Source organism: Ascaphus truei, chromosome 4 (assembly GCF_040206685.1).
Source record: "Ascaphus truei isolate aAscTru1 chromosome 4, aAscTru1.hap1, whole genome shotgun sequence".
Taxonomy (NCBI): Eukaryota; Metazoa; Chordata; class Amphibia; order Anura; family Ascaphidae; genus Ascaphus; species Ascaphus truei.
Window position 1 is genome coordinate 266,291,832 of NC_134486.1, and position 72,089 is coordinate 266,363,920.

Genomic DNA, 72,089 nt, shown 5'->3' on the forward strand with positions numbered 1-72,089 from the left:
ACTCACTAAATTCAGGAAATGCTATGCAATAAGTAGTTCCAATAGGCACCACCCCTGTGTCACTGTGATTGGACACAGAACCTGATGACTTCTTCACTGCCTCACTGCACAGCATGTGTGTGTGTGTGTGTGGGGAAAACCCATGATTACTCCTCTCAAACCTGCCCTTAACTGGGATTACTGCACAGGAGGAGGACAGAATAATAACCCGAAACTTATCAGGGCTACACTTGTAATATGGAAATATTGATCATTGTTTAGAAACTGCTAAGACATACAATTGTTGCTTTCTACTGTATAATTTACAAACACATAAATATGCCTCTTTGTTGACAGAAAATGCCCTGGAATCGAGTAATTTGGTAGAGTTAACAGGCATCAATCAACATATCTTAGTTAGTTACCGTGGGCCGCGACGCGGAGGATTTAAAATGGCAGGTATACCGGCACCACATAACGGGGTTTGGAACTTGGGAAGCAGGGGGTCCCGAGGCTGAAATCAATGCGGTTCAGGTCAGGAGACCCCTTGCTTTCGTACACTATTACTAAAATTAATATTTAATGCATGATCACCTGTAAGAGCCGTGCACGGAGATGCAGTTCTGTCTGTGCAGCGCTTCCAGGCTTCATTTTAAACAAACACTTTCAGTGCGATAACACTTAAAAAAAAAAACACGTAGTAAAATCTTGCATTTTTTGACCGCACTTTAAAAAAAATTGTGTTTTTTCTTAGTGAAAACCGTTTTGACACACATTTTTTATAGTGCAAAAAAACAATGCAAAGCTGCTCGCCAATGCACTGAATTTATCAAGGTTTAATGAATACAGTAGGCACCTCAGTATTCCCATGGGCATGATACCGAACACAGTGCTCTGACACCTTGATACCTGCTTCCGCTAGGCACTGTTGGATCTGCCTTATTCTGTATCCATTCTTGTACATGTGCATTATCGACATGTTATATTCCTTTGAAATTCAGTTTTTTGGGCATTACTGTTTTTGAAAAGGACTGAACCACTAATGAATGTTTATTGAACATGTTTTCAATGTGTATTGCATCTACACTGGCGACACACTTTATTCGAGCTCGGCTAGTCCCACGAATTCGGGTATACCCGGGTGTATTGAGGTTTGTGACTGTTTTCTGCCCGAGTGCATTGGGTTATTTTCCAGGCAGGGATTGAAGCATTTTATTCCCGCTGGCTGCAATACTGCACAGTATATATATATATATACTGCATTACAATTCATGAATTTATGCCATCTGGTAGACACGCGAAGCATTGCAGCCTATTAAATCCTAATCATTATCATTTAACAGATCAGCCGCCCGTCAGCCAGGCATGAACCCAGGCTGGGAAGGCAAACGCAACGGGGCTTGTCAGAGGTGAGGAGCGGCGCATTCCAGGTATCTGCCAGGTACAAACTGGGTATTTGCTCGAATAAAGTGTGTCGGTGCAGTACACTGGCGTCACACTTTATTCGAGCTCGGCTAGTCCCACGAATTCGGGTATACCAGGGTGTATTGAGGTTTGTGACTGTTTTCTGCCCGAGTGCATTGGGTTATTTTCCAGGCAGGGATTGAAGCATTTTATTCCCGCTGGCTGCAATACTGCACAGTATATATATATATACTGCATTACAATTCATGAATTTATGCCATCTGGTAGACACGCGAAGCATTGCAGCCTATTAAATCCTAATCATTATCATTTAACAGATCAGCCGCCCGTCAGCCAGGCATGAACCCAGGCTGGGAAGGCAAACACAACGGGGCTTGTCAGAGGTGATGAGCGGCGCATTCCAGGTATCTGCCAGGTACATACTGGGTATTTGCTCGAATAAAGTGTGTCGGTGCAGTACATACAGATGCAGCGGCCGGTACTCGAACACTTCACACGTTGTATACCTCGGAATACCCATGTCATGGCGCGGGATTTCTTCCAACCGTACCGCCTTAAGGCAAGTGCATAAAATGGCATTTTACTGTTCTGGCTTTTAAACATCTGAAATTGACACAGTTGCACAGTACTCTGCACATTACAATTCATTAATTTAATTGCATATAATTGCACACAATCCATAAAATCCAAACAAAGCAACCGCGATAAACACGTGTGCCTGGGGCGATTGGCCGCGTTCATGCCACGTGGAGTACAGCAGCGCACAAGAAAACGGTGCCGTGATGCCTTAAAATAGTGGCCTCTGCACCTGTATTTTCAATGCCTTTGTAAATTAACCCTTTAGTCTCTGCATTATGTACCATAGTGAAATGTTTTGAAACACTATGCGTCATTCATTACCTCTTGATGTTTCCTTTGTGCTCCAAAATTCATGTTCTTAGTGGACGGATGGCCTTCCCCACATATTGGAGACCATATGGACATTCTAGAAGGTAGACTATGAATTTAATCCTGCAATTAATGTGTCTATTAATTTTGAAAAATGTTCCTGTAATATTAGATTAAATTGATCTACTACAATATTTACAGCTCTGAAAACCTTTTGGAAGATCTAACCAAGTGGAACCTGTGTATTTCTCAAAACACCAGTTTATTTTTAATATTAAGGTGCTTTTCTAAAAAAAAACACATGTAGTCTATCAGGAATATGATCACCTAATATTGGATTGTTTTTTAAGCACATGCCAATGTTGATTTTAATATTTTTTATTAAAAATATTACAGCCTCCCTATTATTGTGTATTAAAGGTAATCTCAAATTTTCTGGCAATACTGTAGCTGGTGTTTTAGCTGAACTGACAATGGAGCTTCTTTCAAGAGTTTTCATTTTGTTCAAGGCACTTTCTATAATTGATTTTTTATATTTTCTTTCTAGAAATCTTTCTGTCAGTACATCTGATTGTTGTTAAAATATGTTGTCATCGATACAATTTCTTTTTAGCCTACTGTATTGGTCGAATGGGATATTTTAGATCCATTTTTCATGATGACAACTAGACTGAAGAATAATTTTTTTACCATACACTTCTTTGAAGTATGTTTTTGTCTTAATTTCATTGTTTTCAATATAGATCATTACATCTAGAAAGTTGATCTCGGATTTACTGACATTTGATGTAAATTTAAGATTTACTGTATTGGTATCCAGGTACACAAAAAAAACATCTAGATCTTCCCAGGTACTCTTCCAGATTAAGATGCTATCATCAGTATATCTTTTCCAGGTTTGTGACGAGTCCTGCCCAAGTCCTGATGTAATTGTCCTCCCATGTACTCATGAAAAGATTGGCACAATACATTTTCCATAATATTACACTATATTTCTCCACTTTTCTTCTTTTTATATTCACTGGACAGCACATTCCTTTCATTTGGATCCCTCCTAAGCATTTTTAGCCTTCAATATTTAATTTTGACATCACATCGGCTGTTTACATTTTATAGCTAATCTATATCTCTACTCCTGATCAGTCTTCACTTTCTCAAAGCCTGTCTCATCTCTATTCTGCCTGCTATTCTATTCTTTTCTAAGTATCTTATCTCAATACATTCTTTATGCAACTACAGTACCTCTTAAACATCTTACGAACCACTATTTTTCATGAAGATTCTTACTGTATGTCGGAGTCATGTTACTGCAAGTATTCTTATTTTTATATAATGCTGCTTTATCTTCTTACTACAACATGCAGTTTTGTACTTGGTTTGTGTATTGATTGTGTATGCTTAAAACAAATTTCCAATAAATAGAAATGCTCGACTGCTCGATTTTCACTGCATATTTATTGGGGATCATTATTTTGGTGCTACATCCTGTAGGCACCTTCATCAGTTAACCCAAAAAGTTGATCCTCAATAATTGTGCATCAAGAATGGAGCAGCCCAGTGTCTCCTTTTATTAATACAAAAAGAAATTGCAGCAAAACAGTCCTTGCTTAGAGCACCCATACTTATCCTATAAGCTGTTTCTCATACTATGAATGGCTGTACTTTCTACTACTGATTTGTATCACTATTTTTAAGGCACCATATTCTCTATCTTCTGATCTCAACTGAAAAACCATTTTCAAGCAAGCCTTTCAATCAAATTCCCACCAATGTTTACTCCCATTGAAACTTATGAATCAAAACAACAAGCATCCTGTATACCCATATAGAGTACTTACTGTAAAATACACACATACAGATGCAGCCACCAGTATCCAATACCTTGCCTGGGAAGATACTGTGGCCATTTCACATTAAATGCTGCAATATTTCTGTGAAATTCTGCAGCCAGACTAATGGCCCTTCGGATTAACACCGTGGGGGTTCCTGCAGTCCCATTCAGTTTGTGTGGGACCTTCAGAGACCCCCACTGTGTTAATCGATGGGCCATTAGTCTGGCTGCAGAAAACTCACAAATGTTGCAGTTTACTGGGAGATTGCCCCAGATTTTCCAAGGCAAGTCGTCGGAAACTGGTGGCTGCTTCTGTATACTGAAATACATATAAAAATGTTCCCATATTTAATACATATACATATACCTATAAACAGTGCTTGACAAATCACCCAAAAATCTACTCGCCGAACCAAAAAATCTACTCGCCACCTAGTTCCGCCCCTAGTCCCGCCCCCAACCCCGCCCCTAGTCCCGCCCCCGCTTTTAAAATAATACATAAATAAAATGAATTGAATAAATTCCTAGTAAGAACATTCGTTTTTGACATAAGTTTATTTATAGTATTACATTATACTACAATTGGTCCTTGTTACGTGTGTTAGTGTGTTAGTGTGTTAGTGTGTTAGTGTGTTAGTGTGTTAGTGTGTGTGTGTGTGTGTGTGAGAGATTGAGTGTGTGTATGTGTGTGTGTATAAATGTCGGATCTAGAAAAAAAAGCCAGATGTGAATGACTAGTTTCCTGAACCCATTAACCAGTGTCTGGACGTCCCCGCTTCACAAATCTAAAGCAGCAATCCCGCCTGGGATCTTACCTGATCCGCAGTCCCTCAATGCCCAGGTACCCTCATTCCCGCAATGTTATACATTGGAGGGGAGATGTTCCCTACCTGTCTTCTGGGTTAGGGGGGATTCCGATGTCTCCCGTGTGAGTCAGATCTGGAAGAAAGCAGTATAAGTTATGTTAGTATAGTATAGGGCAGTTAAGATATATAGGGTAAGTAAGATATCCAGATCGAGAGTGTGAGGCAGAGAGAGTGTGAGACAGAGACAGAGAGGGGAGAGAGACAGAGAGGGGAGAGAGACAGAGAGGGGAGAGAGACAGAGAGGGGAGAGAGACAGAGAGGGGAGAGAGACAGAGAGGGGAGAGAGACAGAGAGGGGAGAGAGACAGAGGGGAGAGAGACAGAGAGGGGAGAGAGACAGAGAGGGGAGAGAGACAGAGAGGGGAGAGAGACAGAGAGGGGAGAGAGAGAGACAGAGAGGGGAGAGAGAGAGACAGAGAGGGGAGAGAGAGAGACAGAGAGGGGAGAGAGAGAGACAGAGAGGGGAGAGAGAGAGACAGAGAGGGGAGAGAGACAGAGAGGGGAGAGAGACAGAGAGGGGAGAGAGACAGAGAGGGGAGAGGGAGACAGAGAGGCGAGAGGGAGACAGAGAGGCGAGAGGGAGACAGAGAGGCGAGAGGGAGACAGAGAGGCGAGAGGGAGACAGAGAGGCGAGAGACAAAGAGACAGAGAGAGGAGAGCCAGAGAGGGGAGAGACAGAGAGACAGAGAGGGGAGAGACAGAGAGACAGAGAGGGGAGAGACAGAGAGGGGAGAGACAGAGAGGGGAGTGACAGAGAGACAGAGAGGGGAGAGACAGAGAAGGGGGAGAGAGAGACAGAGAAGGGGAAGAGACAGGGGGGCAACTGACTGACCTGGGGGGGTAACTGAGTGGGGGGGGGGGGTAACTGACTGACTGGGGGGGGGGTGGGATGACTGACTTTGACTGACTGGGTGACTTTTGACTGACGGGGTGGGGGGGTGGGATGACTGACTTGGTGACTGGGTGGGGGGGGGGTGGGATGACTGACTTGGTGACTGGGTGGGGGGGGTGGGATGACTGACTTGGTGACTGGGTGGGGGGGGGTGGGATGACTGACTTGGTGACTGGGTGGGGGGGTGGGATGACTGACTTGGTGACTGGGTGGGGGGGTGGGATGACTGACTTGGTGACTGGGTGGGGGGGTGGGATGACTGACTTGGTGACTGGGTGGGGGGGTGGGATGACTGACTTGGTGACTGGGTGGGGGGGTGGGATGACTGACTTGGTGACTGGGTGGGGGGTGGGATGACTGACTTGGTGACTATGTGGGGGGGTGGGATGACTGACTGGGTGGGGGGCTGGTATGACTGACTGGGGGACTTTTGACTGAATGGGTGACTGTGTGGGGGGAGGGGGGTGACTGACTGGGTAACTGGGTGGGGGGTGACTGACTGAGTGGGGGGGTGGGATGACTGACTGGTGGAGGGGGGGGTGACTGACTGGGGGGTTACCTCTGGTGTCCTGCACACACACATTCTCTCTCTCCCATACACACACACAAACACACACACACACACACTCTCAATCTCATACCCATACACACACACACAAACAATCTCTCTCTCCTATATACACACACACACACGCACACGCACACGCACACGCGCACACGCACACGCACACGCACACGCACACGCACACACACACACACACACACACACACACACACACACACACACACAAACTCTCTCTCCCATACACACACACTCTCGATCTCTCTCTCATACACACACACACACCACACACACACTACTTCCTCCCGCCCCGCGCGAGCACCGAGGGGAGAGAATCACCGGCAACTGCAATATCTTCAGACCCGCGCGGGCAGCGGGAACACAGGAGGGGAGGGGTGGGGAAGAAACAACCCGGCTACTATAGCATTTGACCCGCGCGTGCAGCGGGAACACAGGAGGGGAGGGAAGAAACACCCCGGCTACCTCATTATATTCAGACCCGCGCGGGCAGCGGGAACACAGGAGGGGAGGGGAAGAAACACCCCGGCTACCTCAGTATATTCAGGCCCGCGCGGGCAGCGGGAACACCGGAAGGGAGGGAAGAAACACCCCGGCTACCTCAATATATTCAGACCCGCGCGGGCAGCGGGAACACAGGAGGGGGGGGAGGGAAACACCCCGGCTTTTACAGTATGTTCAGACCCGCGCGGGCAGCGGGAGCACCGGAGAGAGGGGGAAGGATGTATTAGTGTATACAGTATATAAATATTTAAAGTGCATTAAATTCCCCCCACCTGAAGCATCTGTCCAAACTCCTCCATGACCGGATCAGTAAATTGTAAATTATAGGAGCTGACACAATTATACAGCAGGATATGAGGAGGAGGAGGAGGAGGAGGAGCAGCAGCAGATGCGCACGAACGCACTCACTCAACCCCTCCCCCCCCCATTACTTACCCATGCAGAAAGGGCGGTTTGAAGTCCTGGCAACTCCATCTCACGTCACAGCCAATCAGCTACGATTTTTTTTTTTTCAATTTTTTTTTTTCCGAACAGGGGATTTTTTTTTTTGCAGAGCAGGGGAAAGGTTACTGGCCACGAGCCAATATCCGATCGCAGCTGGCGAGTTGGCGACCGGGTTTGTCGAGCACTGCCTATAAACATATCCCATAGACCCATATGCAATGCCGTAAAGCTACTTCTCTGTGTCCGTAAAGGCCCTTAGCTCAATTTGAAGGGGCAATCACTCCTAGGACCAAAGTGAAATAATTCCAGTGGCATGGCAAAGGGGTTACATGGGGTTGATTGATGCCTTTTTATCCAAATAAGTATATTTAAATCTGTTTTTAGTTAGAATTGGGAGCAGCCAAATAAAATCAAACCACTCCACTTTTAAGTCACTGTGTGTTCATCAAATACCTGCACAGTCAGAGCACCCTTTCTCCCCCCCAAATATACACACTTATACACACTTACTTTGGGTCTGGGGGTACAAACTAAGCTTTCCTAGGTGCAAGGCACCTGCTTCAGCAAAAGTGTTACCCTGTCTGCTCCGGTTGGTTCCAGCCTGCTGTCTAGGCCTCTCCATGCTTCTCTGTGTGATAGCTCTTTCACAGAAGCACATTTGAGAAGTCCGCCAGCAGCTGCTTGTCTTCTTCAAATCTCCACAGAAAAGAGAGGGAGCTGATACACTGCTCTTCCTTATATAGGGATTACTCCATATCTAATACACTGAGAGGGCTGGAAGCCAATTAGAGCACGTATTGTAGTTGTGCATTCAAGGATAGGAGGGAGAAATTCAAAACTTGCCAATGGAAATCATGCATGAGTTTAAAAACCCAACCATCGTTTTCCTGGCTTGCCCCATACCCCCTGCTGTCAAGGCACCTACATGTCTAGGGGAAACAAAGGCTTTCCTAAAAATAGCCAGTCCACAACCCTTCCCCCCTCACCATGTGCTACAAACCTGCATGCCTTTGCACAGGGGATCTCATAACTTGAGCTGGTTGCATTGAAATGCTAATTGACCTCTGGCTGCCTTTTGTCACCAAACTGTTTTTTCTTCACAGGACCAAAACAAAATGCATTGTAGTTTTATAACACAGCAAAACTAACATTTGATATCTAGAGATGACACTGAAACTGGGATCTGCGAGCTGGGATTCTAAAACCTGCATTAGCATACAAGCCTCCTAGACCCAGTTCTAATACCTTGCTGGCAGGCAATATGGGTTAACCTTGTTTGCCCCCAAATATACTCCTTTTTTCTCATGTTCCTGAAGTCTCTGCCCTGCAGGTATTTCTCATAAGAGGCCACCTATAGACAACCCACTTATAAGCTTGCGCAGGCAGCTACAGGACCATGAGTCAAAGGGAATACAACATAGAATGCATTAACTAGCCCTCTGGACTTACATAGTTAACCCCACACATACTGTTTCTAGCTTATAACCATATGGGGGACAGTATAAGGGAAACAGAATTACAGGTACAATATTTGATCCAAGAGCTGACACACTCAACTCTTGTCATACAGTTTCAGGGGCAGCCATCCGGGCTCCACCTTTATTAATGAAGGCCGACTACCTCCTACTGTACACTGCAGGGGAGGCTTTTTTTTAAAGGAAATTATTCTCAGGGAAAATGCATAATATACTCTGCAGAACCCTTTGCAGCAACAAAAACATTTAGGATCCCAACTGGGATTTCCAAACACCAAAAAAAAGTATCTTCAACCCAATGCAAGCGGAAAGGGTCTGCTGAAGCAGGAAGGCAGAGAATCTGTTCCAGCGAGGTCCAGAGATGGCCTTTGCTTTCTGTCAAGGGGAGACTCCTGGACCGGGTAGGACCTCAGTGGCCAGAATAACGGGAGCAGGCAAAGTTTGTTGGTGTCACAAGTAGGGTTCATGGCAGGCAGCAAGCAGGATTGTCATGGGCAAGCAGGGGTCTGGCAACGGGAAGGTAGGAACAGGGCAGGGGAGCAGGAACTGAGCATGGATTTAGGGAGCATGGACTTAGACTATGGAGAAGGAACAGGGCTGGGATTTGCTAGCAGGAAACAAACTGGGGCAATCTAGTTCATTAGCAAGGGCCTTAATTGCAAAGACAAGTACAGGAACAAGAATCAGGAACAGGCTGTGGCAGAGATGTCCAGGGAACACAACATAAAGCAAAGGCAAGGGAGGAACAGGAAACAGGAAACTATAAAGACAGAGGAAATGAGCAACAAGGAGACAGACAGACAGAGGAACCCCAGAGCAGACTGAAAACAGCAGCACTCCCGGTGGACAGAGAAAGGAACTGTGGCTGGAAGCAGGGTGTCTAGGAAGACTATATGTCAGGGTTATTGCCTGACATCCTTTCTGACTCCTGTTGTGTAACAAAATAATTGTTTTTTCATTTTAGTTGTTCTCAAGCTGACTGTAAAGTACTAAGGTATTAACTATAAAGAAATCCACTTTGTTGCACACTAACAAATAATAATAAATAATATAAAATAACTTTATTAATAAATAAGTTACATAAAACATATATCACTGTACAGGAGGAACAGTGAATAAAATTTACAGTATGTAGACTACACCATTTACTATGTGAAACACTCACTATTTTAAAGGTGTATACATTAGGACCTCCTGTACTACCCTCCATTACACTGCACTGGCGCACTAGCCAGTGCCGTCTCTGACCTTTAGATAGCTCAATTGTACTGCCGCAATACTGTTCTTGGGATAAGGTTCCCTCATATAACAAACCCTACTGAGATTAATGGTATTAAAGATCACCGAACAGTAGAGTAACGACTCTACATACTTTATACACGCGAAACATGCAGTGACTGCCTCGATATCGCAGCGTCTAAACAGCTGATTTTGCTGATAACAGTATACGGCAACAAAAGCATATTTAACCCCTGAGACCTCACACAGAGGTTCGCAATAAGACTCAGCCTTGTGTGTTTTCATCTATCACTGTACTGGGGAATAAATATATGCCTTTGATAAAATTACGTATATATGTATTAAGGACTAACTGCTAATAGATATATACACCAATAACAGTATGATACGAGTCTATATTAGGATTAGTGAATGATAGAGATCTCATATATATATATATGATCACGGCAGTTTTTAACTGCAGCATGTATGATATTTAGGTGCCAAAACACTTATTAACATTACCTGTACAGAGGTATCTATTTCTTTATTCTATGGATACACAAGATATATTAATATCATTTCCCTACAACTTCTTTTTAGGGGATAAAAAACCTGTGTTTACTAGTATACAATCTCACTATTATGTAAGATGATGAATACGGAATCTGCCGCACATGTGCAGATCATCCTTAAGGTCTACACTGACCGAATATACTAGAAAAGATGACATTTAGGCTATCATACTGTACATGCATGGTTAATATCAGACACATATGGATATCATTCCAAGTATCCACTATATATCGTGGACATCAAGATCCTCTTCACTATACCATTATTAGTATTACATAGGACCGGAGGCGCTAGAAACATAGTACGAACATAATTGGCTCTAATCATTATCATTGTACAACTGTACTATACATGTATACATACTGTAGGTCACCTACTGCGGGCTATATACAAGGATACACTCATTAGAGAAATACACGCCAAGTAGATATATGGGAGAAATACCATTGATCTACATCTGAACTCTGTCTGACTGGCTATCTAAACCACAAATATTCTACATATACAGTACAACTCTCACTTAGGGGATTCTATATACATCCTATTTAGGATCTATGTTTACATTTTAATCATTATGTATATTAATAAAATTATTTTAAATGTCTACATTCAGTTGCACAGTTTGACCTTGATATAATACAATTCTGGTCTGCAGTGCGCTATTACTTGGGACCTTCCAAGTGTGCTCTGTTTAGCCAACATAGCACACCCAGTTAGATTTATTCTACTCATTCCCTGGCAGCACGCAACCTTCACCTAGGGGCTTTGAGCGAGGTTACCTACATCCTACTATATTAATATAAGGGAAAAAGGGGGACGATAGACAGCACTCTGATGATGTTAAATTAATGCAATTGCAGGGTGCACGGAACCAAAGGGGACCCTTATTCCCCTGTATAATACTAACAAATCTACGTAAGTACCAGCACTCACTGTCTAATGGCTAAATGATGAAAACAGTTGTAATGCAGAATAAACATTTAATAATAAAACAAACCAGAAATAAATCAAATGTGTTTGCAGAAACCAGTATCACAAATGGGCATATCACAAAGTGAGGGGTGGGGGGGGGGGGGGGGGAAAGGAAAAGGGGAAAAAAACATGAAACACAAGGAATATACACAAAAAATGGAGAACGGCAAGTATGCTAGGGGGCAACGTTTCGAGGGACTACCTCTTCATCTGGCCCATTCCCCCTGGTCCAAAAGGTCCCAGAGGTACTTCCCTAAGCCTCCCTTCCCCTATAACTGGTCAAATCAGACACCCCTGAAAATAGATAGCAAACATACAGTGTAGGCTAAATACCTCCACACGAGCACAAGGAGCAGACCACAGGGTTTGATTACTGTCTTCATACAGGGTTTTGATTACTGTCTTCATTTGCTATTGCCATTAATCTTACATTGACTGTTGTGGACTCCTGGTGCTTCTTTGCAAGCTGCTTTCTTGCAGGCTGTGTTCAGCCTTGACTGTACCATTGCACACAGTTTCTGGTAGTACTTGAACTACGGACATTGACTGTAGTGGATTCTTGCTTCCCTGCTATTAGCTGTTTAGCTGTATTTAGCCTACACTGTATGTTTGCTATCTATTTTCAGGGGTGTCTGATTTGACCAGTTATAGGGGAAGGGAGGCTTAGGGAAGTACCTCTGGGACCTTTTGGACCAGGGGGAATGGTCCAGATGAAGAGGTAGTCCCTCGAAACGTTGCCCCCCTAGCATACTTGCCGTTCTCCATTTTTTGTGTATATTCCTTGTGTGTCATGTTTTTTTCCCCTTTTCCTTTTTCCCCCCCACCCCTCACTTTGTGACATGCCCATTTGTGATACTGGTTTCTGCAAACACATTTGATTTATTTCTGGTTTGTTTTATTATTAAATGTTTATTCTGCATTACAACTGTTTTCATCATTTAGCCATTAGACAGTGAGTGCTGGTACTTACGTAGATTTGTTACTATATTAATATAGTTCTCCGAAGAAATTTGGATATTAAGGTCCAAGAATTAAAGGTAAGTTTAATATTGAATGGGTTATCATTGAGTGCATCGATGAAATTACGACACTCATCAACCCCACCCTTCTAAAGGAAAGATACATCATTGATTTACCTAATCCAAAGTGGTATATAGCATCCATTAAACATGTCCTCCACAAAGATAGACACCCATTCCCACCATCCGAAAAATAAATTGGCATATAACTGGGCACACTTTGCCCCCATCACTGCTGCAGTTCCAGGATATCAATTTTTTATGACATCGTCTCATGGGTGTTGTGTTTCGCCTCAGTGCAGCTGGAATGGCTTCCTAGACTGCAGAAGGTACAGCTGGAACAGTTGGGGGTTCAGCTGTAGGTACTGCTGGGATAGCTGAGGGAACAGATATGTGTGCATCTAGGACAGCCTGGGAACTCCTCAATGACCCCTACTTCAGGGGCACTGCAGCCTCGGGCACAGGCTGTCTGCTTGATGGTCCGGAATAATACATATTTAATACATCCATACAGAATATGGGTTACATGTAAACACATTTGGATAGATTTGGTTTGACAAAACAGACATTTTTGAACATGTCTCTTTATTTGTAGAACATTTTTGCAGTTCAATATATAGAGGCCCTGATCCACAAACTGTTGATAAATGTTAGAAGTGGTGGTAAAGAGAGATAAGAAACACAGACTTAAGATGCTAAATTTATTGTACCAAATAAACCAATGTTTCGGCTGTAGCATACAACCTTTGACCAACTAGTTTTGCCATGGTGACTGGGACACAGGAGCAGAGAGGAGGGGGGATCCCCATTAAACACAGTGCTGGGTTAAACATACATGATAAGAAGTGACTGTGAGTAGGACGAGTGCATCCCATAGGGGAAAGCTTCAAATTCCTATATACAAGATAAAACACCTATATCAGATGCTCTAAACTGGGGTTTATACAGAGGACTGCAAATTCTAATAAGTATTAAATGCAAAACAAAGTAATAATGCCTAAGGAGAAGTCGATAATAGCATATAATAACATTAACGGGTTGTAGTAGCCTCAGGAATCAGATGCAATAATAGGATGAAATCCACAGAGATGGGCAAAGCAAACCATTCTGGAAGAAGACAAATATATCTCCTGTCAAGAAAGCATTAAAATGTTGCTGTTCATTAAATTACTGGTATTGAGTGTGTGAATCATGTGTGCTTCTCTCCTAAGGAGGAATGTGTCCCTATCTGGGATTGTTCTCCGTGCCTACGTCCCTGTTGCCATGGCAACACTAGGCATCTGCGTCACAGTGTCCTTGGTGACCATGGCAACTGTCGGCCGGCGTCCGCACGGCATGCATGATGACATCAGCGCTCTGATGTTACACGGATTGATAACGGCTGGGGGTGATGGATGGAGCATGGTGGGGTAAGTAGGGTAATCATGTTATGTGTATAAATGCATTGTTTGCTCTATTCATGTAGCCCTCACCTTAACAAAGCTTATATATTACGCTGAAACGTTGGTTTATTTGGCACAATACATTTTGCATCTTAGGTCCGTGTGCCTGTATTTCTCTTTATCACCATTGCTGGTTCTGGGATTTCTGGATTCCCTTCCTTCTACAGAGCACAAGCTGCTAAGTATACTTATTTATCATATACTGAGTTTCCTTCCTTGCTAAACTTTAGAAGGCCTTTACTCCTATGCAGATGGATGAGAACTGTAGCATACAACAGTTTATCACCGTTTTGTGAAGCAATTACATTTTCATTTTCAATTATGTCCTGGCCACTAACTTACATAGTTACATAGTTGCATGAAGTACTTTCAAAGTGACTATTTCTAAGATGATTGCAATGACTAACATCAGAAGTCTGGAATGCATTTATACAGGAAAATGATTTGATGGACAAAGATAATTAACTAAAGCAGTGGGGTGATCATTAGCAGAAGGAAAAGCAACAACATTTCCTCAGTCAACCTTAAGAGTTGTGCAGAGAGAGCAGAGAGAAGCAGTCCTTTACTCTGTATCCCTGCACAGGCTTTCAGGCGATTGCACTGCTTTCAATTTTAGTACATTGTATTGAAGCAGGGGATCTCCAGAGCCCCCCTTCTTCCCGAAGTACAGTCCTCAGTATCTCTTACAACCAATCAGGTACCATATGCTTCTTTCCCTTTAAGGTGACATCACATCACCCAAAAAAGGGAAGCAATCACATGGTACATCGTCCAATTGGCTTGGTGAATGTGCCATGCGATTTCATCAAGTTTAGTAGAGAAATAATTCCATGCCAAACTTGATGCCTAGACACATCGGATTGGTGGATGTACAATGTGTCTGTCAAATGTGACTTATATAAGGCCTGTCATGTCTAATTTCACAGGAGGAAGATAGTGTGACAATATCTGTAGGACCTGTTGAAGAAAGAAGAGAAGAAAATAAAAAAAAATGAACTCACTGGTGACTTCTCTTCAAGCAACGGAGGATCTAGGACTTCTGCACATCAAGCTGATGATCATTGCTTCATGGGTCAAGAGTTGATTGGTGCCACAGTTGGAAAAGAAGAATGCAAGATGTCATCCCGGTAAGGGTAAGATACACATTTATTGTCTATTGATAGCCACATTGGCAATCTGTACCCCCATTGAGGGCATAGGTAACCACAGTGACAATCAATGGATTTATTGGCTAGTGTTTGTTTTTATTGTATTTTATTGTATTGCAATATTTTTTTTATGCATCACAAATGAGCAAAAGAGCTATTAGCCATATTTGGTTAATAGGGCTTTTCCCTAGTACTGCTGATGGTGGGGAGTTGTTTGGGGTATTTCCCTTGTCCCAGAAACATAGGACGTCAGGAGTGTACGTTTAGGTGGGATATTTGGTTAGAAATACTGTTATTTTATTTGCAGGATTCTGGGGACAAAGTTACAGGTAGTCCCAAAATTCTCCCCGACGTACAGGCATGGTTTGCGGGTATGCAGGATGAGTTACACAGGGGCAATCCAGTATCTCCCATATTCCTGGTTTTCAAGCCCACATATCCCTGACCCAATTCCCTCACAGGTATATGGTTCCTCAAAGTCTACACTTTATTAATGTATGTTTTTATAATGTTTTATACTATATGTATAAGTATCTATGCAGTCTGGCCAGGCATCTACATAGGTGCCGAGATGTCTATACAGAGTCCATATTTCAAAGGAGAAAGGATGTCTTGTGGACACAGAAGATGTGGTGATGCCTGGAAAGTGAAAATACAGTATAAAATAAACTAGATATCAATCTCATGTACTGTACAGACAACCAATAGCACGAGGACAAACATTACTGTTGTATTTGCTGTGCACTCACATACAGGTGAAAAGTACTACTGGGCAGCCACCAGTCTAAGAGCTTCCAGAAAAAACAGAGAAAAGCCGTCCCTCTTTGTTTCATTGCATAGCTCTTATATGCGACCGCACCATTTGTTTTTATTACATAGGATTGAAGCAGGGGGTCTCAAGTGCTTAACTGCATTCATTTCAAGACCGGGGACTGGTATCTTCTGCAAGTTTAAATGTCTGAAAATATTAGTGTCCTGTTGTATTCTCCAACGTCTTAGCGTGAAAATACACCGTCTGCCAACTCTAGGACGACTCCAACCTCCGGAGGATTTACCACACTCTTATAGCGCTGATGACCTGGGAAAACAAAATGGCGGACGAGCTCGGGAGAAGACAGTAATTGAGTCAGACAACCACCAAGGAAGCTTTGTCAGAAAACTGTTCTCTCTCCTTTATTGAAGGTCTACAGCCGGTTTATATAGCCAACCTGAGCATAGAAAATAACACAGATATGAGAACATACTTCCCCTTTTACTGTACTTCACAGTCTGTCAGCAAAATGACAGTTAGACAATTTATGGTCTGAGAAAGGGGCTCAATAGAGTTAGGAGGCCGTTAAGGAAATGGCAGTATGTTGTGAAATGCATTGTTGTGTAACTTATGCCCGGTACGGCTGAAGACAAGTTCCTGTTTTCTACAGGGCAAAAATAAGTCTGAATAAGTCTGAACAAACATAGTTCATCTAAAGATAATTAGGTGACAGGTCAAGTCACATTTCTCAGACCTGCCTGCACAGCACAATTACATATGGCATGTGATTAGTTCCTGAGACTTAAACGTTAGTACAGAATAGTTATAGAAAAATGGTTATCCAGCAATCAAAATGGAGTCCCCCCTTATATGCACATTTACAATCCCCCCCTTTGTCATCACAAAATGACAATTAACCTCTAGGATATGGGGGTCTCGTATTGGATTTGAATGTTATCATAATCCATCAAAGGTATCTGGACTCTAGTGGCAGTAGGTCCAGAGTTACGTATCATATTTGAGAAACTGTGAATGGGGGCATTAACGTCCAGTGATGCATATGTGTGATCAATGGACTTACCAAAAGGCATAATCATTTTACATAAAGATAAGCACATAAATTTGCAGCATGAAAAAATAATAACTAATACTACGATTATACTAGTGATTACTATCAGTCCCATAAGAAGTTTCCTTCCCAATTCTCCAATCCATGCACCTAACCCAAAAGTCCAATCAAATTGATCAATACTCTCAGTAATGTCTGCGACGAGAGTTTTGATGTCAGCGACATGACTCTGCAATGATTTGGAGTGATCAGAGAGATTGAAACAACACATTCCCTGAAAGTCTTGACATCCATGCTCATGTTTAAGCAAAAGATAATCTATGGCGGCGCGATTTTCCAAAATTGCTTTGCGTGTGTCTTGTAAATCTATCATTAGTTCTTCTAGGGCCTGGGAAGTGTGATTTAACCCCTTGGCTACAGCGCATGCCAGTTTGGCGAGAGTTCTTGCTGTATACACAGCCAATCCAGGAACTCCAACAAGGGAAGCTGCTAGACTTACAACTTCAGTGGTTGATAATAAATTTACATGTGGATCGCAATTTTCAGTAAGTGGAATAGTGGATCGCTTAACTTTGGTTTGATGTAAGCCAGGTTCTACAGAAAACATCATTAACCCTAACCTGGTGAGAGCACATGGCCCCCCTGTGATGTTTCCTGGTATGTAAGTGTAGGTAGTATTACCACAAGAAAACAACCATCCAACGGGAAGTTTAACAGGATAAAGATGGCTTGGTGTGCTTACTGTGTGATTGCAACTCATAGTGTTATTGACGCTAGTGCATTTGTCATCAGTTCGACTACACAATATTCTGGTCATGTTGGTGGAAACTGAGGGCGTCAATTTTACTTGTTTACATTTACCTATCTTTTCAGGATTACATGTCATTTGATAACATATGTCACCCTGTGTTATATTCTGGGTCTTAATTTGTGTCATGTTAAGCCATTTCTCACCAATACACTGGGGACAGTCACGACAATATTCATAAACAGAAAAATGCTGTCGCACATCATGATGTTCTGCTAAACTATCATTATTGCTTATGCTAAACACTTTTAACAAAATCTCTACTGGTGTGGGTACTGCTATTAAACAGCTTGTGAGTATGTCAGTTGTGCTGGTCATGTCGGTTAAACAGAAATGTGACATATTCAGTACCTCAACAGCCAAATGCTTCCAAATGTTAGTTTTGACTTCCGTTAGAAATGAAGCCATGCGTTTGGAGCGTGTGTAATGTTTTCCTGGCAAATTGTGAGAGTTAAACTGGACCTGTGGTGCATGGGTTTCGCTTTCATCTTGTTCTTTGGAGATGAGGGAAGAGAGTTCACCTTCTCCAGAGAAAACATAACTTTCAGGTGGACTGTGGTTAGGGCAGGTTATAGTGGTACTCTTGATACTAGTGATACTGAGTCCATTAACGTAGATGTAGCAAAAAGCGCATATTATTATTGTCAATACGTCCAAGAGTAGACAAACGCGTATGCATCTGCGCCGATTCTTCTGAAATCGTGTCTCTGGTATTTGACGAATCTCAACTTCTGGCTCTACTCCTTCGTTGACTTGATACGTGATGCGTGAATCCATGTAGACGAATCTTCAGTCAGCACAGCTGTACGAGTAACTGCGAGGATCGTGGTTGGAAAACCGTAGGGCGGTTCTGTTGTCCCTCCTTTGGCGGGTAGGCGCTTGACCACGACTTTGTCTCCGGGCTGGAAACGATGTGTCGGCTTATCTGAAGGGAGCGGAAGAGAAGAAGAAACATCACCATAGATGCCATTCAATTTCTGTATCAAGTGATGAACATAATTCTCTTGAATTTGCTCTAGGTCTCCAACTTCCTTTGGGCAATACGTACCATGAGCCCAGGGAGTTGGAAACGGTCTCCCCATTAAAATTTCAAAAGGTGACAATTTGGTAGTACTATTCGGGGTCATCCTAATTTCTGCAAGGACTGCGGGAAGGACATCTGGCCATCTTGAAAAGGTACCATTTGTTCCCTTACGCAGTTTATCCTTGATCGTGCGATTGGTCCTCTCTACCTGACCTGAAGACTGTGGGTGGTAAGGTATGTGAAACTTCCAATCTATAGCGAGAGTCTTAGCAACTCCTTGAGTCACCTGGGATGTGAAATGTGTTCCTCGATCACTATTTATTTGAAGAGGACATCCCCATCGGGGAATGATTTCCTTGCAAAGTATTTTTACAACAGTCTTTGCATTCTCGTTCGATGTAGGAAATGCCTCAACCCATTTGCTGAATTGATCTACCATTACCAGTAGGTATTTCAGTTTTCCCGCAGCTGTTGGCATCTGTGTGAAATCAATCTGTATTTGCTCCATTGGGCCACTCGGTGGCGGTAGATGTTCATGTTTTGCGGGTCGTGTTCCTTGTGTGTTATTCTGGCTAGTTGTGTCTCAACTACCTGATCAATGTCTCTAACTAGGAACAATTCCTTAATCTGATCACCTGTAGCTTTCTTTCCTTTATGCCCAATTCCATGGAAATGTGAGACTAGAATAGGGCTGGCTATTTTAGGAAAACCTATCACTGTATCCTTAGTCCAAATCCCATTCTCATCCTTGCTCAAACCTTTTCCCTCCCATAGCTCTACATCTTTTTCTTCTGCAAGTTCTTGTAACATTTTAAGATCGTAGTCTGGGAGATGGCATGTCATTACCATATTGAGCTGTGTGTCAACAGTGGTGTGGTATGCTGGAAACATAATTTGTGATCGTGCAGCCTCTTTTGCATGAAAATCGGCCAACTCATTACCTTTGGCCTCATCTGTCTCTCCACCAGCATGTCCTTTACATTTAACAATTGCTAGTTTACTGGGTAGCAACATGGCTTCCAGTAACTGCTCTACCAATGTAGCATGTGATATTCCCTTACCATCAGCACTTACAAAACCACGATTTTTCCAAATTACTCCAAAATCGTGTACGACTCCGTATGCATAGCGAGAGTCTGTGTAAATGGTTACCGTATTCTGAGATGATGCTTTACATGCTTCGGTCAATGCTACTAATTCTGCTGCTTGAGCTGAAACAAACGGCAACGCTCCAGAACAGATTACTGTGTCTGGTAACCTAACTACTGCAAATCCCGTCAGATATACTCCATCTGAGGGCTTAGAGCATGACCCATCTACAAACAATACATCTCCCTCCTTAAGGGGCGTACTTTCTAAGTCGCTCCTTACTGATGTCGTGTTGTGTATGTTTTGTAGGCAGTCATGATCTTCATTGCCTATGTCAGAGTTGTGTAGTAACAGTTTGGACAGAATTTGAGCAGGACCAGTGTGTGGTGGGTGATATTTGACAGTGAGGTTTGAGGTAGATGTGAGGATAGTTTCATACCCTGTTCTACGCTGTGCGGTCATGTGCTGCGTAGTGAGGTTCTTGAGAACATGTAGGACCTGGTGTGATGTATGCAAGGTTAGTTTGTGTGACAGCACAATAGTTTGTACTGCTTCTACCAAAATAGCGCATGCAGCTACTTGTCTTAAACACGCTGGGAACCCTTGCACAATCTCCTGCAGTTTCTTAGAATAGAATGCCACCGGTCTATAGCCTGAACCATGTTCTTGTGCTAGTACGCCAACAACCGCGGTACCTGTCTCGCTGCAAAACAAATGGAAAGGCAGGTTATAGTTCGGCAAGCCCAGAGCGGGGCTAGAACATAATGCAGTTTTAAGTTCAGTGAATGCAGTGATATTTTCTGGCGTCCATTGCAGTGGGTCTGGCATATGCATCAATGTCATTTGTCTCAAGATATTATCCCAGTGGGAACAGTTCGGTATCCATTGGCGGCAATAGGTAATCATCCCCAGAAAAGATAACATAGCAGCTTTCGTCTTGGGTTTGGGGAGAGTGGCAATTACCTTGACTCGATCTGGCGAAAGGAGTCTCTGTCCTGGCTGTAGTATGAAGCCTAAATATTTGACAGTTTGTTGCACCAACTGTATCTTGTGTGGTGAGACCTTATGACCTGTAGCAGCGAGATGCTCCATCAGACTATGCGTATCCAGAGTGCACGCTTCCTCAGTTCGACTGCAGAGTAGTAAATCATCCACATACTGCAGCAAAACAGAGTCACCGGGCGGACACCAGTCAGCAAGAGTCATGCGCACGATCAGGCTGTAAGCCGTGGCGGAATCGCAATATCCCTGTGGTAAACGAGACCACCTAAATTGTTCACCTTTGTAGGTAAACGCAAACAAAGATCTTGTGTTAGGGTGTACCGGAATGGAAAAGTAAGCTGAGTTCAAGTCTATTACCGTGAAATAGATCGCTGTTGCTGGTATGGCTGTAATGATCGCTGTAACATCTGGTACTATAGGCGCTAATGGTTGCACTAATTGATTAACTGCGCGCAAATCTTGTGTAAAACGCCACTGCGAACTGTTAGGTTTCGGTACTGGGTTAACTGGTGTGTTGTATGGTGAGACAGTTGGTTCTATCACTCCCTTTGTGAGTAACTCCTTAATGATCGGTTCAATACCTGCTTCCTTTTCTGCAGATAATGGATACTGTTTAATGTAAACCGGACTTACTCCTGGCTTTAGTGTAGCCTCATATGGTGTACATGAGATGAGACCTGGGTCAGTGTGAGAAGTAGCCCATACCCGTGGGTCAATGTCCTGTAATGATAAAGGTATGTCAGTAGAAAAAAGATTCCATTCTATATCCCATATCTCGTCAATAGGTAAATACTTGTCCTGTAATACAAGCTGCTGTCCTTGAGCCCATATGAAGGCTCCTTTGTCTGATGCAATGTAGACAGTCGTTGGTGTGATCCATACACCTTCAATGCGAGCAGACACATCTGAGTGTGCTTCAGGGTCATGCATCTCTGCTTCTGGATCATAGACAATACATGAAACAGGATTAGCAAATGTCATGCGTGTGTAAGGCATATCACCATGGATGGCAAAATCTGACAATTTGGTCAGTTGTTCAACTAATCTATCTGGCATTGTTAACCCTCGGACTTTGAGTCTGCCAGTGTCATGCTGAAAAAGAGAAAGATCATAATCATTGGGGGAGAGATGTGGAGAACTTACAATAATCCCCCCCTTGTCATCAATGCTTATGTCAATTTGCATTTTGGCCATGAGATCACGTCCTAATAAATTCACTGGACATTGTGGAATAACCCTGAAAGGGTGCTTCCAGTGTTTGTCAGACCTAGGATTTAATTGAACTGACAAAATGGGAGTGTTGTAACATTTAGTGAGAGTACCCTCAATACCCATAGAGGACTCGTCTGCTTGCTGCATTGGGCCCTTGTAAGAATGTTTATTAAGGCAAGAACGCGTTGCACCTGTGTCTACAAGAAAATCAGTTAATCTGCCATTGACATACAATGATAGTAATGGTATATCTAACCATCCATTAGACACAGAAGCTTGTGGGCAGACGAGGGTTTCCGTCCTCGGGCATCCCTATTGGCTATAAGGCATCTCTTGGTTCCATGCAACATTATATTGAGGGCTGGAAACATTTTGGCCCTGATAATTGTGACTTTGTTGGGGCCTCTGAGTGTTTTGCTGCATGTTTCTGCTGCTATTCTGCTGATACTGTGGTTGGTTCTGCTGACCATAGCCTTGATGCTGCCTGTGATTTCCCTGACTTTGATAATCCTGCTGCTGATAATTTTGTTGTTGGTTGTTACCCTGAGAAGGGGCCCAACATTCCTGTCTCCAGTGTCCCTGTTTGCCACAGTTAAAACAAGTGCCTGGTCTGCGCTGGTTATTCCCTTGGGCTCCCCTACCCCTTCCTCTATTGTGACCTCCCCTGCCCCTGTAATGATTTCCTCTAGCATTCTGCACTGAGCCATCGTGAGCATGCATGACAGTTTCAGGCGGGGGAGGAGGTGGGGGCAACGGTGTACGATCTGGGAAAGCTCCTGCACCATCCTTAATGGCCAGGTCACCCATTATCTTATCGGGCGTCATTGTCTGCCAACCAGTCACAGTCATGTAAACAATCTGTCTATGTGTGTCGCATAAACCATTAAGTAAAGATTGTACATACAAAATGTTCATCTCGTCATCTGTTGCCTTAGGGTATTGCATACCTGCAGTATTAACCCATTCGTTCTTAAATCTGCGGCAAAAATCAGTAACTGACTCATCATCTTTCTGCTTAAGAGTCATAATTAGACCTACATTTTTCCTGGATCTGCCTTGTTCAAAAAAGTATGTCTCCAATAGTTCCCACATTTTGGCAATAACTCCTGGATTATCCCAAACAAACTCACCTTCTGCTGGTGCACGGTCAGCAGAACTCAATACACTACTGAAGCTACCCCTCTTACCGGGTGCATCAAACTTCTTACTCAAGTATCTGTCAGCCTTAGACCAATCAATGTCAATGTGCCCTGTCAAACAATCTAGGCAAAATCTAATGTCACCTCCTGTAAATTGATACCCTTGACTTTTCTTTTTAAGGTATTTAATTGCACCACTAGGATTTTTAAAAGGATCCGGGCAGCCTTTAGCCCATGATTCCATTAATGTGGTGTCTACAGAGTGAATCAAGATATCATTTCCTAAAGTCATAAACGGCAATGCTAACTCAACCCCTGCTTCAGCACAATCCTGTCTGTCAGCTTGTTGTGCCGTTTGTAATGCCTGTCGTGTTCTATGTGATATGGGGGAATCCTGTCTCGGAGTATTATACATTCTGATTTCATCAGCGAGTTTAATTGAATCAGCTAAAGTGTCAGCTAACAATGATTCGTATTCGCGCTTCTGAGCGGTGCGAATTAAATCCTTCCTAGAAACATTTCTCGGTGTGAAAACAGATGATTGCGGTGTAGCTAGGACAGGTTTGGCATTACTATGTGCGGGAGTTAATTTTACGGCATGTGAATCATTGAACACTTCTTTAAATTCTTTGAGTTCCTCAGTCAGTACCCTTACAGAAGCACAGAATTCCTTAACTCTATCACTGCTGACCCCTGCAGCTGACTCAGACGTCACAGAAGCTGCTGAAACAGTGTTTCCTTTAAGTTTACTTAAAGGCAATCGGCTAGTGGGTGATGGTATGTCGGAATGAGATGACTCCGACCCAGAATCTTCCCCTTCACTCTCCCTGGAGACAGGGGGTGAACCATGAGAAGAAAGTCTTGTGGGGCTTACGACAGTGGGAAGCTGTCTTTTTGGGCTTTTTTTAGAGGGCGACTTATGATGCTCAGATTCAGAGCGGTGTACCACCTCTGATTCTGCATCGTTTCTCAACTCCACATAGGTGGATTGAGATGGCTGTGGGCAAATGTCATTACTCTCCTCCCTGCGTACGGGTGTAGGAGGTTTGTGGTGGCTTGCAGCATAGTGTGATAACACTGCCAACATGTTAGGATCAAAACTTGGAAATAGTGGCACAGGTGTGATAGGACTATACGGGGGTACTTGTAACATCACACAAGGCGGCGGTGGTGGGGGCAACACATCTGGAGGTAATAACTCCTGTGGGGGTGCATTAGGGGCTTGGGAATACATTGTAGTGAGATTATCGGGCGGTGGTGGCCAAATTGGCTCATCACATTTTGGGGCTTTGTTTCGTCTCGCCTCATCAATGTGAGGTGCAACTTTTACCCAAATGCGGCCACATAATGCCATATAATGCATGTCCCACTCGGGATCAGGCTGAAACCATAGCCATTCAGGATCTCCACCCAAACATAATCCTTTTATCATTGTCATATGATATGCGGCAAAACTACCTTCCCTCGGGAAAGGGTTGGAAGACTGCATTCTCTCAGACCACCCAGCCATATTATCCACAAAAGGTACTGTGTAAAAATCTGACGTACATGCACTGACAAAATCTTTAGGCGTTTCTATGTCAGGGTTATATTCTCTGTTAATGATAAGTGTAACAGTCGGCTTCCTGCTGGGAGTTGTGCAAGCTATGTCAACAGATACATCGCTATTATTACAATCATTGTTTCCCTTAGGGCCACGTTTGGAGTTGGAAATTCCCATCATTCAGGCAATGCAAATCGTACTTGATTCACAAAACAAAAATCAAGCTCGGTTTTCACTGTAAAAAGGTATGGGCAACACAGCGTAATATCATGCACTTATATACTTAGCACTTATACACTTAGCACTTATATACTTAGCACTTATGTATACTTAGTACTTTATATGTCTTATATATCTTATCTTATATATATAACGACATGCCCATGCACAGAAAAAGAAAAAAAATCCCTTAAAAATCCCTTACAATCCTCCTCCCCCCTTAAAAAAAATACACTTTTCCCACAGACACTATAAGAGTTTTTCAAGCAGATACCCAACTATATCGCTTGTTCCTATCTCTCAACAGGGACTATAACCCTGTGTATATACTTCCGTCAAGGATTCATATAATCCTGACTTCACTTCGAGCCTTTACTCAAGTGTTTCTATGGTTTTTCCTTAACCTTGGATCATCCGGTGCAGCGGTAACTCTAAAAACTTCTAAACCTTAAAACCTTATGGGCTCTTTGGGCAAGAAGACACAGACGGATAATATACAGATAAAATATATATCTTGTACACTTACCGCGAATGTGGCTTCTATCCCAACTTCCGACACCATGAAAATATTAGTGTCCTGTTGTATTCTCCAACGTCTTAGCGTGAAAATACACCGTCTGCCAACTCTAGGACGACTCCAACCTCCGGAGGATTTACCACACTCTTATAGCGCTGATGACCTGGGAAAACAAAATGGCGGACGAGCTCGGGAGAAGACAGTAATTGAGTCAGACAACCACCAAGGAAGCTTTGTCAGAAAACTGTTCTCTCTCCTTTATTGAAGGTCTACAGCCGGTTTATATAGCCAACCTGAGCATAGAAAATAACACAGATATGAGAACATACTTCCCCTTTTACTTCACAGTCTGTCAGCAAAATGACAGTTAGACAATTTATGGTCTGAGAAAGGGGCTCAATAGAGTTAGGAGGCCGTTAAGGAAATGGCAGTATGTTGTGAAATGCATTGTTGTGTAACTTATGCCCGGTACGGCTGAAGACAAGTTCCTGTTTTCTACAGGGCAAAAATAAGTCTGAATAAGTCTGAACAAACATAGTTCATCTAAAGATAATTAGGTGACAGGTCAAGTCACATTTCTCAGACCTGCCTGCACAGCACAATTACATATGGCATGTGATTAGTTCCTGAGACTTAAACGTTAGTACAGAATAGTTATAGAAAAATGGTTATCCAGCAATCAAAATGGAGTCCCCCCTTATATGCACATTTACAATGTCCCACACCACTGCCCACATGACCAGGACATTTAAACTTGCAGGAGATACTGGAACCCCATCTAGATCTACCAGATCTGTTAAGAGACGTTTATATGAACTCATATACAACATAAAAAAGGGTTTAACTACACATAATGTATCGAGTCATTTCCTTCAAGTGCATGGTCAGAATCCCAAGGGACTAAAATGTATAGCCATTGAAACCCTCACACCTAATTGGAGAGGAGGCAATGTTGTGAGCCTATTGGGGAGGAGAGAATCCTATTGGATTTACGAACTCCGCACTCTATCCCCACTAGGCCTCAACATTGAATTTGATTTAAAAGCATTTTTGGCTAATTAAATCTTTTCTATTTTTCTATTAGGGATTACAGATATCAGCAAATATACCCATTTTGTTATTTAACGGTTTCATTATTATCGTGCACCCCTATTCTTGCATTATGAGTATGAATAAATCTGTAAAATGCATTTTTATGTATAGCTGTACATTTAAATCATGCAATATACGCTTTTTAATATATATGTGGTATATTTATGTATCAAATTTACATTTATTATTATATCAATAATTGGTTGACGTGTATAAATAAACACTTTATTAATTTATATTGAACACAAGTATATAGTTTTATTCATATATTCACTATGCACACATATATAATATATATATATATATATATATATTGTGTTTATCACACATATCCACTTTAGAGCACATTTAGATTGCACATATAATTACACATTGGTTATCTATTTACCATACCATGTTTTATGTTGTCCTTTAAATGATTAGGTTGTTTTATGGTTGTTACTTTTATGTTATATGTTGTATACCAGCTGAGGTTTGTTTCATTCATCATCTGCAGCGTGATAACTGAATGATTATACCCACAAGTGCGCATGTGCAGAACGTCACAGGTGAAATTAATTATTTTTAAATGAACTTTCTATATAATGGACAATTTTGGACAGATCAATTATACCCCTGATGAAGGAAGCAGCAGCTTCTGAAATGCGAAGGGGGGTCACGCTGACACTACTGCCTCACCAATCTATTGCATCCCCCTTCCACGGACTATCGTGTGGAATCTGCTCATGCGAGTTGACTGACACCATTCAGTCCTTGGCGAATCTGCCGCTGCTGTTCTCCGATCAACTGCACACTTTCCCCGGTGTATCGAGGGAGGCAATCCGCCCACACACCGGCTGGTGTGTGCAACCCTTCACCAACGGAGGATCTCCTGTGCAGCTGCAGCTTACCGGAATAGAGAGGGGATACTCTCAGACTTATCCACTGCTTGCCCTTATCATCCATCTGGTGAGTGGGCATTTTTATCATTGCAGCAGTGTGTCAATCTGACCTACTTCAATTGTTTATATATTATTTTATTATTTTTCATATGTCCTATGAATTTTTTTTATTAAATGTTTATATATTTAATTATCACCTGTTGAACTCTCAGCTGTTTGTTATCTTTATTGTATGTTTGTTTGTCACCTTATCAAACAGTATTATGCTATGCACTATGTTTTTCTTTTTTTAAGCTTTCAACACAACACTTGGAGCCACTTCAAGATCCTTTTATCCAACAGGCTCGGTTTTTATATCCTTTTGTTTTATATTATTAGGCGCCGTAGATACATATTCTTTCTTATTCTACTCTGTTCTGACCTTGGGGGTCAGTTTTGTATCATTGGCAGCCCCTTATGTGTGGGTAATGTTCGAAATATAAGGTTGTATATTATATTATACCATCTATTCATACTGTATAGTTAGCGCTACCTATCCTGTTTTTTTCTGTACTCTTCCCCTTCTTAGGTTAGCAGCTTTCTAGTGTTATCATGTCTCAATTGTTAGCTCAGCGAGCCAATAGAAACATAGATATCAACAAAATATTTTCAGATGAAGAAATCCCTATTGAGGTAGATAATGTTTCAGATGATATGCACGAAATGGCAGAAAAATTAGAAAAATTACTTATTAAGTAATACTTAATTACTTACTTATGAGTGAGTTAAGCAACTCTGGGATGCAATTACCATTGAGAAATATGTGGAGCAAAAATGAATTCCACGAGGTTTAAGGCTATTTAAAAAGCCCACCACTGATTTTCAAAGTGAGGCATTCACTCTTGAATGGAATCGCATCCTTGACAATTGTTCATTTGAACTTATGTGTTTGTTAATCTCCAAACGCAAAACCTGTCTTCAAATACTAGACAAAGAAATTAACGATATGAAAGAATACTTTGATAAATATAAAGATAATAGTGAAGTACCTAAGAAAACCTATACACAATCCAAATCTGGTCACACTAGAAAACCCTCCACTCCTGCTCCATTACCAAATCAGTTAGAGAAAGATATTAATAATATCTTTGAAAAATAACAACATCATAACAAGTATCAACCTCTAATTGATTTGGATAGGGAACGTCATCTCTCTACTCACAGTCAAGAAGAAGAGAAACCTACTTTCTCTTTTTTAGACTGGAGACAATCCCATTGATTTCAGGTCCGAGACACCCTAATTCCCTAGTTACAGGCCCCGTTATGGGATGACGATACCCACGCGAGACCGTGAGATTTTAACATTGCAGGAGATACCGGCACCCCGTAACGGGGCCTGTATCTCGGGAAGTAGGGGGTCCCCGAGGCTGAAATCAACTTTGTTCAGCTCAGAAGAACCCCTGCTCATGCACACTAGTATCAAACACCCAAACATTGCCAATTGACTGACAGAGTGACAGACCATGCTCACAGGTCTGTCAATGGGTCTATTGTTTTTTTGTTTTATGTGGTTATTATTTGATGCATGTACTGTATTTTTATTTTGCAGGTTGCATATTGCCTGGCATAGTGGAAGCTCATGCCCACTGGGCATAGGTGTGCAACCATGCCAATCAATTTTTTGTGGCATTTTTGGGCTTACAATTGATTGTGTTTTTCATTTGAGGCTTGTGTTGGTGATTGGCAGGTTGTATATTGCCTGGCATAGTGACAGCTCGGTGTGCCACTGTGCCAATCAATTTATTTATTTGCATTTGTAATGTTTTTTTTTTCTATGTCATACTGTGTTTTATTTTGGGCCTGTTTTTTTTTAGCTTGACCATTTATTGCTACTGTATAGTGGCAAAGCATGCCCATATTTATAAGGGCATGCTTTAACACTGTGCCAATCAATGGGTTGAGGGTGGGGGTAGTTGCCTGGAGAGGGTAGTAGGGCTTCACGGGTGGGTATTGAGGGGGTGGGTTAACCCCTTAATTACTATAGTGGTTACAAACCGCTATTGATTAAGGGGTTAGGGGACAATAGTCTGTATTTTTTTATTGTTCTGTTGTTGACAGTGGAGGACAAGGATGGTGATGGGGATGAGGATGCCCTTCATCCTGGCAGGCTGGCAGGGGTAAGTGCAAGTTTTATTTACTTTATGCTACTTGTTTATGTTTTATTAATATTAGCGTTAGGGACCCCTGAATTGTGGTCTGCCGTGCAGTTGGCTCAGGGGCTTACAACAATTTTGGCCAAAAATGTTAAACAAAAAGACCATTTTACTTAATAGATATTTATACATATATATTTAGGCACTGTACCGTGTATGAGTATCACTGGATGTGCTAAAACTGAGCCCTGTCTGTGTTTTATGTTCTGTCTCTGGTTTTAAATATATATTGCCATGCTCAGTAGCACTCCTCGGTGACACTCATATGCTTATATATATGTTGTGGTTATTTTGGGGGTTCAATAGGAGCTTGTTAGGTGTCCAGTATATTTGGCAGGGGTAAGTGCAAGTTTTATTTACTTTATGCTACTTGTTTATGTTTTATTTTAAATGGGCAAATGCACTATTATCCATATTTGGATAATAGTAATTTTGCCCATTACTGTGCTGAATGTGTTAGGGGGGTTGTTGGGGGTACATGGGGTGGGTTGTGTATTCGTACAGTAGGTAGTAGGTATTTTAATGTTTATTGTGGTTAGAGGGATTAAGTAAAGGGGTAGTTGACACAGGGTGGGAGCTCAGGCCTCGGTGGGTAGTGGGAGGGGTTAACTCTTTCATTACCATAACGGTTACTACTGCTTAGGTAATCAATGGGTTAACCCCTCCCAATGCCAAGCCGAGAGGCTCAACCACCCATCCTGGGGCTATTACCCCCTTCACTCAACCAGGTAGACCGTGGTATTATTAACACATCAGAGACCCCTGCGGTGTTTATCCGATGGGCCATTAGTCTGTTCCGGCAAATATTGCGAGAATCTTGGGGAGATCTTGAAAAAAAATTGAGAACTGGTCGGATAATGGCCGCTGCATCTGTATAGTACTCAAAGAAGGAAAATGAACTTGTCCCCTGAATTTTGCCCTTAGTCATCTTCTGATGGATACTCTTTTTTTGTTACCTTATTTGCTGGAAGTGGGAATAGTTTGTTATTTGTGATTGTCACTGGCAAAAACATGGGTTGATAGAGCCTTCTGGGATATATATAGCAAACTGCAAACTGCAAATAATTGGGTTACACATGCAGGACACTAAAGCTGTCGCACATTTTAATCTGGTCTGTAACTGTTACATACGCCTATAATATATATTATCTTTAACTGTGCATGCAATGTCTTGTGTATAATGTATAACCTGTTCACTTATGTAACTATGCATTGTATTATTTGTCATCTTAACTCTATGCCCAGGAGATACTTGAAAACGAGAGATAACTCTCAATGTATTACTTCCTGGTAAAACATTTTTATAAATAAATACATTTAGGAACTGTACCAAATTGATTTTTCCTTTTTCTTAGCTTTTGCAGACTATCTTGCATTTCCTAATAATCAGTACATAGAATTCTATTAATTCCAGGTGAATTTATTAATCACCATAGTCTGACCACGATCATGTCACAAAAGGCATAACATATGTAGTTGCTATCTGGAGTAGAATAATCACTTTGATCAAATAACATTTTTATGTCCCATTGGATCATAAATGGATAGAGAACACACTTTGCTTAAATTACTACTATCACAGGTTCATTTTCCAGACACAGATAAATTCCTTTGTGACATGAGAAGTGCTGAATTTTTCCCGTAGACCCACTGTACCTCCACTCTGAAAGAATGAGGGGAAGAACAAGACACATTTGAATTAGTCTTATAATACACAGCTTTACCAATATTTTTAATTTTTTTAAATTTACAATTTAGATGTACAGGTATATAGATACAGTTATCTTTTCTGACAAAGTTGTTTTAGTGAATATTCATGTTATGTGGAATGCATACAATAACAGACAGCACTTATAAGGGGACAACACATATTCTTCATTGTTAGGAAAGCAATTTTTCACAATTAAGAGACACAGTAATCTGTCACCCGAAGGACACATTTGTAATTTTAAATGCTACAACAGTATTACATCGTATTGTAGCAATATTTCCCTATTAGAAAGCATGATTATTCTCTCTTTAAAAAGGAGTATATCTGTTAATTTGAGTAATGGTCATTTACTGCTAGTACACTTGTAATGTTTCACAATTTTATGTGAATTTATTTTTTCATGATCATCGGAGTGTTTGTTTTCACTTGTGTAGACTGCAAACATATAACCTCCATCAACTTCACGCCTGATGTACCTCGGGATTCATTATGATGCCTGTTGCTGCCACATTTTAACCTACACATTCACCTACTGTACACATCAAATACTCATTATATTATTGTTTGGAGAGCTCTATACAGTACATCCTTTTTTTTAACATTTATTTTAAAATGCTTCTAAGTAATATATGTATTTTTTTATGTCTAATATATTATTAACCCCACACACAAGTTAAGAATTTATCACCAAACCCTAAACCACTTCATTTGGAACCAAAACACTAAATTACTTATTTACTTAATTACTTAACACACAATCAATTGAATTATTGATGCATTTACTCAGGCATGGAGGTGTTATAATTATGCACATGCAGCACAGTTTACTAAATCATGTGAAACTGGGAAGATGCCACATCTTATCTGAAACATTTTCCCTGTTCCATTATTTACTAATATATTTTGCATACTCTATATAAACAAATATTGGTGCAAAAATCATCAGGTATGCTAGTGGTTGGAGGGGTTGGTATAAATTAAATCATTTGATAACCATAGGATGGGTGTTTTGATATTGCACATCATAAAACAAGAAATAAACCTGGTAATGTGCATAATAAAATATTGTTTACTGCCATGTATCTACTGTATGACCAGAGCTTTGTCTGAAACAGCATGATTTTTTATTATTATTTATACATAGCTTTGCTTAACTTATATTTTCATGTTGAAATACAAATAGAGCAAGCTGTGGCACTTTTTTGCTCCAGCTGCTCCAACACTTAAAGGGTTAAACCTTCATTCTATTACATATAAAGTAATTTTTGTTTGCTTGGGTCTAGCATCAATCTGAAATAATGTACATGGAACAGTATTTTAATTCTTTCTGAATGCATATTCCCTGGCATTCACAAGAGGTACTGGAGCTCGATCCTGCGTTAACTGATATTGATTTAAATGGCAGTTAATGCCAATCATGCTCAAATAACCCTTTATTTGAGTGTTTTGTGACATGCTTAGAATGCTGAATTTACTGTATGGACACTGTTTGGTGGTGAGTGGAAGATCGGAGGGAGTGGGGTTGAGAGGAGAAGTAGTGAGAGGATGTGCAGTGAGAGGAGGCATAGGGCCTCATGCAGTAAGCGACGAATATGTGAAATCGGCAAGTTTACCGATTAGGCATGTTATTGGCGATTTTTCCTCTCCGTATGCAGTAAGTGCCGAATCCTTTCAAAATCAAGCCGAAAACAAATCCGCCCACTCTCACGATGATGTGCCGATCACACACAGGTGTATCGGCGTGCGTGGCGGGGTGCTGTTACGTTCGCCAATCAAAAATCTTGCAGAATTAGGCGAAGCCAGCATGTATTGGATAGCGCGCCATATTTAAAGGCAACGTGTACTGTTAATCATTCTCTGTGTTGTTGGGAGTGAGAGAGAGAGAGACGCACAGAGCTGGGCGATTTAATATTTGCATATTGACTGAGAGACTTGTTGTGTATTGTGAAAGCTTTGTCCTTTGTTGTTTTGTTTACATCTTTGTCTTGTTTTCTATGTGGAAGTGTTTCGTGTGATTGGCTGTACATTTGTTTTCTGTTTTTTGTGAGTGCTGTAAGTATGCCCGCAAAGCGTGGGAAGAGTGATGCTGGTGTAAGTGGTAGTGCTACTCGTGCGAGTACGCGTCAGAGTGAACGTACTGTTCAGGGGAGTGATGTTGCTAGGAGTGCGAGTGCTGTTGCTGGGAGTGCTGTTGCTGCGAGTGGTGTTGCTGGGAGTGTGAGTGCTGTTGCTAGGAGTGTGAGTGCTGTTGCTGGGAGTGGGAGTGCTGTTGCTGGGAGTGGGAGTGCTGTTGCTGGGTGTGGGAGTGCTGGTGCTGGGAGTGGGAGAGCTGTTGCTGGGAGTGCGAGTGCTGTTGCTGTGAGTGGGAGTGCTGTTGCTGTGAGTGCTGTTGCTGGGAGTGTGAGTGCTGTTGCTGGGAGTGTGAGTGCTGTTGCTGGGAGTGGGAGAGCTGTTGCTGGGAGTGCGAGTGCTGTTGCTGGGAGTGGGAGTGCTGTTGCTGCAAGTGCTGTTGCTGGGAGTGTGAGTGCTGTTGCTGGGAGTGGGAGTGCTGGTGCTAGGAGTGCGAGTGCTGTTGGTGGGAGTGGGAGTGCTGCTGGTGGCTCAGTTGCTGATGGGGTGTCTGGTGTTGGCGTGCTTGCTGGTGGCCAGCTTTTGGAGTCTCTTCCATTGGAACAAGGAGAGTCCAGTCAGCAGCAGCCAAGCTCTGAGCCTAAACCTGCTCGGAAGAAACGTGTGGAGAAACCACGTAATCCTCGCTTCAATGACCAGGAAAATAGGGCTCTTGTCACTGGGATTCTGGAGCACTATGACAGTCTCTGTGGACATTTAGTAGGTAAGTGTACCTTTCCATTTATTCTTCAAATACATGTGATCCTAGATCATGTGAGTTTTGTTAATATGCAAATATGGGTACAGAATATCTGTCTATGTTAATTATTGTGGAAACACAGCTTTTTATCATGCGTTACAAGGACAACTAAACAATAATAATTGGTGTCAATGCGTGTGGGAATCGTGTCAGGGACAAGCTAAATTGTCGCAAAAGATTTGACGATATTAGGTCAAAATTGAAAAACCGCCACCACAACGTCTGATCTTAACTCCATTGGAGGAGCTGCTTCGGGGAAAATTACTTCCCGTCGTCGTGGAGGGTTTGGCCGGTGACCGGGACATCGGAATTTATCCCTCACAATTTCCACCAGGTGAGAAATATTACTGTACTAAGCGTGTCGTTGCTTACAGTTATTTTACATATTTCCGCTGCTTTTTATACTGTCTTCACAATATAAGCATACCTACATCTATATATGTATATGTCTGTTTCTCTATATATATATATCTCAAAATAGACATATGTTGTAGTCCTACTAAAAGCAGTAACTAATATACCACGTGCCATTGCGTGGTCATTTACATGTGAATTCCCAAAATGCATTGCTGCATTGGAAGCAATTGATGGTGGGCGAAGATGGGCAACAACAGGGTAGTACACATGTGTAACACATGCTAATGAGAAATTATTACTAGCTACAGGTACAGAACATAAATATGTGTAATATTAATGTGTATATTATTTATTTTACTCCTACAAACACGACATTACTGCCTATTCTAATCGTGCATCGAATATATTGCATGCAACGGCCTACAAACATAACTTGCACTAACAAATGTATAGTTGTTTATGAAAAGGTCCATTTTTGCTTGATGTCATATACAGACAGCATAATGAGGCACACGTAGCATATGTTATGTCATTGTGTTCATAACTTGCACACTGCAGACGACTATTTAGCTCCTCTACCATTGTGTTAAAGCAGCTGCAATGAATATGTCATCACAGCATACACGTCAACAGAGGGGGTGGGGTTCAGCACACACCCAAATTACAGGGTCATCTTACGGTCAACTTAGTTCACACCATTTTCACCTGTTTGAAGTAATTGAAAGGTCTGCCTGATTAGGGTTTTTGGGGAAGGGAATACCGTTCTTACAACCTGACTAGCAAAACTGAAGGTAATCACAATCATTTGAAAGCTTAACTCTAGGTACAAAATCCCCCAACAAGTCATTAGTTATCAAACCGTACGTCACACATTCGTTCACTCATATCTATAGTTGAACTGATATCAACAACACATTATCACACACTGCATGTGTTGTGTTGTTGAGTGACAGCCACATTCAGGTGTGCCACAGCTTCTATTAATGTACCACACATATCCTCTACCAAAAACGAAGCTTTTTGCAATATGACCACCTTCATGATAACCATTGTGAATGTTCATCTCATGATAGTTATGTACATTATGATACTGATATGACTACACAACATATGATTTGTATGTACAAATTTAATCAATTTATCCTAACGCATTACTGCAGAAACATAGTATGTTGTATGTTAGGGAACTCAAAAGTTCTAAGTACACAGGCATGTACATTGTTATTACAACTATTTATGTTCACTTTCACAATTTCGGTTAAGGAACTGATGCTGTTAGTTACTCATAAATACAGAACATACAATAACTGTTTGTTCAATATTTACACATGTAAATGTACAACTGATGTTATTGTTATATATAGTTGCCCCTGGAGGACATGTGTCACCTGAGACGGAACAAGTGTCTTCACCTGGGTCATGCAGCTCAACACACCTAGAAGATGAGTGTATGAGGTGGTGCCCATATAATATGTGCACTTCTATATGTTATGTTGTCATGTTCATTATTTATTTTGCACATGTTCTTTAAATAGGATTACTTAGTGTCAGTGAAAATGAAGTTTAAGACAACATGTATTGTGTTTGTGGTGTTTTAGTATCATGTAGGAGTTGTGAGTTTAGAGCAACTTTTCATTCATTCATATTTCATACTGAGTCCAAACATTATTCGTAAGTCAAGGTAGTTTTTAATGTGACGTTATAAAACGTATGGAAACATGTTAGGTGTTACTTATGACACAGTATAATTACATAGTAAAACAGCAGAGATTAACATGCCATTTCATAATGTGTACATTTATTTTTAGAACATGATGATGAAGATGATGATGATGCCGCCATAGACACAGAAATACAATCAAGTGACCATGAAGAGGTTCCCATTGAAACAGTTACACAGCCAAATCGTCCATCAACTAACACATACGATGCAATAGTAGCTTCTGAGGGAAAAATTGTTGAAGCTGAAAATCGTCGCCATTCTGATCTGATGACAGTGTACGAAAGGATGATATCACTGCAGGAAGAAACGATATCACAATTGTCACATCTCCACAGAGTCTTCATTGAAGTGCCTAAACAATTGCAAAAAATAAACACGTCATTAGAAGCATTAGTTGTTCAGCAAACCCAAGCTAATTACTTGAGAATGACTACAGTACCAAATTTCAACTTCAACACATCACAGAAAGGATCTTTTCATGGTGCTCATTTTTCACCCCATGCATCTGATGTTCATTCCCCAGGTCGGGATGTTACTGGTAAAGTAGCAGAAAGTTCTGTGCATGTTCCTGACAACATCCTACCGCTGCCATCTGTAGAAATTCTGGAGCTGACACATACAAAGGAGGCGGCAAAAACAAAGAAGCACAAGCAGTTACTACTGACCAGTTTTTGGACACAAACAAAAAAACCCAAACATGAAACGGACCAACCATCAGTTGTGCACTGTCTACCAACTTGCTCACATGTGTCAGTGGGCACAAGCCCTTTCCGTGATCAGTCACTGGCCACAAGCCCTGCCCGTGAACAGTCACTGCCCACAAGCCCTGCCCGTGACCAGTCACTGGCCACAAGCCCTGCCCGTGAACAGTCACTGGCCACAAGCCCTGCTCATGAACAGTCACTGGCCACAAGCCCTACCCATGAACAGTCACTGGCCACAAGCCCTGCCCGTGACCAGTCACTGGCCACAAGCCCTGCCCGTGAACAGTCACTGGCCACAAGCCCTGCCCGTGAACAGTCACTAGCCACAAGCCCTGCCCGTGAAGTGCCACAGGCCACTCAAAGTGGCTCTGTTGTTACTCAAGTCGTAGCCAAATGGAAAAGAAAAATCCAAGAGACAACAAGCAGGCCTGTGACTCGCTCTCAAAAGGAAAAATAATAATAAATGTTATAATTAAGTAAATATGTCTTTGGCCTTGTTTTGTTGACTTCAGATTATCTAATGAATATTGTATGTATGGTGAAGACCTGTTGTTTCCAAACATTCAAGTATGTCATTGTACACGTGAAGTTTTGGAAATGTTAACAGTCCTAATGAATGGTGTTATTAATATTTATGTATTAATCATCTGCTCAGTAATGGTCCACCAGGACCCACTTGCTATGTTTAGAGAAGCTGCCATTTACTTACCTGCAAAACATTGTATTTGGGTGTGTTACTTGATGTAATCATTGCATGTAAATATTATTCACATGCAATTAAAAACACACATCTATTCAACTGCTAACAACTTTCTTGTCAGTGTACAGCATGATTAAGTGTTAAATATTACTTACCTTCACCTTGCTTGAACATTCTAATTTTGTTCTTTAATCATTTATGAGTTCTGTTTTCAATAACATATCTGTGAATGTTTAGTAATATATATGTAGTATGTATGGATATATGTACACACACACACACAGTGTGTGTATATATATATATATATATATATATATATATATATATATATATATATATATATTATTTGTACTATCTAAACTGGCATACATGTATTTTCAGAAAACACACACTTAATGCTTCCTTCTCAAAACACAGTATTGTAATAATACAGGCCTAATGTTTGTGAAAGATACTTACTGTGAGCCTATAACAGTATGGGCGTTAAACAATTATTAATCACTTCATTCACTCATGTTTACCACCATTTAATTAGGTTTCATATAAGGCCTACTTACTGCCATCAATATGATCTGTGTAGAACTGGATTACATAGATATATTATTGGTTGTAACACTACAGGGCTTCTCAATTAAAAAAAGGCGTTGTTTGATGGTAAATCACAATTGCTCACAAGCCAATGTCAAAGGCCATACAACATTGTAAGCCTCTATTATTTAAACCTTTAAATAAATCACACCAATATTAAAATCCCTCTTTACATATAAGCCATTAAATATTGTAATATACACACACATTAAAAGTTTGGTTTTACACACATATACATATTGTTATATATATATATATATATATATATATATATATATATATATATATATATATATATATATATATATATATATATATATATATATATTATATTTATATATATATTATATATTTATGAGTCAGATATCTGTGTATTTCATTATATGGCTGTGTAAGCACTATTTTCATAAAGCGTTCAATGTTTCTTTCCTCAACCCACAGTGTTTTTTAATTAAAATGTTACAGTTGTTTTGAGAAAGTAGATAAAAGTTGCTTAATGTGGCATTCACACTGAAATGCCTATCAGAAACCACAAATGTGAACCAATTATTTGTACAACTCCAATTGGTGGTTAGAGAACAGGAGTAAAAGAAGAAACATTTTGTGACCTTGAATGCAAAGACACTAAATAGATAACATTATACTAGTTTGACCATTCTGAGCAGACAACATTCAAGTTCAGTCAGATTTTGTGTTAAGCTGCAATGGCTAACGATATGATTCAAAACAGCCATCCACACAAAGGATATAAAAGGATGATAGCTGAGGCGATCGTATCAACTGCGGAACAGAAAGCCAACGTGGGCCAAATCTATGATTTGATTAGAACAAAGTATCCTTATTACCAAGAACCTGGGCGGGCGCGAAATTTTAAATCCTCTGTAAGATTCACTTTATCAACTAATGAATGTTTTGAACGTGTGCAGGATAACCTACAAGAAAGGTATGGTTTTTGGCAGATTGCTAAGGAAAATAAAATAACCGTGGAACACGGCATATATATTCTGCTAAATAGCATATTTATTCCTAATAACAATAGCAATGGATCCGCTACTACTGTTCCGTGTGAATCGATACCTGCTGCAATATCTGCACCCTCCATTCCTGAAACACACATTCTACAAGAACATAACTACTATGATTTTTTACCAAGCCTTTCTGCTGCAAACGCATTCGAATGGGTAACCGAAGAAATGAACCTACCTCCGAACCAATTGTTTGAAGAAGGCAGTGGCGATTCCTATGAGCGCCTCATGGAGGAGATGTGTGTCATACAGGATTCAGCGTTTGGGTCAACCATGGATGCAAATGCATTGGTTTTCTGGAGCGACCAGTTGCAGGCAGACGAAGTGTTACTTCTACAAGAATGGTAAATATAAAAATCGTTATGCCTTGACTCAGCGGTAAAAGTTTTTTTTTTTTGTAACCACCATTTTTACTTTAAATGCGTGGACACAGCGTAACATTGCAGACTGCATAACATGTAGCGATCACAAACACATTGTTTCCTATTACAATATAGTAGAACCAGAAAGATTAGTACACATTGCTCACGGAATAAATATACGTAATTTCCTATCCCTTTAAACATATTAGCAACATGTTACCATAACTGTAACACACACCTGTTTTTTTATCATGCAACATCTAAAAAAATACCGGGTCGACCACGTATGACGTGGGACCCTTGTCATGTGCCAAGGCGTCCTTAAAAAGGATTACGGATGTAAGTCCCGCCCCCAAGCGACATGCGCGCGTCAAAGCCTATTGGCTGTGTTGTTTTGTTATAGTTACGGTAACTGCACTGTGTCATGCGTGCGCGTCTGTGTTTGTGGGCGTGCATGGGCGTTAGCCGAATGTTACTTGAGTGGGAGGAGTGTTTGCGTGCGCTTCACGCTGGCTTAACATGACGTCACACGTATTGCATTTGCGCATTGTGTTATCGGCCGTGCTTTCTGTCCACACACGTCTGTTTAAAAAGAATACAGATGTACTCGTTTACAACGAATGTAGTTTCTCCTTCATTGTATTAGAAATAAATATTTTATGCTTAATGGTATTTACAACATGTATTGAACGCACAACGTACGCATTGTTTTGCGCATGCGCTAACACTTAGTCGACCCAAGCGTGAAGTGCGTGCGCACAGTAAGATGTGCGCGCACATTTTTAAGTATACACCCAACGTTAACTTCATATACATAGTTATGCGTGCTACTAATTTTACACACGAATACATAATGATGTATAGTTGTACTTCTAACATATAACTGAGTGACGTGTGTATCTACACAATCATATAGAGATGTGTAACGCGTTGTCACGGATACATATATACAGTAGTAAGGTGCCATATTTGACCATCATGTGTTTGCTGTATTTCAGAGATGTCGGGCAAGATACAATCGGATCAATGTATGATTTCAGAAGAGTCTAACTTTATATGAGATGATTGTGAGGAGGAGCCACCGACTACTATACTACATATGGAACTAATTTTATATTGCTTGCAGCGCTTATTAACAAACAATTAAAAATGTGATACCCTTATGCCTATATTGCATAAGCACTTAATTAACATAATGATGTTGCAAAAGAGTGCAGCTAGAATTTTTCTTGAGTGTTCTTTAATTACTACTAACATTTTATGGCATGGTGTGTTTTATATATAACAACCATTCCCACTCTGCTAACACATTTGTGTATTCTATTGTGTAATGGAACGTATGACTGTCGAAACTATGTAATCATAATAATAATAATAATAATAGTATGTTCTTGTATAGCGGTACTAGTTGTACGCAGCGCTTTACAGAGACATTTTGCAGGCTGAGGTCCCTGCCCCGTGGAGCTTACAATCTATTTTTTGGCGCCTGAGGCACAGGGAGATAAAGTGACTTGGCCAAGGTCACAAGGAGCCGACATCGGGAATTGAACCAGTCTCCCCTGCTTCAAACTCTCTGTGCCAGTCTGTGTCTTTACTCACTGAGCCACTCCTTCTCCCAATGTAAAGGACACTTACAACCAACTAGCCATTAATAGTTAAAAATTTCTTGTTACATGGTATGTTGATGAAATGGTTTGGGACTATAGCAAAGAATGTTATTGGCAAGATGTTGTGGTCCCCTACAATGCATGATGTTATGAATATTACATCAACATCATGTAATGAAGTACGTTTATGTGTATATTTCATGTAACAAGCTAAGTATAGTTTACTGTGTTCATTAAACTTTCTAAACATAAATAGTACAGTGTCACGACTGTGCTCGCCACAAACCTGGGTCGGACCGCGTGGCTGAGGTGGGGTTGTAAAAGCACCGACCTGAGACCGCGCAGGCTGATCCGGATTGCGCAGTTTGTAGTCGTACGTCGCAGGATCAGGATAGGAGAAGACAGCATCGTCGGTGGACACGCCAGGGTCAGGACTGGAGACATCAGGGTAAACGTTGTTCAAGCAGGAGTTCGGCAACAGGTAGTCAGGAGAGCCCCGCTTCAGCTTAGGAGTGCGGGAGTGGCCTCTGCGCGTGCGGCGACCATGGCCCATGGTACTGGTCTCAGGAGGTGGTAGACAGACCAGAGTAGCACACCGCCTAGCTGCACTGGCAAACCAGTGCTTCAGCGCAAGAGTCCTGAGCGGGCTGGGGAATCCTCCGATTCAGCGCAGGAACTAGGACACGGCCTCTCTAGATTAGGGAAAGAGTAGGCCCCAGGAACAAGGAAGCTGAAGATACTCAGGGAAACCTCCGCTTCAGTGCAGGAAACCAGGAACAGACCGCTGCATGAATATAGCAGCCGGTCACAGGAAACAAGGAGCTGAAGTAACAAGGAGAGTACTCAGCTTCAGCACAGGAAACAGGAACTGACCGCTGCATGAGACTAGCAGCCGGTCACAGGAACCAGGGAGCTGAAGACAACAAGGAGAGTACTCCGCTTCAGCACAGGAACAGACCACTGCGTGACACTAGCAGCCGGTCTCAGGAACCAAGGAGACAGACAAGACAAGGCTTATGGCAGAACACAGAGACATCCAGGAAGGACTATGCTCGGCAGGGGGCATTGTGGGAAGGCAAGACTTAAAGGTCAGAGAACCAATGGCAGAAGGGGCGTGTGGCAGTATTGCTTTGGTGAGTGAATCCAGGCTGCAGTAAATATCCGGGAAAGTGTTCCAGGACTGCACATGTCTGCAAGTTAAGGCAAACATTAAACCGAGGAGCGGATTCCTTACAGTACCCCCCTCTTCACGTGAGAACTCCGGGCGAACAAGACCACTCATAAAGTAGGGGGACCAGGAGTTGTTCCAGAACCGTCTAGGATTGGTGTTAGAGTCATGGTTCAGAGACTCATGGTCACTCCTTTGTGTACCCCCACTCCCCGGAGAGAACTGCGGCCAGATAGGGCCATCCATGGGTCTCGGGGACATCGAGTTGTTCCTAAAGTTTTTTAGGCGGAAAGGGTATCCGTAAACGAGCAGTTCCTTGGTGAGTACTGTTCTAGGATATGAAAGTGGTGGTAGAGATATCATTGGTACCTGGCTCGCCCCGCGAAATGGCTTGGGAATCCAAGGCTGTGAAGAACCAGAGGGTTCCGGAGCAGAAACGGCAGAAGAACCCCCACTGGGAGCCCAGTCTTTAGTAATGGGACCAGAATTTAGGATAAGAGGCCTTGATAGTTGATCGAATATACCCAGGCAACCTTCGGGACAGACAAAGTCTTGGCTGACCTCTGCATGTAGGAATTTGAGAGGGACTTCTCCTCCAGAGGTTTCCCAGGTAGTGGTCAGCGAGGGTATAGGGTGGGTGGGAGCATTTCCCGGTATTGGTATGGAAGGTGACAAGGCAAGCAGTAAACCAGACATAGAGACCGAAATCTTGGGATACGTACAGAGTATTTCCAACTCAAAGGAAATAACAGGGGCAACAGAAGGTTCCGAGGGGGAAAAACATCGTTTCACAGAGGCAGAGAAGCACTCAGCAGTGGAGCTCTCAAATACTGGGGAACCCTCAGTGGGAGATAGTATTGTCTGGGAAGTAGGAATAGGCTTTGGGGCTCTAATATCAGAAACTTGAGAATCAGGCAGAGCAAGGGTAGCGGAGGGAGGGGAGCTAACCTCAGAAGCTGAAGTCTGTACTTCAGTGACAGGGACCTGAGAGACTACAAAAACAGCAGCGAGTAAAGGAATTGACTCCGGAGCTGGAGGCTCGGAATCCATAACAGAAACATCTCGCAAAGCAGGGGTACCGATAGGAGAACTAGCGTCAGGAGCTGGTGCCTGGGAATCAGTTACTGGTAATGGGAGAGTAATGATGGGAGTTAAAGAGACAATAAGCGGTAAGTTGGAACCGTGGAAACTCTTAATAGCAGAAACCTTTGAAGTAAAAGGAGTCTTATCCAAAACTGCAAGGGCCCTAACAACAGGGGTGCTTGTCATGACAAAAACAGATTTAGGCGTGTTTACTAGTGCAAAAATTCTGATAACGGGACTCCTAGCCAGTGGTGAGGGTGTTAGGGTTTGACTAGTGAGAACATCAGATATAGTGATAAGTGACTTAGAATCAATCACTGAGGTTCTATGTTTGCTGGACATGTGTGAGAAAGTACCCTTTAGGACAGGAATTTTAATTTTTACCCCGAGTAACCCAACGGTTGCTGGAGCACGTTTAGCTGCAGTGCTGAGGGACTGAGGTTTAGCAAGAGCAGTAAAACTAAATAGCTCAGATTTAAACACCAGGACTTGTAATATAAGCAGGGTGGTCTCAGACTGTACTAAGGGGGTAACAACCGATATGCTGATCCCTGGAGGGTTTGCATGGGCAGAGAAATCAGGGAAACTAACAGCAAGGACGACCTCTATAGAAAGAGATTCTGAATCTGAAGGGAGGTTTTTACCTCTCCGAGTATCAGGGCCGACAAGGCAAATTTCAGAGAGAGGGGAAACTGTGTGCAGGCTTCTAGCTAGCACATACAGTATGAAAAAGCATCGCTTTTAAGTGAAAACAGTGTGTCAGCAAACATTCCTGGGAACACAACATGAACCCCAGGAGGGGCATACTGACCACTGTACGGTTTTAACCCTAAGCTTTGAGAAGGGGAGAACACAGACAGTACACGGGGGGTAATCATTACTGTACTGGTCTCTGAAGTGGGTATTTGGTAAGGAGTGTCTGGGAAAACAGAAATGACTGCAGATTCCACGACGTGGGGACTATGTGCTGAAGCAGGGATCATCGCTCTCTGGGTGACAGACTGGTTCAGCGAAGTACCTGGAAATGGGAACTCTGCGACCAAGCTTAGGGAAAAACTTGGTAACTGAATACATTTAACTGGAATCAGAACTTTAGCCGAAGTTTCAGGGGGCACAGCAGCTGAAACTTGAGCTGAAGCAGGGGTTTTATAGCAAAAACTAACTAAGGATTCAACAACCTTGGGGAAGTCATTTAATGCAACCTCTGCTATAGGACTTGGGGACACATTCTCTGAGGCTAGAACGTAGGCATTAGCTTGGAGGCAGCAAGAATTTACAGGAGTTAAAGCAGATAATACCTGAGAGTAGAACATAGAGAGTTTTTCCTCTGTAATAGGTGAGACAAGGGATTCTTCCTCTGGAGCTAGGGACGTGACCATGGCTGGCGGAGAACAGGGGGTTACAAAAGGGGACTCAGAGAGCTGCCCCACAGGGTTTAATACAGGAATGACCCTGGGAACAGAACTTAGAAATTGAAGCTGAGGACGTGGAGGTAGGAGGGATTTGTTCCCTGACAGGGAAGGCATGCAGAACTGCCTAGCAGGGGTTAAAGCAGGAAAAACTTTGAGGGCTGAAAAGGGAGATTCAGAGTTAGGAATAGAGGGAAAAGGGGACTTGTTCTCGGATACTAGAGCCTTAGCGTTGGCTAGAGAAATATACATATACTCCAGGGGAACCTCACAGGACTGATCAGCAGGTGTTAACGTAGACGTATCATTGGTGTCAGAGTACCCGGGTGTACCATCAGGGATAGGGACCGTGGCAGCATCTATGTTAGGGGGCAGTGATAGTGGGACAGTTTGGTCATTTCCTGGAGAGGGAGATACGTCCCCAGGTTTAGCGACAGGACTGGTAGCACAGGTGGACTGCCAAGCGGCAGCGTAGCTGGCGAGGAGAGGGTCCTGTTCCTTTATGCAAATGTCCAAAGTCAGGGAAAGTACACGGAGTGTGTCTTGAGCATGAACCACCATGAAGAGAGGGTCCTGTTGTACTAGGTGAATGTCCAATGATAAGGCCAAGGCAAGGAGTGCATTTCGGGCGATGGCAAGTTTGATAGGGTGCACATTATCCCAGGTTAAAGGGGAACCAGAGGAGCAAACACAATCGGCCAGAGACTGTTTTAAGTCCTTGAGGCAATAAGCCTTACTAATGAGATCGTTACGGCATTGTCTTTGCAACGGGGTTAAACCTTCATACATAATCTGATCTTCAATCAGGGGTAGTATTTCACACAGATACTGGTTTTCAAACTGGGACTGGTCTACAGGCCGGGACAGGATTTCAGACAGAAACATACCAACCCTCACCACAGGGCGGTCCGAGTTTGTGGGGCCGAGCATACTGTCACGACTGTGCTCGCCACAAACCTGGGTCAGACCGCGTGGCTGAGGTGGGGTTGTAAAAGCACCGACCTGAGACCGCGCAGGCTGATCCGGATTGCGCAGTTTGTAGTCGTACGTCGCAGGATCAGGATAGGAGAAGACAGCATCGTCGGTGGACACGCCAGGGTCAGGACTGGAGACATCAGGGTAAATGTTGTTCAAGCAGGAGTTCGGCAACAGGTAGTCAGGAGAGCCCCGCTTCAGCTTAGGAGTGCGAGAGTGGCCTCTGCGCGTGCGGCGACCATGGCCCATGGTACTGGTCTCAGGAGGTGGTAGACAGACCAGAGTAGCACACCGCCTAGCTGCACTGGTAAACCAGTGCTTCAGCGCAAGAGTCCTGAGTGGGCTGGGGAATCCTCCGATTCAGCACAGGAACTAGGACACGGCCTCTCTAGATTAGGGAAAGAGTAGGCCCCAGGAACAAGGAAGCTGAAGATACTCAGGGAAACCTCCGCTTCAGTGCAGGAAACCAGGAACAGACCGCTGCATGAATATAGCAGCCGGTCACAGGAAACAAGGAGCTGAAGTAACAAGGAGAGTACTCAGCTTCAGCACAGGAAACAGGAACTGACCGCTGCATGAGACTAGCAGCCGGTCACAGGAACCAGGGAGCTGAAGACAACAAGGAGAGTACTCCGCTTCAGCACAGGAACAGACCGCTGTGTGACACTAGCAGCCGGTCTCAGGAACCAAGGAGACAGACAAGACAAGGCTTATGGCAGAACACAGAGACATCCAGGAAGGACTATGCTCGGCAGGGGGCATTGTGGGAAGGCAAGACTTAAAGGTCAGAGAACCAATGGCAGAAGGGGCGTGTGGCAGTATTGCTTTGGTGAGTGAATCCAGGCTGCAGTAAATATCCGGGAAAGTGTTCCAGGACTGCACAGGTCTGCAAGTTAAGGCAAACATTAAACCGAGGAGCGGATTCCTTACATACAGTCAATATGATTATATAAGCTACATAAATAAACCTGCTGTTATCATTTGTCGGTGTTATACATGGATCATAAACAAATTGATACAGACACAAACAGTTGTCTTAAAAAGTGTGCCTATGGTAATGTGCATGTGATTGACGTTTATATTTTGAGAATACTTGTTCATTATCATTATGATAATGATGAAGTGACGTCAATGACATTCCAAATATATTAAGAACATTGTGATTGTGGGTAATTATTAATGCAAAATTACACTTACATTTCTGACACAATTGTGGTTTTGATTACAGTTTGACACTTGTTACATGTAGGTCACATCAACACACATGTGTGACTTATACATACACATGTGACAATGTTTAATTAATGTTGACAAATAATTTATAGCATTAATAATCACCTACATTGCTAAATATAAGATGTACAACGCATTGCTGTGATTACAGGCATTCATGCATGGAGTGTTATGATCAGTCAATTGCATCCGTGATTAATGAGCTCCCCTAAGTAAAACAATTTCTACACTTATCCCCTTCTCTCCAAACACCTCTATATTACATTAATGGAAATTATAAGGGAACATACATTAAATGTGATGAAATGGGAGTAATCATTTTATAATACAATGCACATTAAACCTCATTAGTAGCTAAATGCATGTACATGATACAGAAAGTACATGTATGTAACATTTATCGTTGACCAATATGTTGGATTTGTACTTCAAATACTTATACGAATATTGAGGTAGGCACATCTTATGACATATGTCAGCAAATATACATACCATGATCAGACATACTGGAGATATACCTATAATGCAATGGAACAATATATAAATTGCAAACATTGACATGCCATCTTCAGTACCGTAAGCAACACAGCAAAGTGTGTATTTGGTGTTAAATGTGCAACACCATGTATATTTAATGACATTCAAAATGTAAACCAGCCTGGTGTACACATCATATGGATGTACATATTACACTGCAACAATAACATTGTATGTAACCATACGTCAAGAATGAATGACTATGGCCAAACTATGTGTATTGTGTTTGCATAAGGAACAACACAAAGGTTAAATATTACTGCTTTGTTACACCAGTTGTATTCACATACACACAACTAATTTACAATGGAAGAGGGATTATATAACCTGTGCAACAATAACATACCGGTGCCACATCCCTTTGTGCACACAGCAGAGAAAAGAAAGGTGTGCAACCCATATTCATCTGTGTCCTAACAGAAGGTTATATAAAGAAACATTATTGTTAATATAACATAATTAATCTATAAAAGTAGTAGTAGGAACATATATGTTTTAACTTACAAGAAAAAAAGGAATTTATGCGATTCTGGCGTGTCTGGCCACCACTGGCTGTTTGTTCATTTTCAGCAGCTACATGGGTGGGATGCTCGTCTACCAAAGGCTCAGCTATGTCTGATTGTACATTGTGTCTGACTGCCACATTGTGCAAAATGCAACAGGCAATAATAATAACAGACACTTTTTGAGGCTTGTATAGAAGAGCCCCACCAGTTCTGTCGAGACACCTAAATCTGGTCTTGAGTAGGCCAAATGTCTTCTCTATAACAGATCTTGTAGAGATATGGGCTGCATTGTACCTCTCCTCTGCTTCAGTTTGAGGGTTTAGCACCGGAGTCAAGAGCCACGGCCTAATTCCGTATCCTGAGTCACCTATAATCAATGGAGCACACATAAGCTTACATTAGTGATAAGATTCTACAATGAAAACATTCCTAAAGAAAAATGTGTTTTGTGTTACAACATCCAAATGTGTACTCACCCAGCAGCCAACCATGTTCAAAATGTCCCTCTTCGTACGCATGGAAGACTGAAGAGTTCCTCAGGATAGAGGAATCGTGACTGGAACCAGGGAATTTGGGTACCACATGCATTATCCTCATCGTGGCATCACATACCACCTGTACATTCAGTGAATGGTAGTGCTTACGATTACGGTAAACATGCTCACTCTGACTAGGTGCAATCAAAGCAACATGTGTGCAATCGATTGCACCCAGCACACATGGTATCCCTGCTATATTATAAAAGGCATTCCTGACTTCCAGCCACTCTGTCGCCTCTGTAGGAAAATGAATATAATTCCTAGCGCGTCTATTGAGTGCATAGAGAAACTGGGTAAAGGCCCGCGAGAATGTAGATTGCGAGACCCCACCCACTATGCCCACAGTTGTCTGGAATGACGCGGAAGCAAGATAATGTAATGAGCACAGCATTTTAACAAGCCCAGGGACTGCACGACCTCTGGCTGTCAAAAAATCTAAATCTCCCCTTATCTCTTCATAAAGAGATAAGATTGCTGCTGAACTCAAATGATAGCGACTGACTATCTCCTCCTCACTCATCCCATCTAACAGTGTTCTCTCCCTGTACACACGCGGACGAGGCACAACTTGTCTCCTCTGTCTTCTCCTCTGATCTCCTGTCCCTCGGCCTGTCCTTCTCCCTGTCCCTGTCGTACCCGCGTGCCTGTCCCTGTCACTGTCCCTGGCTCTGTCCCTCCCTTGCCCTATGTCATTCTCTTCATCAGCAAGCATGTCATAAAAAAGAATGTTCCTCCGTCTCCTAAACAATCGCAACATTTTGAAATGAGTAGCTGTGAATGAGCAGGTAATGGGCGTCCTTTAAATAGGTATGTGATGATGTCAGGTGACATAGTAAAAAGCAAGGTGTTACATTAACATATTAAAGTACTTTGCTCACAAGCTGTGTCCATTTGAACAAAGAATTATTTGTTCTGTGTATTGAGCAGGCAATCATGATATTTGCCAACGATGTAACGTGAAGCTTTGTACAAACATTGTTTGAAAATTATTAGTGTAATGTGCAATGCATGTAACACTTCTGAACGCAACAGTCTGTCATGTAAATAGACAAAAAGCCTGAGATTGCCATGTAAAATGTTTGCTGCAACATGTGTAATTAGCCATGTTATTGTCACATGTTCACAACAATGAATTGTCATGTGCATATGCATACATTTATGTAATGAGGATAGTTGCTATCGAATCAGTTTGAAAGGTGTCACAATGATTAATTACTGTACATGTGTGTATAAGTTAGGTTGAAGTGCTTGTAATGCAACGGTTACAATGTGAACATGCAATGTGATTGAGTGTCCAATAAGTGACGTCATAAAAAAGGGAGGACCCAAAGTACAGGTAAACATGAGAAGAAAGATGTACATGAACGTTTAAAGATACGTTACACATTACAAGCATTGTGTAATGTAAAGCAACATGAATATACGGTGTATGTGTTAGATGTGTGACATGTGTGACATCATATAAATAATTGTCGCTCAGTTCAGTAAAATGTGTGATATGATGTGAGGTTCTCCTTTAAGAGTTGAGTATAGGATTTTCCCTTGACACATCATCACATGATGAGTAATGTGACACGCAAATGCTGAAAATATCTAAAAGTACAATGTAAATGAAATAATACACGTCAGGTGTGACACAATGCAGTGAATGCCCCCCACACTGTAATGTTAATCACATTTGTATTGTGAGCAATGGAACGTAAACTGTACTATAATGTTATACGTCCCCGCTCCATTGACTCCATTGATGTGCAGATGATTTTTTTTTCTAAGTGCCGTTCCGGCAGCCTTAGCGATCGTTCTCCCCTCCAACTTGTCAACTTTAGTTGGCGGGAGAAATTGGCCATAACATCTCAATTTCTTAGTGCCGATCAGCCCCGATAAGCTGATTTTGGTACTTGAATACAGCCGATTAAAAAAAGTGGCGATCAGTGCCGAAAACAGGCTTATCGACAGCAGACTGGCCATACTGCTGCCCAGTATGTACCTGGCAGATACCTGGAATGCGCCGCTCCTCACCTCTGACAAGCCCCGTTGCGTTTGCCTTCCCAGCCATGGTTCATGCCTGGCTGACGGGCGGCTGATCTGTTAAATGATAATGATTAGGATTTAATAGGCTGCAATGCTTCGCGTGTCTACCAGATGGCATAAATTCATGAATTGTAATGCAGTATATATATATACTGTGCAGTATTGCAGCCAGCGGGAATAAAATGCTTCAATCCCTGCCTGGAAAATAACGCAATGCACTCGGGCAGAAAACAGTCACAAACCTCAATACACCCGAGTACACCCGAATTCGTGGGACTAGCCGAGCTCGAATAAAGTGTGTCGCCAGTGTAACAAAATTATCGGCTACGAAACCTGCCGAAATCAAGCACATATCGGTGCTTACTGAATCTCAAACCCAATTTTGCCTATAAAATGGCGAAAAAACACTTATCAACGCTTACTGCATAGAGCCCATAGTGAGATAGGTGAGATGAAGTGTAAGTTAAGCACTGTTTGCAAACACTGTTATATGTTTTACTAAGGGTATTATGCTGTAGCTTTTGTCTATTACCTTATCACTCAATTAAAAAAAGAGCTGATGTTGCTGTGAAATTAAAATGAGAATATAATAAATAAGAATTCCAATGATAAATATACTGTATGCACAAGAGTGAATACTGTATGTAGAGACAGTAACATGTCATGTTCATTTATATGATATAACATTACATTACATTATTGTAAAGATCCATAATAACATTCAAACACATATGTAATATGAAGGCTTCCAGTCTTTAAGGAAACAAATAAATATATCAATGCATTAAATTTCAGACATTTTAAAACTATAATTTAAAAAACAATCTGTTATAGGGCTGTAAGAAATGTGTGCAGAGGTATGCAATGGAGACTGTTGTTAAGGTGAAATTAAAATAAGGCTTTATTGCCTGTTCCTTTAAACCATACAGCAACCACAAATATACATAAAACAATGAACACCTATCCCTGTGTAAGGGCAAACTTACTTCCCCAGCCACTCTCTTCAAGGCTGGGGGGGGGGGGAAGCCCCTTACCCATTTATCACCCCAAAGTCTCAGTGGTACCTTAACGCAGGTGGCCCTTCAGGTCAGTAGCTTCCGGGTAGGTGTCGGCTTGAGGGTCCAGGCATAGAGGTCTGGTACCCTTTTGTCTTGCTCTCAGAACACAGCCCTCCTTTTCTTTATATCAGCTCCCTTGTGAGCTAAGGAATTCTGTCAGCTCCCTTGTGAGCCAAGGAATCCCTTTCCTGTTTCCAAGATCAGGATTTTTTTAAAGGTCCTAATCAGCCAGGAGGGGGCTGGTTCATTGCCTTTGTGCAATTAACACACACACTGCTGGATTTAGAGGCAGTTTTCATCAAACTGTGATAAGTCCCTGTTACATACGGGGACAACTCACTGGTACAGTATTCCTAGATTTTGCAAAGGCTTTTGACACAGTTGATCATGCTTTCCTGCTCAACAAACTCCAGAGCTCTGGAATAGGGAAGCTTGCTTTAAACTGGTTTCAGTCCTACCTATTAGGAAGATCCCAACATGTGTCCATCTCAGGCTCTAACTCCAACCCCCTGGATATCACCTGTGGTGTCCCGCAAGGCTCTGTTCTGGGGCCCCTACTCTTCTCAGTGTTCATTAATGATCTTCCCACAGCTTGTAAGGAAGCCTCAATACACATGTATGCAGACGACACAATCCTATATGCACACAGCCATAGCCTCTCTAACCTTCAACACATATTTCAGTCTGACTTTTTGAGACTCGAAAACTGGATTTCCCAAAACAAACTGTTTTTAAACACTGACAAGACTGTAACAATGGTATTCGGGACCAAGACTAAATTTTTAAAGCTTCCAGTGACTGAGCTCCTGATTAGAACCAACGCTAACACCACCCTAACCCCTGTCACTAGTTTTAAATACCAGGGCTTATGGTTTGACTCCCACTTAACATTCGGGATGCACATTGGGATATCCTGACAACCAAGACCTATGCCAAACTAGGGGCACTTTACAGGAACAAATCCTCCCTAAGTCTCCTGGTCAGAAAGCGTATCGCACAGCAGATGCTAATGCCAATTATTGACTATGGAGACATAGTATACGGCTCGGCACCTGAAACCCACCTTAGCAAACTTGACACACTCTACAATTCAATTTGTCATTTTGTTCTCCAATGCAACTACAACACACATCACTGCGATATGCTCAAAGAATTAGATTGGTCATCACTCGAGTCTAGGCGCAAAGTTCACCTTTCCTGTCTTGCCTTTAAATTCTTCATGGGCAAGCTACCCAGCTACCTGAACAAGCTCCTCACCCCTACCACATGCAGCACTTATCACCTGAGATCAGACTCCAAAAGACTGTTCATGGTCCCAAGGCTCAACAAAGTATCTGGATGTTCCTCCTTCTCCTACCGTGCACCCCAAAACTGGAACAACCTACCAAAGACTCTCACATCCACCACCAGTTTAAGTTCTTTCAAATCTAAGGCTGTCTCACATTTTAATCTGGTCTGTAACTGTTTCATACGCCCATAATATATATTTTCTTTAACTGTGCATGCAATGTCTTGTATATAATGTATACCCTGTTCATTTATGTAACTGTACTTGTAACCATGTATTATTTGTTTTACTCTGTGCCCAGGACATACTTGAAAACGAGAGGTAACTCTCAATGTATTACTTCCTGGTAAAATATTTTATAAATAAATAAATAATACCTCCCCTGTATGTGGGAAGCTCGGGCTTACCACGGCCAAAGCCCATCCTTCCACTCTCACTCGAGATATTTCTGCGGCTCGAATGAGAGTGGATGGAGTACGAGAACCCTCAGTCCCCCTTGGATTGGAGCACTTTCTCCAGGTTATTAGTGTCTCCTCCAAAAAGGTGCTTGAGATCACCACTCCTCAGTAGCTCGAGGAGGACTTTTTTCAAGTACAGTATTTCTACTGACCGCCTAGTCATGAGATTTCCCCTACGTAGGGGGATCCTCTCTTTGTAGGCAGACTGTATGGCGACAGTCACACAGCGTTTATGCAAATAAGCTTTCTCTTGAATTCTGTCTGATGTTCGGAATCTATTTCTACTATCCAAGAGTTGTGCCATTTCATGGTATCACTTAAACAGCATTCAAGAATAGCTGTTTAAATTTTCAGCTCTTGAAGCTGTCCTTCTATACTTCTTTTTCCACTCAATGCAGTTGCCATATAAGCTTCTTTGGAATTAAGTTACGATTCCACATCTCCCAGTTGACTCAGAGCAAGATTTAAATCTGTTTGGTTTTCTTAATTTTTGATTTGTAGCTGCTGATGCTTCTCCTGGACCTTGTCCATCTCCAGCTGCAGCCAGGCCCTCTAATTTCATGTGGTTCATCAATTTGCGGGCATCGGCCATCTTGGCCTCATAGCACAGTGTCAGGTTGGCCCCTTGACGAACAGACACCTCTTCACTTCTTCCTTTTTGACGAGCTGTATCTTGAGCTCACTAATCTGTATCTGCAGAACTGCAAATTGCTGGGATGTGTGTTTAGCTTCCATCTTTAGCTCTTCAACTTCTAGGCTTTGCTGCAAGTTTAACTCATCAGCGAAAGATCCCTGTTGCTTGAGTGCACCCTGCAATTCTCCTTCTCTTCACTGTACTTTCTCTGAGCTTGCTTCCACATATCCTTCATTATATTGTGGAGCAATGTTTATTACTTCACTAGAGCTGCAGCTGCTTGCCTCAGTTTCTGGACCTTCTTGTGTTCCTTCTTGTACTGAGTCACCTGGCCTCTAAGGTTGGCCTCCAGCAAAGCTCTGGTGTTGTTCAGGGAAGCCTTCAGTTCCTCATGCCACTCTGTGGGGACACTATTAAAAAACGCTAGATGGCGCTCTACTCCACCACAGGCAGTGATAAAAAATTGCATACAGTGATATATCTAAGTAAAAATACTAGTGAAATGTGCAATAAAATATACAGTGAACTCAAAATATATTAAGTGTAATTATGTATAGTTTACAGTGCAAATTGCAATATATAATAAATGAAGGCAAAAACAACTTATCACTCGACCCCAACAAAAGACTGTTCCAAAAGTCTTGCAGAAGTAGAATAGGTGAAGTTCCAGGGGAGCGTCGCCGAATGCCCAAAAAAGAAAAAAACAGTGGATAGTGTAATACTGTAAAATCAGTGTGTAGAAAATATAAACTCGACAAATTCCTACTCACAAACGTAGCAGGAAAATGGGCATGTGAATCAATTGGAAGCTTGTGATGTAGCCCGTTCCGGAGGTTTGGTATATATCAGCAGTTCTTAATAAAGCAGAAAAAAACCATAGTGTAGATTGAAAATACAATTTATCAAAATGAAAGACAAATGGAGGCTTACGGCTTTACGAGGAAAAACAGCATTGGAAATAGAGTCTCTGCTACAGCATCGCTCTGCTCTCGCAGTCTTCTTGCACCCGGCATCCGCGAACGTCACTTCCGGAATGTGACATCACCGCTCGCCGGAACTGCAGACCGTGGAGGTTCCTTTGCTTCTGGCCTCTACCAAGATGGCTGAGAAAGCCCGACTCTACGCGTTTCGACGTGATTACGTCTTCTTCAGGAGTGGCTTATGGGTACTAACAGCTTGGTATATATGCCGAATACCTTGCTGTGATTGGTGTGAACGACGTGATTGCGCAATTATTCAATAACATATAGTTTAAAAGCATATTGTATTATAATAATCAATTGAACATAAATACACATCATTATAAAATAGGGATACTGATTAAATATCAATACAAAACTTATACATCCCAAAAAAATATTAAATTCAATCCTAAAAACATGTTGATGCTGCCCCCAAACAGCATGAACACATATATGACAAATATACAACTAAAATATAAATATATAAACGCGATTGATGTACTCTAATAATGATAAGAGAGAGAAGAAACATGTTAGGAAATAGACATAATGTACAATACAGTGCATCTCAAAAAATAGTAGAATTTTAATACATATTACATCTACACAATAATATTTAAAAACAAATCTTACACTGATTTATAAAAAAGCTTTAAAATCAAACTCTGCATTCAAACCATTTGGAACTAAAGTTTTGAATGTATAAATCCAAAAGGATTCTCTTTAAGTTAATTCTAGTTCCCTGTCTCCCCCTCTCCAGTGGGGGAGGACCTGTTCAATTGCAATGAATTTAAAACCTGTTGTGTCACCATTGTGTGTGGTAATTAAATGTTCAGATAAAAGATGAGTTAAAACCTTACATCTAATATTGCCAATATGTTCTAGGATCCTAATATTTATTTGTCTCTTTGTTTTCCCAACATATTGTAGCCCACATGGGCATTCAATAAGATAAATGATGTTTTTGCTCCTGCAGGTGATATGTTTTTTAATACAGTAAAAAAATTTTATAATGTTAGAAACAAATTCATGTTTATCTGTAGCTCTATATCTACAAGCTTTGCATGTAGTGCAACCAAAGAAACCTTTAATTGTAGGTAGCCATCTGTTCATCCTACTATTTTTTGGAAGTTCACTTGGTGCAAGTTTATCTTTGAGTGTTTTTGCTCTTTTAAAGATGACTACTGGTTTGTCTGGAACACTATCACCAATAATCCCATCATTTTTTACAATATGCCAGTATTTATTAACAATATTGACAATTTTCTTTGCTTGACTATTATAGTTTGTGATAAAAGAAAAATTAAAATCCTTTGCAATTTTGGTATTCTTATTGTTATTGTTAATGTTTTTTGCATCAATAAGTAAATCATCTCTTTGTATAACGTTCACCTTTTCTATAGCTGAATGGACAATTAGTTTATCATAATTTTTTTCATAAAATCTGTCTTCTAAAAGTTTGGTTTGGATTTTAAAATTGGCATCATCTGTACAATTTCTTTTTAATCTCCTAAATTGTCCATAAGGCACATTTTTCAGCCAACTGGGATGGTGGCAACTTGTGGGTAATATATAATTGTTTTTATCCACATCTTTAAAATAGGTCATTGTCTTGATTGCCCCCTCTTCTATGTAAATAGCCAAATCCAGAAAATGTATTCTTTCTTTACTGTAATTACAGGTAAATTTAAGATTTAAATCATTATCGTTTATGTACATAATAAACTTTAAAAGACTCTCTTCATCTCCTCTCCAAATAAAAATGACGTCATCTATAAATCTCCGCCACAGGACCAAATTAGCCCCCAGCTCCGCAATTGACCAAATATGGTCCTCCTCCCATACGGACATGAAGAGGTTTGCGTAGCTAGGGGCGAATTTAGTACCCATGGCGGTTCCACATCGTTGTAGATAAAAATTGTTTTCAAACCAAAAAAAGTTATGTTTTAGTATAAAATAGATGCTATCTAAAATAAAATTGGCTTGTTCATTTGTTATAGTGGAATCTGTGAGAGAATTCTATCAATGGTTTCAAATCCTTGTTGGTGGCCTATGGAGATGTACAGGGATGTAACATCTCCTGTCACAAGATAGAAATCGTCTTCTCATTTTTGATCCTTTAATTTTCTTAAAATATCTGTTGTATTTTTAATGTAGCATTTTTGATCTTTTACATAATCTTGAAGAAAGAAATCTACATAGGCCAAAAGATTGGAAGTGAGGGAATCAATCCCTGCTATGATGGGTCTTCCCGGGGGCAGGAGGACCATATTTGGTCAATTGCGGAGCTGGGGGCTAATTTGGTCCTGTGGCGGAGATTTATAGATGACATCATTTTTATTTGGAGAGGAGATGAAGAGAGTCTTTTAAAGTTTATTATGTACATAAACGATAATGATTTAAATCTTAAATTTACCTGTAATTACAGTAAAGAAATAATACATTTTCTGGATTTGGCTATTTACATAGAAGAGGGGGCAATCAAGACAATGACCTATTTTAAAGATGTGGATAAAAACAATTATATATTACCCACAAGTTACCACCATCCCAGTTGGCTGAAAAATGTGCCTTATGGACAATTTAGGAGATTAAAAAGAAATTGTACAGATGATGCCAATTTTAAAATCCAAACCAAACTTTTAGAAGACAGATTTTATGAAAAAAATTATGATAAACTAATTGTCCATTCAGCTATAGAAAATGTGAACGTTATACAAAGAGATGATTTACTTATTGATGCAAAAAACATTAACAATAACAATAAGAATACCAAAATTGCGAAGGATTTTAATTTTTGTTTTATCACAAACTATAATAGTCAAGCAGGGAAAATTGTCAATATTGTTAATAAATACTGGCATATTGTAAAAAATGATGGGATTATTGGTGATAGTGTTCCAGACAAACCAGTAGTCATCTTTAAAAGAGCAAAAACACTCAAAGATAAACTTGCACCAAGTGCACTTCCAAAAAAGAGTATGATGAACAGATGGCTACCTACAATTAAAGGTTTCTTTGGTTGCACTACATGCAAAGCTTGTAGATATAGAGCTACAGATAAATATGAATTTGTTTCTAACATTACAAAAAAGAATTACTGTATTAAAAAACATATTACCTGCAGGAGCAAAAACATCATTTATCTTATTGAATGCCCATGTGGGCTACAATATGTTGGGAAAACAAAGAGACAAATAAATATTAGGATCCTAGAACATATTGGCAATATTAGACGTAAGGTTTTAACACATCTTTTATCTGAACATTTAATTACCACACACAATGTTGACACAACAGGTTTTAAATTCATCGCAATTGAACAGGTCCTCCCCAACTGGAGAGGGGGAGACAGGGAACTAGAATTAACTAAAAGAGAATTCTTTTGGATTTATACATTAAAAACTTTAGCTCCAAATGGTTTGAATGCAGAGTTTGATTTTAAAGCTTTTTTATAAATCAGTGTAAGATTTGTTTTTAAATATTATTGTGTAGATGTAATATGTATTAAAATTCTACTATTTTTTGAGATGCACTGTATTGTACATTATGTCTATTTCCTAACATGTTTCTTCTCTCTCTTATCATTATTAGAGTACATCAATCGCCGTCTATATATTTATATTTTAGTTGTATATTTGTCATATATGTGTTCATGCTGTTTGGGGGCAGCATCAACATGTTTTTAGGATTGAATTTTATATTTTTTTGGGATGTATAAGTTTTGTATTGATATTTAATCAGTATCCCTATTTTATCATGATGTGTATTTATGTTCAATTGATTATTATAATACAATATGCTTTTAAACTATATGTTATTGAATAATTGCGCAATCACGTCATTCACACCAATCACAGCAAGGTATTCGGTATATATACCAAGCTGTTAGTACCCATAAGCCACTCCTGAAGAAGACGTAATCACGTCGAAACGCGTAGAGTCGGGCTTTCTCAGCCATCTTGGTAGAGGCCAGAAGCAAAGGAACCTCCACGGTCTGCAGTTCCGGCGAGCGGTGACGTCACATTCCGGAAGTGACGTTCGCGGATGCCGGGTGCAAGAAGACTGTGAGAGCAGAGCGATGCTGTAGCAGAGACTCTATTTCCAATGCTGTTTTTCCTCGTAAAGCCGTAAGCCTCCATTTGTCTTTCATTTTGATAAATTGTATTTTCAATCTACACTATGGTTGTTTTCTGCTTTATTAAGAACTGCTGATATATACCAAACCTCCGGAACGGGCTACATCACAAGCTTCCAATTGATTCACATGCCCATTTTCCTGCTACGTTTGTGAGTAGGATTTTGTCGAGTTTATATTTTCTACACACTGATTTTACAGTATTACACTATCTACTGTTTTTTCCTTTTTTGGGCATTCGGCGACGCTCCCATGGAACTTCACCTATTCTAACTCTGTGGGGACACACAAGATAATCAGGCGTTCCTACAGCACTTGTACAACTTCAGCAGCCTGCAGATTTTCTTCCTGCAGAGTTCGCTGCTTCTCCTCGGCATTCTGGTGGTCCGTACACAGACCTTGCAGTAGTTTCTGCAATAGGAGATCTGCTTGAGTGCATTGTTCAAATTGTCACGGTAGACCAGGTCTTTAAACACTATTTATATATAAGAGATCAATCATAGGGCAAAACAAGGCAGTGAAATAAAATGAAATTTATTTTGGAGAAATCATCGGAAATAAACAAGAATACAAAATACAAAAATATACACACTTATGGGGGTCTGGGGGATTAGATCTACCTTTCCCAGGTGCAGGGACCCACTTCAAATGGGTTTACCCTGCCTGCTTCTCTGCTTCAGGATATCAGAGTGCTGCAGCAGCCACTCTGACATGTACCTCCAGCTGGTCACAATCCAACTCCACACTCCTTCCCAGAGTGTCTCTCAGATGGTCTCCACTCTCCTTCCCAGAGATGGACTAGAGCTCTGATCAGCAGTGTTCCTTATACCACTTGGTGGCTATCCTTGTACATTGAGAAAAGGTAGCCAGCCAAGAGAAACAGTGCCTGCTGATCTCTTGGTGTGGGGCAACCAGTGCTACGCGGAGAGTATGAACCTCATTCTGGGATATGTCCACCTCTGTCCAGACACTGTTGGTGTGAGGCATTCAGTTCTATGCGGAGCATGTGAACCTCATTCTGAGAGACTTTCACCTCTCTATTGCAATTGCGACCCTCTTGCTGAGAGAGACTAATCTCTTTCAGGGCCTCCTCATACCTCTGTTTCAGACCAGCAATCATTCTATCAGATTTGCTCTGTTTTTCCACAATGGTGGCATCTGTAGCGTTCACAGTATCTACCGTAGTCTTTAGATCCTCTAATTCAGTCCTGGCCAAAGAGTAAATTGTGAGCACAGTCTTCTGTAGCTCAGCATTATGTTCTCTCTTCCATTTTTATTGTTCACAGACATTCCAGTCAGTTTGCAGGGCAGCTTCAGGGCTGTCAAGTGAGCGTCACTCATTGGTTCCTGCTCTGCTTCCCTGAAATAGTTTGATGATTTCTCACTGTCAGCACCAGACAGACACTTCTTTGGGATACACGACTTCTGCCTTGGGCCCTCTGGATATCCGGTCATCCGCGGGACGAATTCTCCATTTCCTCTAGGCTGCAAGGCATCTCGGCCCCCCTTTTCCTCTGGGATCTGCAGACGTGTTTGATCCTTCCATGGTAATCAGAGAACCTCCTTTTTTTTCTTGTTCGCCTTTTTGCTTTGGACGACTCCATTCCATCATGGGTACTGGGATCTCCTTCTAGGTTTGAAACTTCAGCAGTTTCATAGCATCCAGCGTGCTTTTTTTGCAATTGCATTAGCTTGCAGGAATTTTCGGGGTCATAGAGACCTGTTTGTTCGGTCCGTACTGAGTTTAGGCACCTCCACCCATGGGGTGTTTTGTGGGTGTGTCTTGTTTTAGGTTCCCCATAAGAGATATCTTCCTCCTTATCCTTATAGGACCGGAAGGGCCACTCTTCCGTGGGGTTGGGTTCATTACAGGAACGCTGCATCTTGTCCTCCATTTTGGTGGTTCCAGGTGCATTTTGCTTCCTGACCTCGGGAGGTGCTATTGCAGCTGTTTTCACTATATTAGCAGCAACCCTGTCTGGTAGTCTTATAGGCGGGCAGACTTTTCTTGCAGAGTTTGTAGCTCTCACAGGCATCTCTGTAGATTTTGTCTTCTTCTTTACTTTGGCATGTTTTGAAACATAAGCAGTACTGTGCACACATTCTTTCTCATCACTGATACTGGATGTGCACTTGCTAAGTAAACTTCTGTACCTTCCTTGTGACCACAACGCATTGCTTGCTGCTGCAGTTCCTTAGCTCATTGAAAAAAAATTTCCTCTGTCTGTTGCCCTTTTTATGGGGCCACATAGGGATCGTTCTCATCATCCAAATCAGGCCTGAAGAGACACTGCTCTGTGTGTCTGGGCTCTTAACACTAGGAACACATTTTCTTCCCCATTCTTGCAGAGTCTGTATTTGACTTCAGCTGGGGGGGCATTTTAAAATCCAATGGGGTTTTAATTTCTTTCTTTTCTTTCAAAAGTGGTCACAGCATCAGTCCCTTGTGTGGGTCACTGTCTGTCGCAGTCCTCCCAGTCAAACTGTGGTATTGTGGCTTTTATCCAGTGCAGTGTAGTTTTCCTGTCTGGATGTGTAGCCCTTTAATTCTGGTCACTTCTGCATGTGTTTTGTTGCTCAGACTGTTGTAGGAACTTAGGCAGGCAAAAGCACACACATTTTCACATGCAGTCTCTGGGGCCCCTTTGAACTTCAAGGGCACCTCTCATCCCAACTTCTGACACCATACTATGTAAGAGATGTGTGCAGAGGTATGCAATGGAGACTGTTTTTAAGGTGATATTAAAATAAGGCTTTTTTGCCTGTTCTTTTAAACCATGCAGCAACCAAAAATATACATAAAACAATAAACACCTATCCCTGTGTAAGGGCTAACTTACTTCCCCAGTAACTCTCTGCAAGGCTGGTGGGGAAAAGCCCCTTATCCACATCTCACCCCAAAGTCTCAGCGGCACCTTAACACAGGTGGCCCTTCAGGTCAGTGGCGCCTGGGTAGGTGTCGGCTTGAGGGTCCAGGCAGAGATATGGTCCCCTTTTGTCTTGCTCTCAGAACACAGCCCTCATTTTCCTTCTCTCGGCTCCCTTGTGAGCTAAGGAATCCCCTTCCTGTTTCTCAGATCAGGCTTTTTCGAAAAGTCCTAATCAGCCAGGTGGTGTCTGGTTGATTGCCTTTGTGCAATTAACCAGCACACTGCTGGATTTAGAGGCAGTTTCCTTCAAACAGTGATAAGTCCCTCTTACAAGGTCCTTCGTGGCATCAACCTGGCCAGCTTGTACTGCATGCCCAAACGTTATCTCCAGAGGAGAAGTATCAGCAGACCAGGAAATACAGGCATTAAGTGAAGAAATCATTATCCTGAGCTTTGAACCTGTAAGATCACAGGAGACCCAACATGATTTGATTGTAGGTGATGTGGCTCTTGCTGCACCACTGGGCCCTGTTGAAAAGAAATAAACATGCAGCATGATGACACATGCTACCTGGCTCAGTTCGGTACTTTAAGTGCCATAACGATGTCCAAATTAAAATGTTGGTTCAAAAAATAAATACATGATACGTTCAGAAAAAAAACTATTAAAATACAGAATACTAATTCTTAACTACTTTTGTGACCTAATTTAGCAGACTATGAAAGTGTTTAGGCCACAAATTCCTACATGTGGCGGTACTTAATCCCAGACCACTCCTTTTCCCATACCAACACCCGAGCCATTGAGTTCAAATACTCATATATCCTCACCAGTAGAGATGAGTGATTGTTTCTTTGAATTTGAATTTAAACGCGGATTGGCATTTCGTTTCAGCCACGGAAGTCCGTAAATCGGTTTCAAAAAGCCAAACCCACAATCTATTTTTCTATCACTAAAATCTGAGCAACAAATTCACAATCTGAGCTCAGATTTCTAAGAATCTGAACTTTAATTCAAACCGCATGCAGAACCTGAAATAGTGTGGAGGAGGAAGAGCACAACTGAGGTACCCTAGGAAATATGCTAAAGGCCATGCAATGTCTATTTAATTGAGTCACATCCCACACTTCCTAAAAAACTGTCCATAAGAACTATTTGACTTGACAAGCCCAAGGCACCTACTATAGTGTCTGGAATAGTGTACTATGTCTATCTCAAGGGATACAGTAGCTATTTTATTGATTGTAACCTTGATAGGACTTCAAGCACAGTGTATTATGTGCTGAGGGCTATGAGTTACCGAGGCAGGTGAGATTAAATAAAACACAGGTTTTCTGACACATACAAGTAAAAACAAGACAAGTGAAACACAGCAAATGTAGATGCAGAGAGAAAATAAACTATGAGTGTGAGTAGATCCTTTCTTTCTGTGTAGTAGTTTTGAATGAAGTACCAGGAGACCATTTTCTTTTCTTAGCAGTTCCAATCTGTATTCTTCAGAAGCAAAGCTTCATGTATAGGCATCAAATAGGATTTTTTTATGAGTGAAGAACTAAAGCATTTCTCCCTAATTTATTTGGAGGTAGGTTTGAGGGGATGTATATCATGTTGATGGTTGGTAATAGTTCTGACATACACTTTCCAAAAAAATAATGTTTCTCTACATCCTATCTTTAGACATTCTTGTTAGAAGTTTGATCAATCTTGGTTCTAATTTAAAAACTCCCTTCCTAATTTCTTGGATTAACTGTTTTCCTAATTTCTAATAACTATCTTTATTACGCTGCTCGTGTTCTGTAGTTAATTAACTGTTTTCACTCCTTTACATTCCAGACTCATGAACCATAGAATTAGTAAACTCCAAATCCTATTGCTAATTATACCGTTTTATACAACATAGAGGCTATAAAACAAAATGAAGTCTGATTCAGACATAATCCTATCTACAGAAAATATAACAGAGTGACCTGGTGTTTTGAGTTAATACTTCTAATCTTAAAAAGGATAAAGACAGTGGACCATATTAACTAAGCAGTGTTCTGCCTTAAGGCACCTTCGGTGCTGGAATAAAATACAGCCTATTCAAATAAATGGACTGCAAGGTGTTTTCCTGAATCAGAAGACCGCTTTATAGATATTATTACTGTATCTATCCCAAAAGAGTAAAGTGCTTTGTACAGGAATAGATTTGTTTCTAATTGGCTCCAAATAATGTTCACCTCAATCTGTGGCCTCGCCTTGCACCTACTGTAGCCCCACTGAGCCGCAGTGAGCTGCTACTTACCAGAACTCCCTCCTACTTTCTCTGTACATTCTCCCCACCTACCAATTAGACTGTAAGCTCCTCGGAGCAGGGACTCCTCTTCCTTAATGTTACTTTTATGTCTGAAGCACTTATTCCCATGATCTGTTATTTATATTATCTGTTATTTATTTGATTACCCCGTGTATTACTACTGTGAAGCGCTATGTACATTAATGGCGCTATATAAATAAACACATACAATACAATCCTCAGCCGCTTGAACTTTTTTTATAGTCAGATGGAATTATTTGTTTTGTTGAAGTTCAGTGCGTGTCCAGCAGCACCTCCCACAATGACAAACGTGGCAATTAATCTGACCTTATCTGTATAAGCAGTAAGTGAGAAGTAGAGCTCAAAAGCATGCTGTGTCAGTGGTGCTAGCCATTATCTGGTTTAGCTCACACTTCTAGGGCTGATGCCCAGAGTAGAAGAATGGTTCTTCTCCTGTTGTCACCTGACTGACACCAGTCCAATCATAACTCATTAGGTGCTTTATGCTTAACAACTCAACAGAGTTCTTATGGGCAGCCTTTTAGGAACTTTGTGATGCCACTCATTTAAATACTTGGCATAGCCATTAGCATATCTCCCAGGGAACCTCAGGTGTGCTCCTATTTCAACACAGGCATTTCTCCCTAATTTATTTGGAAGGAGGTTTGAGGGGATATATATATACAGAACTGCAGATACTACACTACTAAATAGAACTACTATTAGTCTTCCAATTTTTTAGTACCCAATCTGAAGCCGGATTTTGGTGTGCGAGATCAGATGATCAAAAAAATCCAGGAATGCGGACAAATTCGCCAATCTCTACTCATCAGTTCACAGAGGGAAAATACAAAGAGCATTGGAAAAAGAACACAAAGTGCACCGGAGGTAAGTATAAAATGATATTGACAATAAAATGTATTAAGACACTCACAATGGAGTAATGTGTGGTGAGCAAGTCACTGCTCGCTACTCGCCAGGCCAACTGGACGTCCAGGATAGTGCGATGCTGAGCAACTCCGCATCCTGCACGCTGGGTCGGATCTTGTGCTGTGGGTGCAAAACTTTCAGCACTTTCTGGTTATGTCAGTAATAAAAACTCTGATGTAGTAAGGTCTAATGTATCTGACTGAAGGAGCTACATGAGATAGCAGAGAGGAACAGCTGTGGTGTAACGTGACCACAACACGTTTCGCACAGCTTTCTGCTTCATCAGGATTAAATTTAGGGTTGGTGTCTGTCGATAGAAGGGGTCTATCAGAGATAATCAGGGGAACAATGTTTGTGATTTCTGCTTTTTCCTCATAGAAATATAAAAGTACTATTTTGAGCATCACAGTGAAATATAGTAAACTACATGTGGTGGTATATAAGTGTCATCTCATTCATATAATACCATTGTAAAGATATTCATATTAACATTTGATATGATAATGAAAATCACTATTAAAAAAACTGATAAAATGGGGTAATTGATTGTTTTAAATAAACATACAAATACATGTAAACAATGGATAAATGAATAAAATAAAAGTAGTACAAATATATATAGAAGAGGAAATGAGGGGGGGAAATAACAATTTGAATAGCGAATGTAAACCGTTACTTGTAGATACAAATGGCATAACAAATCCAACCAACATTACAATATTGCAAAATTGGGATATAATGTATCAAAAAATTACAAAGTACTGTATCAATTGGAGTAAGGGGAAGAAAATGAGCCCACGTATCCCCTATATCCATAGTCTGCAAACAAATGTAAGGCAAATATGCAAAATAGCAAAGATGCTGGGGTAAAAAATGGAACTAGGGTAAAAAATTCCATGCACATGTGTGAGGATAAAAATAGCATGGTTAATGGCCACAAATGGAGCCAAACAAAGTAGCCAATAGTTAGAAATAGGTAGAGGGAGATAAATAAGGGCAAGGGCGGGAAAGCAGGCCAGGCAGAGATTAGGGCTGACAGAGAAACTGCACACTCACCAACCAGGTGAGGGACAGAAAATACAAGTTCAGAGCCGTGGGAGAGAGGAGGATGGCAGAAAGGCCCAAAGAGCAGAGAGTCAGTAAGTGCCACTGCAGCAGTACGAAACAGCACACAGACAGACAACCATAATGGCAAACCACCAGAACAGCATATACACAAGTTTGTAGCATCAGATTGCCTTCAGAGCTAAACAAAGCTAAATAAAACTGTATATGCCCTCACCCAAAATCTAGCAATATACCTCACACTGACTGAGAAAAGCCACCAAAACATAACCCCAAACCAAGGTCAAGCCCGATCACACTAGGTCAGGTATCAATATTTGCAGAGAATGACTTCTCTTCCAAACTTGATGGAATCACATGGTACATCTACCAATCTAATTGGTGGATGTACCTGTGATGCCTTTCCTTTTTGGAGTGATGTGATATCACAGTGAAGCATCCAATCAGGTCCCATATGCTTAATCCCCTTTAAGGTGACGTTATATCACCCAAAAAAGGGAAGGCATCACATGGTACATCCATCAATCAGATTGGCGGATGTATCATGGGATTCAGTCAAGTTTGGTAGAGAAGTCATTATGTCTCATATGACAGGAAGAAGATGGTGAGTCAACATCTCCTGGAAGTAGCTTTGGACATTCTTGTTTTGTTGTATACATTTAGCTACGCCCACTAGCACTCCTTTTGACACTTGTATGCATATATATATTATGTGGTAATGGTTGGGGTTTCTCAGAGCTTGTTGGGAATCTCTGCATTTTGTTAACTGTGTGCAGCTGGTCTTGGCTGCTCATGGGAGGGTAGTGGCTCCTCCCCCCCAAGGTTTAAGCTTGCCCCACCCCACTTTCCAAGTTGGCAGGTTAGTTTCATTTTGCCAGGTTATGACAGATCCAATGCGATCATTCTTCCTGTAATTATACAGGTAAATAAGAATTTTAACCCAGGTGAGTTTGGACCTGCTACTGTCATGCCTTGTAAGTGGCAGCAGGCTTAAGATGCTTTGGCCAAAGGGTTAAACTAAATGACCCTTTTACAAGAGATATATAGGTATTGCACTGTGTATTTTTGTCACATTGGAAGTAGCTTTGGGCTGTAGCTGTTGTATACATTTAGCCACGCCCACTAGCACTCCTTTTGACAATTATATGAATATATATATTATGTGGTAATGGTTGGGGTTTCTCAGAGCTTGTTGGGAATCTGTGTATTTTATTATCTCCTGGACCTGTTGAATAAGAAAAAAAGAAAGAAGATAAGAAGATCTACTCACCGGGAATGCCTGTTCAAACAACTGAGGATCATAGACTTCTGTGCATCTTGCTATTCTTCCAGACGAGGATCATTTTTCCATGGATCAAGATTTGTTGGTGTTGTAGTTTGATGAGGAGGGTGAGCCATCATACCGGCAAGGGTAAGAAATAATTATATTGTATTTTATTTAATTGTACATTAATTGCCCCATTGAGTGCATAGATAACCACAGTTGCAATCAATAGGTGTATTGACTACTATTTATTTTAACATATTGAAATGTAATTTTTATATTATTGTGTCATTTTTATGTATTTCAACACAAATGGGCAAAACAACTATTATCCATGTTTTGCAAATCAATGCAGTTTTTGGGCAATGTTTGTTTTTATTTTATTGCAATGTATTTTTGTTTTAGCTTGCACCGTAGTTGCCAAATTGTTTATTTATGCCACGTTAAGGGTATAGATTACAACATTCACAATCAATGCATTTTTTAGCTAATGTTTGTTTTTTAATTTAATTTTGTCGTTTTATTTTTTTAGGTTGCTTATTGATTGCCATTGTGTTATCTCTGCCTATTGCATAGGTTACCACAGTGACAATCAATTGGTTTATTGTCCACGGTGTATTGTAATGTATTGCATTGTCTAATGTATTGCATTGTCAAATTAATTTTATTGTGTATTTATTTTTATTTCAACACAAATGGGCAAAAGCACTATTAGCCTGTAAGGAATCGGGGATCGCGTCCTCCGCGGTGCACTCCCTCCTTACCTGATGTCTCGCGCAACCCCGCTGTCCTTACAGCACGCGCTTGCGACCCTCATCAACATCGCACGGCGCGCACACATGACACGTGTGCACCGCTCCCAAGCTGCGTGCCAACTCTCTTAATTATGCCCACCTGTCTCCTGTGTCTCTCCTCCTATCTGTGCCTCCACAAAGGCCACGCCTCCGCTCCACCCCCTCTCTCATTGGTCTTGCTCTCCCATATATGTTCAGCTATACCACTTGCACTTTGGCTGAGCATAGTTCCTGTTAGTACTGTTCTCCCACTTCCTGGTTCCTTGTCCTGCCTTGCCTTGTCTCCTTGTTCCTTGTTCAGATTGACCTCCTGTGTACTGGCCTGGCTATTACCTTGGACTCCGCACTTCTGGCCTACTGACCTGGCTTACCTCTGACCTTCTGCATCTCTCCAATCCTGACCACGGTTTACGGACCTCTACACTCCCACTGGCTCCAACCCCAGACCACGGCTAAATGGACACTGAACATTCTACTGGCTCCTACCACAGACCTCGGCAAGTACCTGACCATTCTACTCTCTCCAATCCTGACACAGCTGCCTGTCCATCCGCACTCCAGATGTGCCGCCATGGCTGTGGGTGGCGTTATACCCATTCCCACCTCAGTACCGGGGTCCCGGCTTGTTTGTGGTGAGCACAGCGTTACATAGCAATGTTTGGCTACTAGTGATCTGGGATCTGGGCTAACAAAATAAACTTTCCTAGAATTAAATGTTAACAACTGAAGTCTGTACAAGTCCTTTCCAATGACCAGGAGGTACTCACAAAAGTCCTGGAATGCATTTTGGCGTGTAATAATAGCCTCGACCACTACGTTCCATTTTCAGAACTTGGCCCCTGAGTTTTCCAGTTGAAAATACCTGAAGCCGGATCGCGTCTATTTCTCACAGAGCATCTTTTTCGTATCTTGAATTTGCCACGAATAGTTTGGCGCTTGAAATCTGAGGTCCTGATTGGTTGCAAGGTTTCTTATAGGTTTTGGAGTCCCATTCACAAACCACTACAGCCAATTAGCGTGTGGGAATTTCCCTGCCAGCCTATCACCAAGTTGCCGGTATTCTGATGCCGGGTAGGTAACTTTTCTAATTCTGCTAAGGGGCATTCGCCAACCTGGCACCTCTGCCTCTTAGCATATTGAGCCCCCCGCATTCCCAGGCTCCGCAGAGTCTGGGGTTGGGTAAATTGTTGCCGGATAGCCCTTTGTTAGACAAGGGCATGGCTACTAAAGTATTATTTATTTATTTAGAAAATGTTTTACCAGCAAGTAATACATTAGGAGTTACCTCTCATGTTCAAGTATGTCCTGGGCATAGTTAATATGACAAATAATACAGTACATGGTTACAAATACAGTTACATAAATGAACAGGGTATACATTATATACAATACATTGCATGCACAGTTAGAGAAGATGTATATTATAGGCTTATGTAAGAGTTACAGACCAGATTAAAATGTGAGACAGCCTTAGTTTTGAAAGAACTTAAACTGGTGGTGGATGTGAGAGTCTCCGGTAGGTTGTTCCACGGTAAGAGAAGAAGGAACGGCCGGATACTTTGTTGAGCCTTGGGACCATGAACAGTCTTTTGGAGTCAGATCGCAGATGATAAGTGCTGCATGTGGTAGGGGTGAGGAGCTTGTTCAGATAGGTGGGTAGCTTGCCCAGAAAGTATTTGAAGGAAAGACAGGAAATGTGAACTTTGCGCCTAGACTCGAGTGATCTAGTTCTTTGAGCATTTCGCAGTGATGTGTGTTGTAGTTGCATTGGAGAACGAAACGACAAATTGAATAGTAGAGGGTGTCAAGTTTGCCAAGGTGGGTTTGGGGTGCCGAGCCATATACTATGTCTCCATAGTGGATAATTGTCATTAGCATCTGCTGTGCAATACGCTTTCTGACCAGCAGGCTTAGGGAGGATTTGTTCCTGTAATGTACACCTAGTTTGGCATAGGTTTTGGATGTCAAGGTATCAATGTGCATTCCGAATGTTAAGTGAGAGTCAAACCATATGCCCAGGTATTTAAAACTAGTAATAGGAGTTAGGGTGGTGTTAGCGTTTGTTCTGATCTGGAGCTCAGTCACTGGAAGCTTTAAAAATTTAGTCTTGGTCCCAAATACCATTGTTACAGTCTTGTCAGTGTTTAAAAACAGTTTGTTTTGGGAAAACCAGTTTTCGAGTTTCAAAAAGTCAGACTGAAGTATGTGTTCAAGGTCAGAGAGGCTATGGCTGTGTGCATATAGGATTGTGTCATCTGCATACATGTAAACAAAGAAAAACCTGGCGCCAAAAGTTCATTGGATAATCCTGTACTCCTCAGGGGATCAGCACACTTGCTTGACAGGCCATGTAGGGGAAAAAACACAAACAGACACAGATCATAGTGCAACACTGTAGGGTTAAAACAGGTCTACACTAATACACACACTGCACATATAACATAGAGACTCCTAGTGACTATAAAAACTATTTATTAAATAAAAAGAACTATGCCATAAAATGGTATGGACAAATGAGAACACCGCTGGTCATCCAGATGGGAAAAATCAGAGCCCTACTTACAAGTAGCAAGGCAAATACAGGCAATGCAACAAAGAGTCCTCCGGGTGCTGCTGATGTCTTTGCAGAGATGTGATTCCTGCTGCACCGCGACTCTCGTGCTGACTCTCCCTCCAGGAGTTAACAGGTGGGTGGCAGTGTCGGAGGCCCGCTCGTGGGGCTCACAGCTCTACTCCACGTGAGGCAGCTCTCCTCACTTCCTCCTCCGGTTACACAGGCTGTCTCAGAGAGTGCCCGTGCCCTTAAAGGGACAGTACAAGCGTCCTGTATGCCAAGAACTGACGGCTGCAATGGGGCTCAAATATGACCAAGTGTCCCAAAAACTCCAATACCAAGCTCAAAGTGACTGTGTCACCTGCCCTACGCATCGTGGATGTTACTCCACTTCCTCAGGGGCTACAAAGACTGACACTGAATGACATATACATATACCCTAACCAATTAAAAAATTAATTGCCCAATTAGGCTGTATAGTCTGCATGTCATTAATATCAAATCACTACGTCTCTAACAACATAATACACATACAATACATTAAACAACATTAAACAATACATTAAACAACATTAAAAACATTCAGATAACAATTGATAACCGTATATCCCAAAATTGAGGCCAGATATAATATCATAATAGGCATTGATATATACCAAAATGCCAAATTGTGGCCAAAGGATAAACAAACCTGCTTAAGCCACTTAATATGCTACTGCTGGTACAGAGTCAAATGGATAAGGTGTCATCCATTAAGTAATGGTTGCACTTAACTTAATGTTTGTTTGAGCCATCTCATCTACCTAAAAAGGAGCCCAGTTCAAAATCCATATTGAGCCCATATGGGGATAAAG